At 42.6% G+C, this 72,089-nt stretch overlaps 1 protein-coding gene across 1 annotated transcript; it reads right to left on the minus strand.

The window, feature by feature from the left end:
• Positions 1-1,529: 1,529 nt before the first annotated feature.
• On the minus strand, positions 1,530-28,308 carry SNX16 (sorting nexin 16). Its single transcript, XM_063130893.1, has 8 exons — positions 28,219-28,308; positions 24,552-25,008; positions 24,018-24,104; positions 21,944-22,092; positions 12,765-12,834; positions 4,241-4,377; positions 3,374-3,493; positions 1,530-3,149 (listed from the first exon to the last, which is right to left on the minus strand). The coding sequence occupies exons 2-8, from the start codon at positions 24,921-24,923 to the stop codon at positions 3,041-3,043; spliced, it is 1,044 nt and encodes a 347-aa protein (XP_062986963.1). The 5' UTR covers positions 24,924-25,008; positions 28,219-28,308; the 3' UTR covers positions 1,530-3,040.
• Between the last annotated feature and the right edge of the window lie 43,781 nt (positions 28,309-72,089).

Consider the following 72,089-nt stretch of genomic DNA (forward strand, 5'->3'; position numbering starts at 1 on the left):
CCAACATGGGATGTACAGTTTGCTGGGATGCCCGACAGGGCCTTTCCGTGGCTGTACACCAGTTGTGGAACCCTCTTCCATGGGTCATCACCTTTCCCCTTTACTTTGTATTTTCAAGTCATCTGGTTATGACAGTTTTGTTGAGACAGGTTATTCATTAGCTTCTATAGTATATGTAGACTCCAATTACCTCCCACACTGTCTTATGTTTGTTTTGATTTTATAACTGCTGTTTTAATGTATTTTTAATCTCTCTTATGACTTTATAAGTAGGCAGCCTTGAATACTATATATTAGACAAGGTATAAATTAGGACTGTGCAAGGACGCATCCAAATCAGCCCCAATCCACCTTGGCTCGCTTCAGACTCGGTCCCTTTATGGCTGTCACTGTGCACAACATTAGATCTACGACAATACAGAGCCCCCCATCTTCCGTAAAAATGTCAGGCGGATGCCAGGCAGATGCAAGTGGTTAGGTCCTGTAAGTCCCTGACAGTCACGTCGCTTGCCATTGTCCAGATCAGCCTGCTTCGGTTCAGGATTCGGATCTAGAACTGAAGTGGTGCACAACCCTAGTATAATTCAGTTTAAATAAAATATCAGACTTGCTCAATTTTGGCAACTACAACAGGGTTGGCAATGTGGTGTCCTCCAGATGTTTTGGACTACAATTCCCATAATGTCTAACAACTGGCCAGGCTGACTGGGGCTTATGAGAATTTTAGCCCCAAACATCTCAAGGGCATCTGGTTGCCAATCCCTGACCCACAGTAATTGTTTTAAACCTTATTTGGATTCTTTAATTTAAACAATTTTAACACTTTCTAATCCGCACTTAAATGTACTGGCAAAGTAATTCAAAGCATTCAAAGTTTAACAGCAATCCTATACATCAGGGGTGGGAACTCAGACCCAGGGGTCCAATGTAGCCCTCAGGGGTCCCCCAGATGATCATGACCCCTGTCCCCCCCTAGAATGCAGTCCCAAAAGCTTCTCCAGAATAGAATTTGGCCTTTGGGCTGAATGGGCTTCCCCAGCCCACTATATATATCTACTCAGAAGTAAGTTCCATTGAGTTTAATGGGGCTTAATCTCAGGTAAGTGGGTATCAGATTGCAACCTATGGCCAGGGTTGGAAGAGCAGCTTTAGACATGCCTGTGGGTTGAAATTTAACCTTTTAAAATACATCAACAACATCTGCATGTCTCTTCAGTTTCAAATGCAGTTTTCCATAGGATATTGCTTTTCAAAGCACATACATCCAAGCCCCCTCCAGTTTGGGAACCTAGTTGGCATCATGCTTTGGATCCTGGTCTAGGAGTAACTATCTTGTCTGAAATCTGGACGACACCAGGATGGGGAAAAGCAGATGGCACCCAAAACTGTATTCTAAGCAAATATTAAGATTTCACATACCCTAGCAATGTCGTGAACATATCCTAAAAGTTGAGAAATAAGATAGCCTTGTACTCCACTCACTTTTAAAATGGACCAGGTTTATCAACAGATGACAAGAAAAGATGTCGTCGTGGCCAAAGGTTTATTTGCCCCAGATGGCATCATACAGTTCTACAGAGATCTTTGTCCTCACACCCCAAAATACAAAGTGAGCATTGAAAACTGCAAGCACGTGGAGATTGTGTGTCACCAACATTAAAACAAAGAAGTAGGTGGCACAGAGAAGAACAAAAGCTGTATTCTTCCCACTGGAAGAGCAGACAAAAGGCACTTTCAGCAAACAACTGCTGAGCAGAATGTTTTTGAAGATTCTATAAAGCTGACCCACACTATTATAGCAAACATCTGTAACAAGCAAAATACAAAAAGGCACTATTGGGCAAACCATTCTCACCTGCCCTCACCCAAAGGTCCAACTAAAAAGAAGAATAAGCCAAGGAACTTGGCACAAGAAGGTTTTTTTTTAATTATATTGTAATAAAGTGCATCATTGGGCTTAATATAATAAGCTACGGAACACATTGTAGCACATTGGTGTGCTCAGTATCCTAAAAATCACACACAGATGCAAACTGCAACTAAAGTTAACATTAATTAACCGCAGCAGGAGTATGGCTTGAAAGACCTCTTAACTTTCTGTACGCAACATACATAGTTTGAACAGCACATTTATGAATTAGCAACAAAGTAAGAGGTAGTGTTCTTTATATAAGGCAGAGTTGTTGTGTGGCAAAGGTGTCACAGGATTTAAAGAAAAAAACCAGTTACACATTGAATCAGCTTTTGCATTATTTTCAAGTGAACGTGAACATCCACAGTGTGAGTGGGTTCTACAGCTTACGTCACCAAAGGTGCAATCCTGTGCAAGTTTAGACAGAAAAAAAGTTGTAGGAATTTTTTTCCTGTCTAAACATGCGTAGGATTGCACCTTAAGTTTCCCCCCCGCCATATAAAAACCTCTCAGTCATTTCTGAAATACTTCCATTTCTGAAATATTATTTTGGTACTGCAAGCTTTCCTAGTTTATTGCATTAAAACGTACATATCAGTTATTTACATTTATCACTTAAAAAAACCACAACGGATTGCATACTGTTTCTAAGCCCAGATGGCGGAGTATATTTTCCCAGAGCATAATTATATGCCTATATAAAGAATCTGAAAAACTAGATACCAAAAAGCAGCCCATACAAAATGTGTTGTGTATTAGTAGCAAATACGTGATATATAGCATGCCAGGCGATAAACAAATGTGACATTTAGCCTTTACATTTTTGTAAATTATGATTTATATACAAAGATTCTAGGCATAATGTGACCTGGCCTTAACCAGAGATTTTTATATATTAATATATATATATATATACCTCTCTCTTTCAGCTAGATAACAGCCAAATTGAAGCAGCATTGATTATCCTTCCTATGCCAAAGCTTTATCCAGATTCGTTTATGTAAACATTCACGTTTGCGCCTTTTCACCTCCTGCTTTACAGCAGCTATATGCTTTTGTTCAATGTGTTTCGGACATGGTGATTTTGTCTGTTTGTTTTAAGCCAACGTAAAAGGCAGCTGGCAGTGTTTATATTCCTTCAACAGCAGTATATGCTACCTCTGCAACTTCAATTTCTGGCACAGAGTTTTCAGCAAATGGACCAGTCCAAGATGATTTCTGATTCTCCTTTTCAGAACTGCAGGGACAAAACAATATACGTGTCATACATAGGCTAACTGGATGGCTTCTCTCTCTCTCTCTCTCTCTCTCTCTCTCTCGTGATCTGATCTGTGCAGCATTTGGAAAACTGGGTTAATCCCAATTTACTAGACATTTATAGATGCTTGTCCTCGAGATATGACAAAAATGAAATGCATTTCAGGGAATAACTTCAAAATAAACTATTGCATTTTAATTTACCGACTGTCTTCTTCCGGCGCTTCTTGATCTGCCTCTATTGCAGAGGACTTCACTTCTCCACTGCCCTCACTCTCCTGTCTTGACAATTTACGGGATGTCGTGTCCCCTAAATTGAAATCCCTGTAATGAAGTCAAGAAAGACTTAAGACCCAATCTGTTTAAAGCTGGGAAATAATTTAAGAGCAACTGAGCAAAAACTCACTTCAGAAGATTTTCCCCCCAGATATGATCAAATTCACTCTATGAATTTGAAGACACAACCTGATACTAAGCAGTAATTTCCATTACAATTATATCTAATTCTTATTACTATCACAGCACACTCTGCCCAATCTGCACTGAAAGAGGCTCCACCCGTACTACGTATTTTTATCTGGTTGAGCTTTTATATTGTATTTTATATTATGGTTTTATACTGTTGTTTTATACTTTGAATGTTTTTAATTTTTGTGAGCTGCCCAGAGAGCTCCGGCTATTGGGCAGTATAGAAATGTAATAAATAAATAAATAAAATAAATAAATACTAAAGACTTTCTCTTTCTGTGGCAGTTGCTCTATGGAGCTACCAACTCTGCTACTTCCACGCCCGTCAAAATAAATTGGGGTTGCTGACGTGCGCTGCTTTAAAGAAAGCCTCAGGTACTTCTCTGCACTCAGTAGGAACTCCCATTTCCTTTTTAACTGCAGTTCCTTCCATTGTGTAAGATGCTACTCTAAAGCATCTCTTGGCTTTCAAGATTATTGAGGGAAGATTTGCAGTAGAAAGGAAAGCTTTCAGAAATCCCGGGGTGCATGAAGAGATGTTCAGTGTTTGGGGGCTGTTGATTTGGGGACTGCAGTAGTTTCAAGTGCTTTCTTTCAACCTACCCAATCCTTTTCTCCATAGCATTGATGTGCCCTTCTTTTTCATGTAATAATTTTTTCAGAGCTTCCACCTCTTTTTGTTTTTCAGCGAGCTCCTTTTGCAGACGGTAGTTTGTTTCCTCCAGAGTCTCACAGAAAGCCTAGATGAAAGTAAAGGGTTTTGAAAACAACCGTTTTGTAAGAAATGCTAAAGACCCGACGCTGATTACATTCCTCTCCTATGCGTGAGATTCCTTACTGTATAACACTTTTGAGCGTTAGCGTTCACATAGGACATAACCAAGCTTTGATTTCCTGACACTGAGAAACAGAACATTTAGATGTGGTAGTACATTGATGTACTACAATACCACAACTCATTGATGTGGTTATCAAGCAGTCACAAACTCCCAGTTTTGTGTGTGAATACTCTTGTGGACACTCTGGCAGGTGATAAGATGCTGGCTCAGACACAGCGTATGTCAACCCACATTTCAAAAGATGTTTGGAATGCCAAAGTGGTGACCTCAACTTACACCTGATTTGAGAAGATCACCACAGCATGATGTACATCTTGTAGGAGCTTCACTATTTCATAGGCACATCAAAGTAGACATAAGTATTTGCCCTACAGAATCCAGGAAAATGCACAGGAGCTGCTGTGCCATGAATTAAAAACAAATGCTTCTGTTGCAGAATCTTACAACAGAAGAATTGTTGAACGCACACACACACATTCCCTCCTCTCATCCTAGAAGAGAACAAATGTCTGACTGAATGTGGCTTCTATAAAAAGATCTGAAAATAATGACTTTTTCTGCTAACACTTGAGAAAACAGAGACAGCATAGGTGAGTCTCCCTGTGATTACAGGAGGAAATTCCTATATTAAGATTACATCCCTTATCCTTGACACAAACATTATGGTCTTGCTGCCACCTGCCCCCATTTCCAGTATTTGACAAATCTCTCATGGGACTCTGGCCGTCATTATGCATTTTCCTTGTCACTGATGACATAAATAAGTATTGTAAATATTGTGAAGCCCATAAAAGGTATTAGATATTTTAGATTTTATTGCAGAATTCTACATCCCAAGGGTTCTGACTTTATACTGCTAGTTTTTCCCTACCCTGTGCCTGTTTGGTGCATTCTCTTCCCCTCCTTATTGTTTTATTATGATTTTATTAGAATGTAAGCCTATGCGGCAGGGTCTTGCTATTTACTGTTTTACACTGTCCAGCACCATGTACATTGATGGTGCTATATAAATAAATAATAATAATAATAATAATAATAATAAATAATAATAATAATAATAATAATAATAATAATAATAATAAAAATAAATAAATAAAATAAAAATAAAAAAGAGGTGGGGGAAAAAAGAAAAGCATAAAGAGAAAAAAAAAACCCCACAAAACCACCACCAAACAAAAGCAAAAAAACCCCCAAAAGATTACTTTCCCTTAAGACATCCTCATATAGTTGTGTACCTTCAGAGAGGACACAACAAAGCAAAGGCAATTCTACTATAATCAAAAAGGAAAAAAAACAAAAGCAGAAATCGACATTATGGATGGAAAGGAGTCCCTAGAGGTAGTGACCTGCAAAGGGTGTGCAATGTTCGTGTTTCTGCCTGAGCTCAACATGGCGTACACCTGCAACAAGTGCAAGCTGGTGGCACTTTTGGAAGAAAAAGTGAGAGGACTTGAGCAGCGAGTGTCCACCCTCCAAGGAATAAGAGAAGTCGAGGAGTTCTTAGACCGAACGGTGGAACTGCAACAGCAACAAGAAGCACATGAGATTGAAGAACAACAGCCAGCTGAAGCAGAAGTGGAGTATGCTGAGGGGAGGAAAGCCAATGAAGAGGAAACTCCCTGGAAAAGAGTGACAGTTAGAAGAGGAATTAGAGGGCGTTCTGCACCGGTGGAGCCATTGCAGTTAAGCAACCGCTTTCAGCTTCTGGAGAATGAGACTGAAGGACAGTTTGCAGAGGAAGAAGTACAGGAGGCACCATGCAACAGTGACCAAGAGACAGAAGGTGGGTCAACCAAGAAGAAGCGAAGAGTAGTCGTTGTGGGAGACTCCCTGCTGCGTGGGATTGAAACCCAAGTATGTCGTGAAGACCCATGGACTCGCCAGGTGTGCTGTCTCCCTGGAGCACAGATTAGAGATGTGACTGAAGGGTTACCGAAGCTCATAAAGCCCACGGACACATACCCCTTTCTTCTCATCCATGTGGGAACAAATGATGTCGCCAAGCAGAGCTACAAAGAAATCATTTCAGACTTTGAAGTTCTGGGAAGGAAACTGAAGAACTTTGGGGCCCAGGTAGTTTTCTCATCCATCCTCCCGGTTCTTGGAAGAGGATTAGAAAGGGAAAGAAAAATACTCCGGATGAACGACTGGCTTCAAAAGTGGTGCCGTCGTGAGAGTTTTGGATTCTGGGACCACGGGCTACGCTACTTGGAACATGGACTGCTGGCAAGGGATGGGTTGCACCTCACAAGGGCTGGAAAGAATGAGTTCGGCCACAGCATGAAGAACTTCATCAGGAGGGCTTTAAACTGAATCTTGCGGGGGTGGGAGACGTAAATTTTGAGGCAACAATGGATGAAGGCCAATGCACCACAGTACAGAGAACAGCTTCAACAGAGTCCCAAAATAGTGTCTGCAACAAGGTAGGAACAAAGCCAGACTATAAAACACATGGTCTTCGATGTCTATATACTAATGCCCAGAGCATGGGAAACAAACAGAATGAACTTGAACTCTTATTACATGAAGGCAAATACGACTTGATAGGTATAACTGAAACTTGGTGGGATGACTCCCATGACTGGAATATAGCAATTGAAGGATATAACTTGTTCAAAAAGAACAGAAGAAATAGAAAGGGAGGTGGAGTTGCACTATATGTTAAAAATACCTATCCCTGCACAGAAATACAGGCGGATGAGATTGGGAGCCCCGTCGAGAGCGTCTGGATTAAAATAAATGGGGCTAGGAATAAAAAGAATATGATAATCGGAGTCTACTACCGACCACCCAATCAAGGAGAAGACGAGGACGAAACTTTTGAGAAACAAATTGCCAGTGTTTCAAGGAAGTGTGATGTAGTAGTGATGGGGGACTTCAATTACCCTGATATCTGTTGGGAGACCATTACTGCCAAAAGCGGCCCTTCCAAGAAATTCCTGACATGTATGGGTGATAACTTTCTCCTACAGAAAGTGGTGGAAGGAACTAGAGGGTCAGCAATCCTTGACTTGTTATTGACCAATAGGGATGACTTAGTGGATAAAGTGGCAGTTACGGGAACTCTGGGGGAAAGTGACCACGTCATACTTGAATTCTTGATTATGAAGGAGACAAAAGTCGAGCGTAGCCATACACGTACTCTGGATTTTAGGAAAGCTGATTTTAATAAACTCAGAACTATAATAAGTAAGGTCCCGTGGCAAGGGAGCCTAAAAAGAAAAGGAGTGCAGGATGGGTGGGAGTATCTAAAAAATGAAATTTTAAAGGCACAGTTACAAACAATTCCAACAAGGAGAAAAGATAGAAGACAACAGAGGAAACCAATGTGGCTCCACAAAAAGCTTATTGATGAACTGAAAACAAAAAGGGATACATATAGGAAGTGGAAGGAAGGCCAGGCTACAAAAGAAGAGTACAGACAAGTGGCGCAGAAGTGCCGAAATGGCGTCAGGAAGGCTAAAGCTGTGAATGAGCTGAGATTAGCGAGGGATGCTAAAAGCAATAAAAAGGCTTTCTTCAGATACGTGAGTAGTAAAAGACAGAGGAAAGAAATGGTGGTTCAACTGCTTAATGAGGATGGCAAATTGATAACAGACGACAAACAAAAGGCTGAAGTGCTCAATTCCTACTTTGCCTCGGTCTTCTCCCAAAAGCGGATCTATGACCCCCCTGGAAAAAGTGAAGCAGAAGTTGAGGGGGCAGGATTGCAGTTTGAGATTGATAAACAAATGGTCAAAGAACACCTAATTTCCTTGAATGAGTTCAAATCCCCAGGGCCCGATGAACTGCATCCAAGAGTAATGAAGGAGCTAGCGGAAGAACTCTCAGAACCTTTGTCTATTATCTTTGCAAAATCATGGAAGACGGGTGAGGTGCCGGACGACTGGAGGAGGGCTAACGTTGTCCCTATCTTCAAAAAGGGCAAAAAGGAGGAACCTGGGAACTACAGACCAGTCAGCCTGACATCCATCCCTGGGAAAATTCTGGAGCAGATTATAAAGAAGTCAATCTGTAAACACCTTGAAATCAATGCAGTGATTACTAGAAGCCAACATGGATTTGTCAGGAACAAATCCTGTCAGACTAATTTGATCTCATTTTTTGATAGGATAACCTCCCTTGTGGACTGTGGGAATGCTGTGGATGTCATATATCTTGACTTCAGCAAAGCTTTTGACAAAGTACCACATGACATTCTGATTAACAAACTAGCTAAAAGTGGGCTAGATGGAACAACTATTAGGTGGATCCACAGTTGGCTACAGAATCGGACTCAAAGAGTACTTATCAATGGAACCTTCTCAAACTGGGGAGAGGCAACGAGTGGGGTGCCGCAGGGCTCAGTCCTGGGCCCAGTGCTCTTCAACATTTTTATTAATGATTTGGACGAGGAGGTGCAGGGAACGCTGATCAAATTTGCAGATGACACCAAATTGGGTGGGATAGCTAATACCCTGGAAGACAGAAACAAACTTCAAAGTGATCTTGATAGGCTGGAGTGCTGGGCTGAAAACAACAAAATGAAATTTAATAGGGATAAATGCCAAGTTCTACATTTAGGGAATAGAAACCAAATGCACAGTTACAAGATGGGGGACACTTGGCTCAGCAATACTACAAATGAGAAAGATCTTGGAATTGTTGTAGATCACAAGCTGAATATGAGCCAACAGTGCGATATGGCTGCAAGAAAGGCAAATGCTATTTTGGGCTGCATTAATAGAAGTATAGCTTCCAAATCACGTGAGGTACTGGTTCCTCTCTATTCGGCCCTGGTTAGGCCTCATCTAGAGTATTGCGTCCAGTTCTGGGCTCCACAATTCAAGAAGGACGCAGACAAGCTGGAGCGTGTTCAGAAGAGGGCAACGAGGATGATCAGAGGTCTAGAAACAAAGCCCTATGAAGAGAGACTGAAAGAACTGGGCATGTTTAGCCTGGAGAAGAGAAGATTGAGGGGAGACATGATAGCACTCTTCAAATACTTAAAAGGTTGTCACACAGAGGAGGGCCAGGATCTCTTCTCGATTCTCCCAGAGTGCAGGACACGGAATAACGGGCTCGAGTTAAAGGAAGCCAGATTCCGGCTGGACATCAGGAAAAACTTCCTGACTGTTAGAGCAGTGCGACAGTGGAATCAGCTACCTAGGGAGGTTGTGGGCTCTCCCACACTAGAGGCATTCAAGAGGCAGCTGGACAACCATCTGTCAGGGATGCTTTAGGGTGGATTCCTGCATTGAGCAGGGGGTTGGACTCGATGGCCTTGTAGGCCCCTTCCAACTCTGCTATTCTATGATTCTATGATTCTATGATTCTAATAATAATAATAAGGGCAGTATCCAGTGCGACACTACAGTTAAGGTAAATTATGGTGAACTAGCAGAAGTGACCTTCAGCACCACACCAATAGCGTTTGTGGGCATGATGGGTTCTCCATGGAGTTGTGTTAGAGGTTGCTTACACTAGCGCAAGGTAATTTACATTATTAGTAGTATTGCACTAGATATTGCCCCAAGATTCTATTGCACCGAAGAGATCTATTATATACTAACAACCCAATCCTATACATGCTTACTGAGGAGTACATCCCACTGATTTCAATGGATATATGTCCTAGAAAGCATGTTTAGGATAAAGCCTAATTGGGTAATTTTAGCATGTTTGAGCTTTTATAAATGTGAGCCTGGTGGAGTCAACAATTGTCTACGAAAGCTCACAGCACAATAAGCTAGTTGTAAAACATGCTGTAAAATAAGTACAAATCCAAACCTAGTACTCCTAACACCATACAGCTGCTTGCCATTCAGGTGCTAGGATGAACAGTTGGACCTGGACTGGTAAGGAGCAAAGGCTGGGCTAAAGTAGGACACTCTGAAACATTGCAATACTTTGTTCCCACTTATATTCTAGATATTCGAACTGTAAGGAGTCTGATTCTGCAGAAGGCTGTACATGGTTACACCCAAGATACCATCTACCAGCACTCAATGAGTAAAATCCAACACAAGTCCTACTTAGAGTAGACTCACTGAAATGAATGGAACTTCCATTAGTCAGTACTAATGTATATCCCATTCATTTCAATGGGTCTCCTCAAAGCAGGACTTACATTGGATTTTACCCAATATAGTTCCCTCTTCTCCACCCTCCACCACTTCTACATTTTTAGTGTACATAAGAAGTTCTGCAGCTTGGAGTTGTCCTTGACATTGTGAAGGATGATGCAAACAAAATCGTTGGGTGCGGGAAATTACAAAGCACTGATTTGCGAGCCTACTCTTTTTTCTCTTAAGTGAAAGCTTGCAATTAACAATGACAAGTCTACAATTTATAATTTATTGCTGACTTCAGTAGCAAAAGAAACAATGTCATTTGGCAGTGATCCTCATTTGGTAACCATGCATTCACACAGGGTTGGTACAGACAGAATGTTCCCAACTGTGGAACCATTTCAACTTATGCCAGCATTTGCGATGACCAGAATTAGCAGAAATTAAAGTATATCAGTGACATTATAGTGGTTTTCAGGTTATTCTCTAAGAGGTTGAAGTCATAACGTAGTTAGCATTTGTAAAAAATAATAATCAGCAACTAGAATCAAAATATCTAACATTAAAGTATTTTATTGAGCTCAAGACAATCAACAGGAGGCTGATTCATATTTGGTGGAAATTGTCCAAAGATGCCAATTTGTAACCTGCAAATATTCAGTGAGTCCAGTTATTCTAGTTAGGCACTCTTTTCATTTCACAAAGTCAGTTAAATGGGTTCTATATACACTATATGCAAAATCAAGTGCTAAAGGAAAACAATAAAACCATAATTAAGAACATATGCTCTGGAAGGGCTGTGGCTCAGCGGAAGGACACGTATGTGGCATACATAGTTCCATCCCCCATATCTCCAGAGAGTGATGAAAAAATTCCTGCCTGAAAACCTGGACAGCCACTACCGGTCAGTGTTAACAATGCTGGGTGTAGATGGGCAGCTTCCTACGTCCAGTATAAAATATCCAGTATTTGGTAGGATAAAAGTATAGTGCTAAGATTGAGCAGTACAACTGATAAACCATGAAAACTCAGAAACTACAATTTCCCTTCATATAAGAAAGCCAGTGAAAAGAACATTAAAGTAACTCAGACACCAAAGAGGGTAAGTGCAGTATTGAATATCCGAAGGACCAGATCCCAGAGATAGATTTTAACAATGACTGGGTTCGGAGGACACGATAACCAAGGGTGGGTTAAATAGTCAATGGTTGATTATTGTGCCAGGACTTTTTCACATCACGGTTGGTTATTCGGCTGAAATAACCAACGGAAATAACCAACGCTGTGCAAAGTTGAATACTTGAACAACCATTGGTTATCGTTTTGCGTGTTGGGCACCGTTAACTATTTCATTGCACACAGTTGGTTATTTTTGGTGACTACAGAGAACCCTGGAAAGAGCGACCAAAGCGGTGGCCGCTGCTCTAGTCCAGCTGGCAGAACATGCAATGGCTGATGGGACTGACGGGGGAAGAAAGGGCAGGGGATGTGCCAAATACACCAATGCCTAATAGTCAACTCAATGCTGGCCTTAATCTACACCACGGTTGATGATAATCATGTCATGTGGGGAATACCCCCTTGATAATCAACCGAGAAGTTGTCTATTAACCCACCATTTTCTATTGTGTTATCCAAACGCAGCCACCAACTTAAAACTGAGTCATCAAGAATTATTCGCAGAGTATAGGATGTTCAAAGTTCAGATATCCAGAGCAAAAAATCTAAATCAATTCTCTGAATCTAAGCAACAGTCAAAGAAAACTGAGAAATCTTGTGACATTATTTCTTACTACTTCCCATTCTTTTCCTACCCACATTTTCCCAGGCCAGAACTACACCAAGAGGATATAACACTTTGAAAACGTTTTGACAACTGTATATGGAGTGTGCTCTGGGCCCCAACAGTTGTCACTACTGTTATAAACCATTTTAAAGCAGTAGCGTAGCTCCTGCCCCAGTCTTCGGTGATCTCCACTTCAGTGATGGTTTCTCAAACTTTGGAGGTTTGTTTGTGTTAACCTACAATCCATAGATTATTTATTTGAGGCTTTTTTTCACTCTGTGGCAGACATGTATATTTTACGGCGATGGTAAATAAACAACAAACATTAGATGCTATCTAAAAGAGAACAGATGTCTCTTTTGTTATAAAGATGCCACATAACAAATCTCAAATGTAACAGTGTAGTTAAAAGTATTTTGTTGTAATAACTAAGTTTACAAGAGTACACTTACCCTGCTCTCTTCAAGACTATCGAACGGCCCTGGAGGATCATCCAGACAAAGAAACTCTCTCACTGCAAGGCTTTGAAAGAATGCAAAAAAAGAAGACTACGTTGGCAACCAAAACTTAATAGCCTTAAAATCACAGTAAGAATACACGCAAAATGCAACGTTTCTATAGAAAAGAGCATGTTGCACCAGCAGGAACCCACTGTTAGCACCATGGAAAGTTGGTGCTTCATAAAGAAACCCCAGCAACGAGCAGAAATGCTTGTTGCTGGATTGGGACAGGTCAAAAGAGTTCTCTTTTGCGATCTCTGCTGACCTGCCCCTTTCTGGAAAAGAGCATTTCTGCTTGCTTTGGGTTGCTTGAAGAACTGCTAGCTCCCTCTCACACTAACGGTGGGTCTCACTGGTGAGTGGGCAGCATAGGATACTGCCCAATCATTAGTTAATAGGCCAAAAGGTTTTCCATACAAGTTTCAGGATGTCCAGAATGCATACATGTCTATTATAAAGTAGGGCTGTGCAAGCCTCAGGCCTCGGATTCAGAAATCCGAATCACGGAGGCCATTTTATGACAGATCTGCCATTTCCTTGCATAGCCCTAGGCCCCCGAAAGCAAGTTACAGCCTACAACTCCCAGCATGCAGTGCCTGGGAGGGCTGCACTTACTGGGGCCCAGCAACAGTGGGCACATGTGTCCTTACTGACACAATCGCCTACTGCTTGCTGCTGCAATCCAGGATACTCCCGTGATCCTGGAGGGATCCCCATGCATTCTGCAGGTGTCCCACAGCTGCCTGCTTTCCCAAGAGCTGCCCACTTCCTTTACCAGATAGCCCACAACTGCCTGCTACCCCCAAGAGCTCTTGGGGGAAGCAGGCAGTTGTGGGCTATCTGCAGAATGTGCAAGGGTCACTGGAGTTTCCTGGATTGCACCTGGAGTGATTGCAGCAGCGAGGACATGTGTGACGACTGTTCCTGGGCCGTGGTAAGTGTAGCCCTCCCATGCATTGCTGGGAGTTGTAGGCTGTAACTTGCTTACAGGCGCCTAGGCCTGTGCAAGGAAATGGCGGATCTGTCATAAAATGGTGGATCCATCATAAAATGGCCTCCGTGATTCGAATTTCTGAATCCAAGGCCTGAGGCTTTCACAGCCTTATTATAAAGAGTGAATCTGTTTGAAAATGACAGGTCAAGGTCAACAGTTCATTTATACTATATTTTTAAATTTTGATTTTTTTAAATGAAAGAGTACAAGACAAATGTGAATTTATACACACACACAAAAACAGACAAAATTAGGCGAGGATCAAAGAACAGCTAACTAATCCCATATGCCCACGGGGACTTTGGACTTGTATTTCTCAAATAGCATCCACTACATGGGAACGGCAAAAGCAGCCTGGGATACGTGAGGGACTTGCTCTTCAAAAGAAAAGAAAAATGGTCCGTGGTACCACAGGGCCTATCTAAAGCTTGGGTCAGAGTTCCTTTAGGTTGCCCAGTGGGATCCCATCCAGAGGTGCACAATCTTTTAAGCCATGAAGGCTGCATTGATGCTTGCTTGAGGGACATGCGTATACGGAGAGAGGTGTTTCCTGCACAAGCTGACTTCCCCACGGTCCCCACCCAGGATGCCCTTTCCTCGCTGCTAGCTGCAGTGGGAAAAGAGAGATCTGAAAATTGCTAGGGAGGCAGCGGAAAGCACTGGCAGTAGGGAAATTGGGAGTAGAGGTGGTCAGAGCACCAGTGGGGGCATCAATTAAGGCCGGGGGGGGGGCTGCATGCAGCTCATAAGTTCTGCACCACCAGTCTAATTGAATACATAATAGTAATTGTACCAACTCCATGAGCCTCTATCCAAAACAACACCTTACCTGAACACCAAACTTCTAAACAACCATCTGCCTATGAACCTGGGGTCAATAAAGACTGCTCAAAGCAAACAGGGAGGCTTTTATAAATGGATCAAGAATAACAGCTGATGTGCCACAAATGACTTACCCTAGAAGTTAGTAAGTCACTTTTGTGAACTTGTTTGCAAGTATTTAACCTACTGCAGTATGCAACCATTTTCTTCCCTAGTTTTTCTCAAGCCATGTATTACAGTAGCAAGTATTGCTAAATCGCGCCAGCATCAAGGATGCCAAGTCTACTTCTGTTCCAACCTACTTTTGACTACTCCAAATAGCCTGTCTCATTTGTGTACAAGTATTTCTTCTGAGCAGGCCAGACATGCCCGCCAGTGAGGCTGCTGTTTAAAATGCAGTCAACACTGAGGCAATTCCTGCAATTAATTTCTGCGAAACGATTCCTGCTCAGTTCCATGCATTTCCACATGCCAGAATCAATAATCTTTTTGGGAGAAACAATGGTTTAAAATTTTATTTTAAAAGCAAACCACCACACTTTTTTCTTTTTTTAAAAAAGGACAAAAAAACAGGCCACAGTGTGCTGAGAGTTCCGGAATAGTAGGAGGAGGCCTTGAATTCACAGAGCTCTGCATGTGGTGTTTCCACCCTGCAGCTGCAGAGTCTGCGCGCATGGGCTGGGCCTGAGAGGAGCTGTCTATTACTGAACAGAGTGAAAAGTAGTCGGCAAGTTCCTCTATCACAACCTTCCTGAACCTGCCGCCCTCGAGATGTGAGCTGGTGGATTTCCACTATGCTGGCTGGGGCATTCTGGGAGTTGCAGTTCTCTCAGCATTTTAACAGTCTATAAATTTAATTGTAAATTTGCTGTTTTAAATTTGTATTTTAAATTTGTATTTCTGCACTGCTGCTGATTTTATCCTGGTTGTGCTTTTATATTGTATTTTCTATCATGTTTTTATACTGTTTGTTTTAAACTTTGAATGGTTTTAATTTTTGTGAACCGCCCAGAGAGCTTTAGCTATTGGGCGGTATAAAAATGCAATCAATCAATCAATCATGTACCAGGATGGGGCAAGTGGTTTCATCATCATCATCATCAAATTTGCAGGTTCCTAGGGTTAGTATCCTATATTAGTCCTATGCAAAGTACACTCATTCATAGAATCATAGAATAGTAGAGCTGGAAAGGGCATATAAGGCCATCGAGTCCAACCCCCTGCTCAATGCAGGAATACATCTTAAAGCATCCCTGACATGTAGCTGCCCAGCTGCATCTTAAAGGCCTCTAGTGTGGGAGAGCCCACAACCTCCCTAGGTAACTGATTCCACTGTCGCACTGCTCTAACAGTCAGGAAAGTTTTTCCTGATGTCCAGCCGGAATCTGGCTTCCTTTAACTTGAGCCCGTTATTCCGTGTCCTGCACTCTGGGAGGATCGAGAAGAGATCCTGGCCCTCCTCTGTGTGACAACCTTTTAAGTATTTGAAGAGTGCTCTCATGTCTCCCCTCAATCTTCTCTTCTCCAGGCTAAACATGTCCAGTTCTTTCAGTCCCTCCTCATAGAACTTTGTTTCCAGACCCCTGATCATCTTGGTTGCCCTCCTCTGAACACGCTCCAGCTTGTCTGCGTCCTTCTTGAAGTGTGGAGCCCAGAACTGGATGCAATACTCTAGATGAGGCCTAACCAGGGCTGAATAGAGAGGAACCAGTACGTCACGCGATTTGGAAGCTATACTTCTATTAACGCAGCCCAAAATAGCATTTGCCTTTCTTGCAGCCATATCGCACTGTTGGCTCATATTCAGCTTGTGATCTACAACAATTCCAAGATCCTTCTCATTTGTAGTATTGCTGAGCAAAGTATCCTCTATCTTGTAACTGTGCATTGGGTTTCTATAATATATAATATTTTCCTCCCCAAAAAATTTAGCAAGCCGAACAAGCGATCCTAGAAAAGCAGAAAACAATGCTCCTTTGCTTCATTTGACAGTTATAACAGCTGACCCTTTCCAAACATAGTTATATTACAGTGGACTTTCTGTTCATGGTTGAAGTGCTGTTTTGAAAAGATGTGGAATGAGGTTGCAAATGGCCATCCCAGAACAGCTTATGACATGAAAGCACTGCTGCTCACCATTGTCCTCTTCACCCTTGATTTCCCTTGCTCTGCAACATATTTAGACTGAACTGCTGAGTTTACGGGCAATTCTGATAAGATACACATTTTGTAGCTTAATATTAAGTGACGAATGGTATAAAGCTCTTCTGTGAAAGGAAGGAGATAAAAAGTGTAGCCATTACATCCAAGCACTTCTTCAAAGCTATTTATGCATCAATTGGTCTGGTTTGTAACAAAGTTAGATCATCTTGTCTGCAGTGCAGCTTTCAGCCGTTCACAACCACATATACTATGTATTTAAGATGCAACTTTTTCATTTACTAGAAAACCCCACCTACCCACCCTTCAAATGCATGCTTTTGTAAACTACGGCTAGATCTACACTACTGCTTTATAGCAGTACTGATAACTGTTGGGGCACAATCCGCATTCCATATGCCGCTTTCATCATGTTACATCCTGCTTTTTATTCCACATTCATAATGATTTGACACAAGGTGTAGATCTGGCCTATATCACAGCCACATTTAAGAATGAGCTACAAATATAAGTTTATAAATGGAAACTCTTTGGTCAGAGGCAGTATACCCCTGAATATCAGATCCTGGGAACAAAAACAAAACAGACAAAAAAACACCAGTGGGAAACCCCTCACCCTCATGCTCTGATATGAGAAGCTGCTTAGAAAGAATTGGCTGCCCACTGAAACAGGATGCTGTATCAGGCGTATCTTTGGTCTGATCCATCAAGGCTCCTACAATTAATGTGATGTTTAATGCATAGCCAGATGATTAGGACTGCAATACAAAATGCACTTGTGTCAAAGTCTGCTTGAGAAGTGCATTTTGGACTTTGTTTCAGAAGCTTCAAGGGGGTGATAGCAATACCAGCCTTCCTCTCCCCTTTTAAAGCCATAATGGGGTGCTCACATGGAAGAGAATTTGCTTTTAATATTTCAGTTTGGCAGGACTGAAAACTACAAAAAGCTGTTTAAACACAATCTACGAAGTATGACTAATTTAGCTCTGCTGTACTAAGATGGGTTATATGGATAGTAGCAGAAAGTATGCGTCTTGCACAGAGAGCTGCAGCGAGCACAGTGGGAAAAATACACACTCTATTCTATGCAAATCAACAGCAGAGCACCCAATCCCATTTTTAGATTTTCCTCTAGGACAGGGTGCGGCCACAGGTGATTCTTGCCCAACTTGTGAGAAGAAAAAACTAATAATCCAGGCCTCTGCTTTACAGGTTTAACACCTTTCTCCAGTCTCCGCATTATCCAAATACGTATACTTAGCAGCAGAAGGGGAGTGGCCTTCCTTTGAATTAAGCCTCTTTATGCCACCAGTGATGTGTGTATTCTGATATGTATTGCTGAACTTACCTCTCTGAGAAAAAAAGTAATAATTCAGATGAGGATAGGGATGTATAGATTTTGTTATATCCGTTCCATCATTGTTTTGTGGATTGTCAGGACTCTTTCGTTTGTTCATCCGTTTATTGACTGAACTGGGTTTTTTGTAAGAGACTTTCGTTCTACTTGGGCTAATCCATATTCACGAACGTGCATTAGACTGCGCATTTACATAAATCACCCCAAATGGGGGTGGGGGAGAGAGAAAAATGCACAAATCCACCCTAAAACCACCATTTTTGGTTGGTGTCTTTTTGCCGACTTCGTACTTTTGTACAACTAAATTTGCAAACATTTCCCAGAAAGTTAGAAACAACAGTACATGAAAACAGTCTGCTGCAGAATTCATGGGTCGGATTCATAGAAATCCAAAGTCACCTGAATCCATCCTGGATTTCTCTGACGTCCTTCAATGAGGACGCTACTCTAGGCAGAAAGGCTATGTGCAGTTTTAATGCATTCTTGTCTTTCTAAATCAGGGCAGTAGAACCTCATGTCCAGGGGCTAAATAGGGCCCTCTGGCCACGGCCCCTTGCCTTGGCTCTTTCCCTTGACCACTGATCGCTGGGTGGCTTCCCACCTTTTGTGGAATATTTTTCCCATTCCCAAAGTTTGAAATGCCACTCCTAAGTCTTAGATACTGCCAGTATGTTGGCATTTTGACCATGCCACTTTTGCCTTCAGCCCCACCTACCCTTGGAATCTGGCCCCCGAAGACTTCCCCAAAATGGAGTCTGGCCTTCGGGCTGAAAAAGGCTTGTCCACCCCTGCTCTAAATCATGGTGTTAATGCCTACAGTGGTGTTACCCCACAACTGAGTATCTGGTATACATCTAGATTAGTATGTCTGGTGAGTAAGGAATGTTAGAACTGAGTGGGTGTGGTTTGTGATGTAATAGGTAGGGTAGGGGGAAGGACTATATAAGGAGTGACTGAGGGGAGGAGATGTTATGTTATTGTTGGGAGTGGAGATTGGAATTGTTTGTGGAGTGAGAGATTAATTGCTAAGGACTTACGATTGGTTTGGAGAGAGAGAGAGGTGGTTGGTGTGTGGGGAGTTTGGATTAGGCAGGATTGGAAGCATTATATTTTCATTTAAAGCTTTTAACATGACAATAAACATTATTATTTTGTTAGCTACCAATTCCCACGCATCAGCTTGGCATTTACCTGGATCACAGTTATCAAACACCCTCACCAGAATATACCCACAGTACATTTAAAATAAAAAACAGATCTTATATTTAACCTGTTTCCCTCATAACTAGGGGAAAGGTTTTATTTAACCCTCCCTCAGGTTTTCAAGTGGTGATGTTGGGCCTGAGAAGGGTTTATGCGACGGACCTAGTATAGGTGTAACATCGCACCTACTTTTTCAACGGATGTTATTGCTACTCAGGTGACACCATACAGCACGGCTACAGACCTTCTTTCAGCATGAAGGCCAATTCTAGGGTCACCAACTGTCAGGATTTCCCTGGATTTGTCCTGTTTTTTGTTCTATCCTGTGTGTCAGGGTGTGTGTGTTCTGTAGTTTTCTATAATGTCCTGGAATGACACCCTTTCCCCTTTAAGGCTACTATTAGCATGGGGGGGGAATGATACACTTTCTGGAGGGCCTGGAAAGCACATTTCCCCTCCCAACTGGGTGTCCTCTTTTTTGATTTCCCATCATTCCCCCCTCCCACTGTTCCAATTGGGTTCTTAAAGGGGAAAGGGTGTCATTCTTGGAATTACAAAAAAGGCTCCGATTGGAGTAGTGGGGCAGGAAGGACACACTTTCCCCTCCTCTGCTGCAATCAGAGTAGCCATCATTAGCATGGCAGGGGGGAATGATACACTTTCTGGAGGGCCTGGAAAGCACATTTTCCCTCCCCCCTCCCCACTGGGTGTCCTCTTTTTTGATTTCCCAAATATGGTCACCCTAATCTATTCTGGTTTAAGAAGCATGGGCTGTCCTGACAAGAAGTTTGAAACACTATACAAGTTCATTAGCTGTGCAGTCATCCATTGGTGAGAATGTTTGGTTTCTCTTTGAAGGTCTGAAAAGATTGTTATTGTTTGAAGCTGTCCAGAGAATGGTCATTATTGGGTAGATTTAAAGTACTATAAATAAACTAATAAATTATTTATTGTGTCCCAGATACTTTAGTTCCTACTGAAAGAAATCCAATAATCCACACACAAGTATCTCCTCCACACACACACTCACACACCTCCTCTACACAATCAAGTAAAAACTCCTAGCTGAACCTGGCTCTACAAAAGGGATGCCCGACGTATGACTCCCACCACTACCTGATATAGTTAAAAAAAACTATTTTGTCCTTTAAAAAAATGGTGTCTGTAGCGACTATGGAGCACCCAAAGGGTCAAAATTAGTTTGTAAGCTAATTTCAACCCTTTCAGTGCTCTGCAACCGCTACAAATGGCATTTTTAATTAAACAAAATACCCTGTAGTGTGCGTGTGTGCATGGCCCCTTGCACAAAAATAAGAGCCCATTTCTTACCCCTGCCCTACAACATATGCTGGGATAGCTGTTACTCACGGTTGTATCCAGTGTTAGTTCTACTTAGAGAAGACCCATTGAAATGAACGGGACTTAACTTAGACTAACGTTGGATACAACCTTTAGACCAGCCTTACCCAGCCTGGTGCCTTCTAGATGTGTTGCGCTACAACTCCCAGCATACTGAATGCTGGGAATTGTAGTTCAACACATCTGGAGGGCAAGAGGTTTTAGGAAAGCTGCTTTAGACCCACCAGTGCAGCAATGATGGCTACAATTTCTGATGCTACCGAATGACACCAATCTCTGAAAGGACAACTGCTCAAAAAGTTCATACGTAATGGAGTTGATAGAAAATAAGATACCTGCCAAGCAAACTCCACTTCTGTCACTTTTTTGTTATTCCACCGAAGTGTATAAGAATAGTCGCAAAGACATGTTTCCCTGACCACTTTCTGATATAATTGTAAAATACTCATTACTTGGACCTTCCATTCCATCCAATCAAACAGGATTCTACCCATCCTTAACCAGCTACCATTAACTAAAATAAGCAGCTTCAGAGTTTACAATTAGAAAATTCAATGTACTGCTTAATAGCTAACTCCTCAGAACATACATTCTTCACGATTGTGTAACATACCAGAAATTCTACTATAAGTGAAAAGCACATGGTTTAGAATGGAAAGCCAAGGACTTGACTATTTATACATAAGTACCCCCTGTGACCAAATCTTAGGAAATGTATCACAAATATAGGACCGAGTCGAAGGCATTCCATTCAAATCTCCAGTCTAGAGTTTAGTCCTCAAACTACACACTATGAAAAGAGGAACTAGGAGCTATTTTCATCTCTTCCAATTCACACAGGTACATCCCGGCCTCTTTCACCTTCTTTTTTGCCTCCAAGTTACAGCAATAACCTTTAGACAGCTTGCCACCCTGCTATCTAAAATTCTGGCTAGAGACTAGTATTTTGAAATAATTTTCCAAACCTCTCTCAGAACTGCTTTTGCAATTTTGCAACTTGAACAGACTTGCCTTGTTGTCATTTAGGACAAGTTAACTTCTTACACTTTGAAATTTTTCATACACAGAAATGAATGCCATCATTCACAGTCAAATTCTGGAAAAATCAGCAGTCCAGTCCAGAACAGTGGACAGGAGAGCTCAAACCAATAAAACGATCCAGCACCTAAAAGGAATGTATTCCTTTGTTAGAAAACATAGGGACATCACAGATATAGGAAAATGAAGATCACATACCAGTTAGCAATATCTTTGTGAGCTACTAAATTCTGTAGGAATGCTTGGAGTCCCATCTGTCTGTCTTCCAGGAAGTCAGGATTGTAATTATCCTTGAACCAGCGCTTTGGTGGAAGTGCCAATCGAAAACCAGGAAACATCTCCTTCAGCTAAAAAAGTTATGATCATAAGAAACAACACTTTCCTTAGAGAATTTAGCAGTAAGATTTGTTATGGAGAAACTCAGCCATGATACCTTTTGAATATGTGTACAGTCTGGATTTTGGATTTGTTTTGGCATCACCCTAGTATTTTTCCTAATATGCCTAATAAATATACTTACTGAATTTTGTTCCAGTAAGGATGCATGGGAAGCTAAGATCAAGATGATCCTGATAGTTGAACAACAGGCTACCTGCCCTTTTTGTAATTGGAGTTCCTGACCTGTACAGCCTCTATCCTAATTGAGTTAAGAGGATTTGACCTTATGCAAAGTATGTGAATTATGTATAAATGCAAAATGCCTTCCTGATCTTCAAGTCACTTCCACGATCAAGTCACCCGGAAAGGCATGTTTAAATGAGCCACCCCAAAGCCTTGGTGGAAGCCATAGTGCAATCCTGAAGCGTCCTCGTCTTAACATAGGTAAGCAGGCTACAATAACACCTGGGTAGTACCTTTTGTTTCAGAAACTTCCACCTAATTATCTACTTGAAGCACGGCTTTTGTAACGCTTAGTCAGCCAGCTTTAACTCAAATCAAGAACCTCTGGAGAGTTCCTATTCAGCCCTTGTAGCCAAGCTACTGTACTCTTCATTTTAATTTCATCCTGAGATGGCCCAGAATTGTTACCTGGCATTCTATAACTGCCCTTGAATCTAGTCACTCAGCTCTTTTTAGTTGTGGGAACCAGAGCGGGTACACTGTTACGCAGCTCCAAGATCCGCTCAAGGTTCACTCGGTATCTGTTCCCCACAATTGCTTCCTAGCAGTCAGTCTCTCCTCCAGTGTCTTATCCACATTTATTGGGCTAGGGTTCTTTTCCTTTTGCTTGTTTTCTGGCTGCCTTGTACAGCCAGAACAGTTGTCTTGTTTACCCAGATAGAGCTTCATCCCCAGTGAAATGCTCATTGCTGCATTCTGAATGGATATTTCAGTGGGGTCTCTCTCTCTTTCTCTCATGGAGCTCAGTTGCCTGTCATAAACGGTACTGGAAGGGGACGTTACCTTGATGTGTACCCACATTTGTGGGACTGTGAATCTTTGTGACCTAGTCTCTTGCACCTACAGTCTCACAGTGGTTTGATGGGGCTGTTAAAGGTGAGGACTTTATTTACAACATTTGTATACCGCTCCACATCTAGCCAGATTCAGGAGCGGTGAACAACAAGAGATAAAAATGAACAGAAGATAGAAGAGTAAAACATCATATTAAAATTATCCTTTAAAAAACAAAGTGTCAATAAAACCGAGGCTAGTCAACCAAGGAAGGCTTACTGGAGAACAGCTGTTTTCAGGAGGCGCTGAAAAAAAATGCAGTGTTGATGTCTGCCTGACTGTCAGAGACAGGGAGTTCCATAGGAAGGGAGCCACCACACAGAAGGCTCTTCTCTGGTTGGACCATAGGTCCATGTGGAATCACCAGGAGCACTTTAAGCTCATAGGTTTTTTTTCCTGCTATAAGCTTAGGGCATTTTGCCTGAGGTATTTCAGGATTTTGAGCCCAATGCAACCCCATACTTAGCTAGCTTCCCTTCCTTGGCTCCTTCTCTTAAGTTCTCTTGCCTGTCTGAATTTGTTATTTTTGCCAAAGTAGCCATGATCCAAGGAGAGACCTTGCTGTAGGGTTCTCTATTCCAAATTGTTTTTGAACTTCACTCTACACTTAGTGGGGCTCCTAATTATGGCTTAGCCAGCTGGAGTGTCCCGCAAGCACCTGGAACAGATCTGGAGTACACGCGAGGGGCTACAGAGGGGAGGAACAGACACAGAAGTCCCATTCCACCGGTATCCATTCCATGGGCACAGCAAGGAAGTTGGATCCAACCCCCAAATTTTAACCTGCAACATTAATAGCTGGTTTAAACTTATATACCTTGTCATTCAGCCTGGAAAAGTCTGTATACCTTCTGAAAACTACCCAGTTTTCCTCTGGATTTCTTTTAACAAGGACTTTGTAAACCTGTTAAACAAAAACAAAGTCTATTAAATCAGCTGCAATAAATAGTGCAAGCGGCACAGCCTACTCACATTTCATTACAGTTATTGGAAACCTGACAACCATTCTTTGTTAGGGAAAAGGAACAACTGTTATCAGAGCTTGCCAATGTTTACCCAAGTTTGAAAAATGGGCAACTGTTTCATGCAAGTCTATATTTGGCACAATCTTAACCAGTGTGGTTTCTACTACCTTCAGGATAAACCAATTCATGAAATTCAGACTTCCAATTTTCAATTTTTTAAAAGATGCTTTCATAAAAATAGCAGCTTTCTGGAAGTTCCCCAAAGTTCCACCCATTAGCAGTGGATACCGCTGGTGCAAGAGAATGAGCAGGAGCATTATTGGATACTGCCCTCTGTGATTAAATGATTTGGTACTAGTTTTGAAGGGGGGAAAAGGACAACTTACAGTGAATTTTGCCCTCTCTTCCATCACCTCATAGCCTAATATTGTAGGCGTAGCAGGCCGATCTTCCCAACTTCCAGTGTCTGTGTTTTGCTCAGTATCCTCTGATGGTTGACTGCAGTATTCCATAGATGTGTTTATACCTATAAATTTAGTCCTAACATGTGGACTATTACAAGGAGATGACGTAGCACCAATCTCATCGGGGACGCTCATCTTTTTAAAACTATTGTTCGAAGAGTCCTCCAGCTGCCCCTTTGAAGAATCTGAACATGTTGAAATGCTCCCAAGAGATGATCGTCTTTGGTTTCTATTTGTGGTAAAACTAGAAGAACTTCCTATAGGAATTGGAACAGGAACATACGGGGTAGCCATCCTTCATTAGAAAGCTTAAGCAAGTTGATCCTTCTTGATTGTAGAATTTAAGCAACTCTCTCAGGGTCACTTTTCCTTCAGTTATCTGGAAACAGAAAGAAGTAAGGTTTAATTGTGTTTGGATGCTCCCATAATAATATTCTTTAAAACACTGAGATGTGATTTCCTCTCTGCATTCATATTCAGCAACAATAAAGAAAGTAATCATTTCATATCAAGAAGTAAGTTAAATAAAGATTCTACAAATCCAGAATGTACCAGATTTTAAAAAAGAGAAGAGAATGTTATAAAACTTTAATACTAGTGTATTTTAAAATATATTTAAATAGCATATGCAGAACGTAGCAACAGGCAGAATAGTCATTTTGATAAAAAGTTGAAGTGTGCTCATTTTAAATGCTATCTGTTGTATTAAAATTTAATATGGCTCTCTAACACAGATTTCACTGCAAGAGTCCTTATTCTATCCACTGCACAGAGAAAACAAGATTGTCTGTGTTTTTAAAAGAATATCAGTACCAATGTAATTTTAGCCATGCTTTGAGCTTCAGGCTCTTTGAAACAACCAAATGTTATATTCATGCTAAATAAGAACATATTCACGCTAGATAAAACCAAAAGCCCATCTAGCCCTGCATTTTGTTCACACAGTGGCCAAACAGATGCCTGTGAGAAGCCCACAAATAGGGCATAAGTGTAATGGTACTGTCCTAAGTGCAATAGCACCGTCCCATTTATGTTCCCCAACAAATGGTATTCAGAGGACTAGTAGCCATTAATGAATATGATCCACAGCAACATTAGAGAAGATACGAAGAAGAAAAAAAGCAACCACCTTGAGGATCTTCTCCAAACTGATTTCTGCCTGACAAACATGCTATACAGGGACTGGATTCCAGGATCTCTGTATCATCAAATGCTATTAAAGCAGCATAAATTATACCACCCTAAACTTCCCACCTAGAACTGGAAACACCTATAAGTCAATGACACAGCAGTGGCTGACAAATCAAAACATCTAGAGTATTAGTTTACATTTGTCCTAACTCAAGAGATCTGTTCACACATAACACTAACCCCATGGTTCTGGGGGAACCTTGGCTTACCATTACAAGCAGCATGCCCATTAATGCTGCCCGGTAGCTCCCGCTGCGAACAAGAGTGTCTAATTGAACCATAGTCCTTTTGTCTGTGATTTCTTTGGTGTCATGTACGAAATGGGAACTGTGCTTCTCTCTCTGCTAACAAACCATAGTCATAAGCCATGGTTTGTTACTGGCTTATGACTCTAGCTTGTTGGTGGGGAGATAAGCCAAATTTCCCAGTTTGCACATAATTGTAAACAAATCAAGGACAGAAGGTCTGTGGTTTGTTTAGCCACTTCCATTTGCAGTGGGAGCAATTGGGCAGCATGCACGAGCATGCTGGTTGGAACCAATCACCTGAAACCCACATAAACCCCCAGAAGCATGGCTTATCATTACATTCAAACAGGGCCATTGCGTATGGGACAAGAACATTAATAGCAGCAGAGAGGAATTATCATCTGCACTCAGGGAAACCAGAATTCCTAGCCTTGAAGCAGCTAGTCACAGACAAATTCTAGGACTACTTCTATTATGGTATCAGCTATGCTTAAAAACTCAATTTTGTTTTATCTACAGTCCACTATTTCGCTCTGCCAGACCTTACTTTGCTTTCCTAGTCCACAGTAACTACCGCCAGAAGTCCATTAACTACTACAAAGTAATTCCACTACTTTGGAATCACATATCAGTAAAATAAACAATATAATTGAACTGAGCAGGGAAGAAGATACAAGTACACAATGAAAACAGCTGTTTGCATCTTGCTCACAATGAAGCAAACAAGGCTGTTAGCTCAATAATAACCTTACCCTATCCACAAAAGCTGTTGTTTAAAACAATGTGTACAAATTGCCAATTGTAAAGTGAAGAAAAAGGAAACTCTGTAAGGCATTCATAAAAAAAAATGCTTGTGTTCAACCACAAAATGCTTGACCACAGAGCTTCTCCTGAAAACTGAAAGCCCATTCATAATTTTTTGCGGGACTTCGCAACAAGCAGCAAGACACTGAGTATTGCAGATGTCACTAGAAAACAAAACAGAAAATAGAGATGAACAAAACCTCGTGAGTATGTTACCTCACATGATCACATTTCTTTTTAAAAAAGCACCTCCTGGTTCACTTGGTTGTTGTTTTTAAAAATATCATGATATTATAGCATAATATCAAAACATGGAACTCAGTGGGTCATTGAGGAGGGAGAAGAGAGACATCAGAAAAACAAGTTAAGTGACAGGTAATTCTCAATTCCAGAAAAGCAGCCACATTTGACTGTTGCACTGGGGTGGGGTGGACAAGGGGAGGCCAGAAAAGGAGTCACATGGCAGATAGGATTGGGTAGGGGTAAGAAAGAAAAGTTTGTTGGTCCCTTAGAAGACCAACACATGTATTATGGCATAAACTTTCATGGATTAAAAGCCCACTTTATCAGATATATGAAATATTATGCTAGACTGGAATACAGATCTATCTATTTATCTATCTAGACACCCACCCACCCACCCGTATAAGAGAAAGTGTAAACAGTGGAGCCAAAGAGCAATGAAATTCAAGAGGTACAAGTCTTGGACTGCCGCAGCTGAATCTGTTGTATTTCATGGCTTTTTTTGCTTTTGTAAACCGCCCTAGGGACATATTTTTAAAACCTCTCTATACGGTAACATTTCATGCATCCGATGAAACTCTAGCCCGCGGAACTCAGCTTAAGTTGTCACAGAACTTCCTCCAATTTTTTTGGACGTGACGATCATTTCTTCTTCGGAAGGGAGCCGATTCTCCCTTGCTGGGGACGACTAGTCTGCAAACTCGCAGCGAGGGAAGGCGGGAGATCGCGAAGGGATAAGGGTGGGCGGAAGGGGGGGAACAAGATCCCCCCACAAGCCCCATCCTCGTAGAAACCCCCTCCCACCACCACCAATGGATTTCTCTGGGGCACAGCCAAAGCATGTGCCCCCCTCCTTCCTCACCCAGACCCGGGATCCAAGTCAAGCCTCGCAGCCCTCAGGGACCCCTCCCTCCTTCCTCTCCCTCCTGGCATCTGCTCGCCCCCCCCCCCCGCGCAGATCATCCCCACTGCCACCCAAGTCGACTCTCCTCTTTTGCCGACCGAAGGAGACCAGCCAAGAAGCGGGCGGGTGGCCTCGCGGCGGTCAAGCAAAGCGGAGGAGGGGGCGGCTTAGCCCACGGGGTCGGGGGGGCAGCGCATACCTGTAGCGGGGAAGGCTGCCTCGCCGTTGCAGAGTCCCCCAAGCCTGGCCGGGAATCGCCACTGCCGCCGGTTTGCCAACCCGTCTCGACTACACCTCCCGAGATGCATTCCGGCCGGACCTAGCTTGCAAACACACCGTTTTTTTAAAACTACAAGTCCCAGCAGGCAGAGCGGCAAAGGCTGACTATGATTCGGCGTCTTCTGATCACAGCACCTGGGGTTTTGAAGCACTCCGCTCGTCTTGCCTGCTGGGATTTGCAGTTTTGTGGGCTTTGCCAGCTGCTCACGCCTGGGGCCATTGGCTGCCCCGCCATACAGCGTTGTCGCCACTGCTGCGCGAAAGGCAACCAGCAGACTTGCTTGTGCGGTTCAGCACAGCAACAACACGATGTAGTGATGTTATCAGGTGGGGGAAGCAGAAAGTTTGCGTTTCATATTGCTAAGCTGCTCTGCTCCAGCCCGTGCCCGCAACCCCAGTCACGTGCCTTCCTCCACTTCTCCGAGCAAGTCATGCCATTTGACGTAAAGACTTAACAAGCGGCAATCCGTATATACACTTACCTAAGTGTGACATCGCACTTGATGGGACTTACTTCTGAGTAGACACGTACAGAAGTGCACTGCCAATTTTCTTTTTAAAGGAGAGTGGGGAAAACTGGGGTTTTTTTAAGCGCTTTTTTTTTTTTTGCTGCAAGAACCCGAAAAAGGCAGAGATTTATTTAATCCTGGCGCGTGCTCCCCATTTCTACGAAACGTGGGAAGAGACCCAAGACTGCAAAACGACTGCATTTGCAACCTGTTCCTAAGTTTGCTTATTTGGAAGCAAGTGTCACTGAGTTCCTATGAAGGTGTACAAAGGGTTGCAGCCGGGTAGTGCAATCCTATATTTAAGTCTATCCATGTCTACTTGGAAATAAACCCCACTGAATTCAACGGGACTTTTTCCCAGGAAAGTGTGTATAGGATTGCCGCCTAGGTTTCCTTTGAATGAGAGTGCACTGACTGTAGTCTTTTGGTGCCTTTGCACTATTTGCTTTAATGAGAAATATACTGGCAGCAGATTCCCACAGAAGAATCCTACAGGGCTGCACCCCGAGGTGTTTAGCCTTCAGCCAACGCACAGTGCTCTCTCTCCGGGTGCTTCCAAATTGATGGCACTTCGTGCTACCATTCAAAAAGGCATTGTTCAGCTGTTCATAATTGTCATATTCTATCCTTCCCTCCATGACAGATTATTTTGTGGAAAGAAAAAAAAGATGGAAGAAGTCCAGAGAGCTTCGGCTGTGGGGCGGTATATAAATGTAATTAAATAAATAAATAAATAAATAAAACATGGGAGGGTTACAAATGGGAAACGACAATTTCCCATTCAGAGGAGGCAGGATGACTGCACAATAACAGCTTTGCTTAGAAGCACCCTCCATCTCTGCCATCTTCAAAAATGAAGACAGCCAAATGTCTTCGTCATACTACCACCCTGGGCTAGGGATGTTGGAGAACTCTGAAATAGAATCAAATGACCTTGGATTTCAATGAACCCAACCCACAGATTCCACAGAATCTGCAGACTTGCAAGTCAGTTTTTTTACTCTTTGGAATTTTCATTGAAAAATATGTAAAGTTAAAAAAAAAAAAAGAACCGCACCAAAAATGTGCATTTTCCTCATAGGCTAAAACATAAAAATGCACATTTGGAGGGAGGGATTGATGCATTTGGAAGGGAGATTTGCACATTTTGGGGGGAATTTTTACATATTCACAAGTGCAAATTTGCACATGTTTGGGAAATTGGGGGAAAAAACAGTTGCGCCAATGAGTGGATGTCAGAACAAAAGGAACCTGATAATCTGTGAAATGCAGACAGAGCAGATTTTACAAAATCTGTACATTTCAACCCTGAGCCCTCCACTTGCTCCACCCTCAGCTGTGATTTCAAAACGCATCTTAGGTAAAGGACCTATTCACGGAACCATCTGTAGTTATTTCACATAGGCTTTCCCTGGATTTTAACTTAGCTGGTTTTATATTGCCTTTCTAAACTTTTAATGTTTTAAGTCTATCTGTACTTTTTGTATTTTATGATCTTAATTGTTTACTGCCCAGAGAGCCTTGGCTGATGGGCAGTATAAAAACGAAATAAATAATTAAATTTAGCTGCGATCCTGTACACCAGCATTCCTTCTCCCAGATGTTTTGGACTTCAACTCCTATCAGCCCCCAACAGCATGGCCAATGGCCAGGTATGCTGGGAGTTCTAGTCCAAAACTTCTTGAGGGAAGCAGGTTGGGGAAGGTTGCTGTACACCCACACCCGGGAATTAAGTCCTACTTAATTAATTAGGACTTATTTCCAACCAGATACGCGTAGGGTTGGACTTTAAGAACCCTTAGCATTCTTTAGTGAAATCCATGGATGCTCCAAGCTGGCCAAACTCACAGTGCCATATTCTGGCCTGTCTTTTTGTTTATTTGATTAAATTCTTCATTGATTATTTATTTACAACAGGTTTTCTGTGAAAGCAGTTAATTTCATAGCTGAGTTGCACTGAGAAAATGTGTTTGCTAGAGCTGTTAACATAGACACAGAAGAAGGAGTGGACAATAAAATAGAGCCGGTTACACTGGAAAGCAAGAAGGAGCCACCTTGTGGCAATCACATTCATTTCACCATTATTATCAACAATTGTTGAGTTATCAGTTTGTCAGCAAGGTTGCATCCCAGAGATCCATCACACCTATATTTTCCCCCTTGTATGTATCTGTGATTTCCACTCTGTTTCATTAGCGCATCAAGTGCTGGTCATTTCACATGCGTGCGTTGTTGCGCTATTTCTCTTTGTTTACCTTTTCACCTGTGCCGGTTCATGCTTCTTGGTATCGCTGCCCCACCCCACCTCGCCCCTTCTCTTTCCCCCTCCAGTTCATTGGTTCTTGTGGTTGATGGACATTCTGATGGACGTGGGTGCCTTCCCCCCCCCCCCGCTCTGGTTTTGTTGTCTAAAGTTTAGCGATTTAGCATTTCATTGGCTGGGCACATTGTTCAGCGGGCAAAAAAATAGGGAAGTTGAAACGGGTGGATGATAGAGCAATGACAGTAGGGTTGGAGCAGCAAAAGTCCATTTGACCAACTTGGCGTGCTGGAGGAGAACTGCCCCCACCCTCCTCTTTCATCAGCAAGTCCGCCCTTCAACGCAGACACCCCTAAGAAGGGATGTTCTGCAGCATAGTGCAATGACAGCAATACATGGGGATGGAAGTGTGGTTTTATCCCATGTGGAGAAAAAATACTGCACTTTCCCCTCCTCCGAAAAACACAGAAAATGGAGGGGAAGAGGCGAGATGACTGTAGGACAGGGATGACGACGTGTGAAGTTCACGGGTCAAAATGGTAAACAAGGCAGGATGAAAGTGCGATAAATTGCTGGTGTGATGCTGCTTCCAGTGACATTTCAGCCAATGTTCTTACTTGTTAATTTTAGGGTTCTTCCAGTGCAGGTATTCCTCAATTTCCTCCTTACTGGATTTTCTCTGGTAAAAAGAAAACAACACAAGAAGCAGTGGGAAACATGAGAGGGTTACAAACCATAGACAACAGTGGAGGTAGCATGAAGTAGCATGACTGTGCAAATCAATGACTTACTATCTTGTTCCACTTGGCGTGGGCCCATGGCTGAGTTCTCTTTAGTTTAAAGTGAACTAATGTGTTGTTTTCCAGCCCACAGGTGAGGTGAGGGTGGGAGGAGAGAACACAGGAACATCCTCCATCAGAGAAGTGGGGTGGCGGTGTTGCTTGTAAGGACAGTTGCTGATCAGTCCCAGAATCACAGGAGCTCCTTATGTACGTTGGCTTTTTGTGGCTTCATGCCTCCACCCCCACCACCATAAAGATGCAAAGGATTGGGCTGTTAACGTTGGTGTGTGGAAATTCATGATGCTTCTTGAAAATAGCACTCTTCTACATCAGTGCAGTGATCTACTAAATGTCATGGAATATGATAATAAGCAACAAAGAACACATCCAAGGAAAGTGCACATGTGTTGTAGTGGTGTGAATCACAACCACAAAATGCTGTACAGCTTTGCCCCCAACCCACCTCGCCATTGGACAGACTCCTGTGGCTGCTCATGTGACTCAGTAAAATCTTCACTTCCTCCATTCAGTCTGCTTTATTCATCCACTTCTAACAACACTTACAACCTACGTACACATGCTAAGTACAGGCTCACACTACCCCTCAAAATGTGACAAATGAGTCTTGACTTTAAGATCCACAGGCTTTATAGTGCAAAAGCATATAGACTACAAATCCCATCTCCCTTGGGTTACAATGGCTAGGCTAGTGGGAACTGTAGTCCAGCACATCTGGGGAAAGCTGCCCAAAAGGAAGAAAAGAATGGCCAAGAAAATCCATACTGTGACAAGAGCAAAGAAAGCTTAGCAGAAATCTAATTCTTCTGTGCTATGTTTTATTGTTAAAAGCTGTTTGCTTTATTCCTGGAGTTCATTCAACAGTATTTTAATGGAGCGGGTTTGCATAGAATGAATAGGCTGCCACATTGAAATGCAAATAAGGCTGTTGTAGCACTCCAGTTTAGTTCCAGAAATGTTTAGATTTGCTACTGCTTGCCACAAGTGTTTTTTATGTTAGTTGATGGATGTACTGAATTCTTTCATTTGTGTTTAAAAAACCCCCAAATGGTAGCATTTAAAAACATCAACATTCTGTTGTCTATCAGCTGTAATAAAAGCATAGCTTGTGAAACTGTTAATCTGACAAACACATAAAGATGACTCTATAGAAAAGGTCAGGAAGATACAAGGAAGTTGCCTGTGTATGATGGCAGAGAGCCTGGAGTGAATTCAGGCTGAGAGGCAAATAAGGTTGGACAGGTGCAGCAGAGAAGAAATAGGATTTTGTGAATCACCAGCGAGGACGTGATTATTGAAAACATTTATGCGGTGGTAGATTAATTGCTCAAAGGCTTGAGAAGTCAAAAGGGCAAAAGAATAAGGGCATATATCTATATGTATATCTATAGATATATATGAAAATTGTAAATGGTAGGAAAAAAAGGGAATTAAAATGGTGGCCGTTGCCTATTTCAAACCTAATCCAGTTCAGCTCAGGAGAAGTTGAAGGGAAAAATGTGGACCAGTTATTTCCCACCAGACCTTTATCGCAGAAGCTGTGTCCTAGTCAGTCTTCTGTTCATATTTCAGTTCTTCATTTTTCAATGCAGTCTTTGAGTAATTTGAAAGGAACTGGTGAGCGACCACCGGTAACTCATTCCTTCAGATTTTTTTGGGGGGTAATTTCGTAGGTGCACTTTTTTTCATTATTTTCTAGCTCATAACCTTTAGCATCTTTTTTTGAGGCAGAACTCATTTCTTTGATGTATAATATTTTGTTGCATGATGAGAGTATTCAAAGACAAGGAAACCATCATTCAGCATGGAGCACAAATTGGATTTGATGAGCACTGTGTCAGAAGGAAAAGGCAAAGAATTATTTATGCTCCCCCTCTCAAACATTTATCTTGCACGGAAGTCAGACTGTTACTATTTAAACTGTAATTCTGGATTTATTTGACTGAGGAAATTCCATTTTGTTTAGGCCCAATGAAGGATATCAAACTGAACAGAGGTGGGAGCAGACCATTATCCCATAAATATTATATAATGTCTAAGTAAGATTTGGGTAATACGGGGAATGGGATTTGTCTGTTATTGTCTGCATGGGCATGAGAATGTGCATCAGTGTAACCATTCCATACTGTATCAAAGTCTAGAGGAAGAATGTTTTATTTGCTTATCTGTAAAATTCCAATTCCACCATTGTCTTAGGTCAAGATTAGCTGCTGTTTATTGTCTTTGGATGACATCTAATTACGTGAGGAAAAGAAAAGCCAACATTATGAAATGTCACCTATTGTTAACCAATTATTTTCTATTGCCATTTTAACGTTAAACACCAGATAAGATAAGGATAGTTTTCTCCTGGGGGGAAGCAGGTTTAGATTAGTTTCTCTGGAATGGACTGATGAGCAGAATCCATCAGCCACTGGCCACTCTTCAGCTAACAGAAGGAAGGACAATGGATACATATAAGCAGCCATTTACCAATTAATAACTGTTGTAGTCATTTCAGGAGTATTTTCTAGCTTACATTGAAGGACCAACACCAGCTCCTTATTCTGAAACTAACACTATTAAGAACTTCTAATTTGGGGATGGGGACCCCTGGCCCATGGGGACTTCATCCCACCAGGCTGGCCCCTGGGGTCTTTGATGAGACCCCTCTTCAAAGCCCCTTGAAAGAGAGAAGGGATGGGATTGGGACTGAGTGCTCAGTGGTTTTGCAGGAACCACCTGAGTTGCTGAGCTGCTTCAGGAAGCTCCATCAGAGTTCTTTCATTCCTCCTTCACCCTCCCCATGCGGAGAAGGCAACAGAGGAGAAAAGATGGCTGTGTACCTCTTTGAGGAGCCATTTGAGCACTTTGAGGAGCCATTTGAGTCCTGGTCACTGGGCTCCACCAGTTGTTGGAAGCACTGCTGGGAAGCCAAAGAAGGAGCAAGGCTAGCTCCCTGGTTAGAAGGCTAGTTGGAATAACTCTAGCTGGTGCTTTGGACAGGGACCTGATGATGTCAGGGTCCAGATTTTGATGTCATGGCTGGGGAGCCACCTTCTTATGTCACCCAGCCCATAGGGGTGGTCCAGAGAGGTAATCTAGCCCACAGACCCAACATGGTCCCCCACTCCTATTCTAACTGCAGCAGGTTTGACAAATGTAGGGCTCTCCAGATGTTTTTGTACTGCAACTACTATCACCCCTCCTCACAGGCTATACTGGTTAGGGCTGATGGGAGTTGTAATCCAACAACATCTGGACGTCCACACATTCCCATCCCTGAACTACAGTAATTCCAACAGCATCTTAACAATAACTAAAATGGGCTGCTTTTAGGAAGCAAATGGCCTCCTCCAAATATTAACCCACCAACTGCCTTTCCCATGGTGACTTATTGCGGTATGTATGTAGCCACAGTCAGTTGCATATTATCCTGCCAAGGAGAATTCTACCACATGTCAAGTGATGATCTTGCAGCTGGTTCCATTGTCTTTTGAACAGATGTTGATGTAGGTAAGACCTGATGATATGTGATGTTCTGACAAAGTACAAGATGTGTTCATTCATTCCACCTGCTGCTGAGCTAACAAGCACCTTCTGCAGCGGCATTGGTGTGCTTGTTGCAGAAGGAGAAGCAGATCTTTAGAAAAGGCATTAGAGAGCAGTTAGTCTGGCATTGTGGACAAACATTGCTAGATACAGCCACGCTTTTGCGGATTCATCATTTGCAGCTGCTGTTCACAGGGAATAGCTACACCTTATAAAGGCAAATGAAAAGGTCCTAGGTTACTTCTGGCAGTACACTTTTGCAATAGATTTGCGTATTACTGAAGATGAGAAAACAAATGATTACCTTGTCCAATTAACTATCCAGATGTACCTGCCAGATGTTTACTCTACAGGCAAGGCAGCTAGTAAGGAAAAGTTAATAAGCCATATAGTGACTGATTTCTGTATGGAGCGCCTTCACTGCTAAAACCACACAGATGTGCTAAAATATGCAGGTGTAATCACAACAGGTTCTTCTGGAGCAGGAACACTGTTGAACAGTCCACACTAGAGTCAGAGAGAAATATGTGTTGGCATGAACTGGAAAGGCTCAGAAAATACTTGTGGTGAAAGACACCCTGTCTCTTTAAAGGTCCACTATCTCAGGCCCGATGACCTGTCTATATGCTCTGGAAGCCCCAGGGTGGCTCTGAATCTATGCTGCGTCGGTTCTATGACGCAGTCACCGATTTGGAGCCACCCTGGGGCAAATAACTGAAGAGCCACAGCAGAACATTTGGGGACTTATCCAACCTTTCTTGCCTGAGCGAGGTCAGTGCAGCTCTTCTGCCATCTGTCTTCACTCCAGCACTGGTCTGTCGAGTAAGCTGCCTTGACTCTTTTCTTTGTGAATGCTGCCTATCCGATCTCCCCCTTGTCTCTTATCTTTAATCTTAATAAAGCTTCTTACCATCGGAATTTGGGATCTGTACATTTGGACATCCGAAGGAAGCCTGTGGTGCTTTGTCCATGACTTGACAGGGTGCTCACATAGTGATCTTTTTCTGCTAAAACTATCACAGAAAGGCAAAGCTTCTTCTGGGTTTCCTCAGGTGGAACCTTTATAACAAGCTGGCTCATACCCAGTGGAAGCTAGTGGCTCCGATGCCAGTGCGGTGGTGAATCAGCTCTGGGTTTCAGCCAGAACTCTAAAGGAGCTATCCAAGATGTGAAGACTTCTGACTGGTTCCAGTTGAAACCCTTTGGGAAGAAAGAGGAAGTAATGGGGGACAAAAGCAGGGGCGGAGGAGCGACGGTAAGGAAACGTGATTTCCCCCCTAGTGATGACAGTCGGTATTTCACTTTAATGAGCAGAATGAAATACATTTGATTTGGGATTAATTTTTTTTAAAAATACTGTTGTTTAACCCAACGACTTTGCTGCTCCAACCCCACTCTCATTGACCGCAGAAACAGTACCCAGCCAATGAAACATTAAATCGGTAAAACGCTAGACAACAAAGCCAGAGCAAGGGGGAGGGGGAGAGGTGCCCATCCATCACAATGTCCATCAATGACAAGAACCAACCAACTGGAGGGCGAAGGAGAAGGGGCGGGATGGGGTGGGAGAGCAAACAAACGAAAGGAGATTTCACTGGTAGAGTGGCGATACTACAAATACAAATGAAAGGGACCATTAGCTTGATATGCTTATAAAATGGAGGTGGAAATTGCAGAGGCAAACCAGGGGGGAAAAAGTAGGTGTGATGGAGCCCTAAATTGCCACATGGTTTTATCTTTAGTTTCTGGAAGAAATGTCAAACAATGGAAATAAGTCATAATTTTCTACTCTTTCATAGTCAATTGAAAGCGCTTTTAGGAAGATGATTGGTAGAAACCAGTCACAACAAACCTCATTTGTGCATTCACTTTTCAGTACTAATACTGATGGGATCTGGTATTTTTAAGAATATATATTCACAAGAAACAGGTGTAGCTCCTTTGCACAGCATTTCTGCTTTGGTTTATTTTATAGCAGCAAGGAAGCTTATTTATTTCCAGGTTAGAAACCATAACCTGATAAGAGCTTTTTGTAGTTGTCAGAGACTTTGAGCCTACCTGCTCCACTGGGGCATTGTACTTTGAGGACATGTGAAGCGAGAAAAGATATAATAAAACACAAGAGACCAGCTTCTCCTCATGGTGGCTCCGTTGTTCCCTGTACTGTACAATGAATAGCCAAAATCTCTTACTAGGACTTTCAAAGCACTGTTCTTTTGCTGATAAGCACAGAGAATGTGGGAGTTTTCAGCAAGTGAAGTGTACTTTTATGCTTTCATGACTGTTTGGTCTTAGAAAACTTTCTAACTCATAGCCAAACTGCACACAATCAAGAAAATCCATGATGGGATCTCCAGGCACCTCCATTTTGATGTAAAACATCTGTAGGGCTTCCTGTTTCCCATGTGCTATTTTTCCAATTTAAATCACACCCACAGAGCTGCTGTTAGCTGTGGAGTGGGAGTCATGGACAGAGAGAGAGAGGCATGATATAGGTACCTTTATAGCTGGTGGGGTTGAGTGTGAATTAGATCAGGGAAACAGAGTGTCCAGGAGGGCTAACCCCTTCCCAAATACTGCTGCTCCAATGAAATTCAGAAAAACAACCAAGAGTCTTGTCACACCTTGAAGGCTAATAAATTTATTCTGGCATTAGTTTTCTTGAACTAAAGTCCACTTCATGAGATGCACATGGTTGGGAGTGAGGGATTGTAAGTAGTGAGGCCAGAGGAAAGTTAAGTACCAACAGTGACAATTAATAGTGGCCATTCACAAATTAACACAAACATATTGGCACTAGGTAAGCCAATTAAAATACACACACCCTGATTCAGACCTCTGGAGATAGAATTGCGGGTTGCCTTCATAGGGTGCATTGTGAGGTTGTTCATGTTACGGCTGTACACAGCCCCCCCCCCCCAATTCACTTCGGAGGCCAATTTGGACCTTCCAAGTCAGCCCTGATTTGGCTCAGGGCCCACGGAATTGCCCTGGCCCACTTTGGTTCCGAATCTGAAGCAGGTCAGCTGTTGCCATTTCCCGGGTGCGAGGCTGACTGGCAATCTATAGACTCTCTTTCCCTCCTGCTGCTGCCCTCCATCCGTGGGACTTACCTGAAGCCTCTGCTTATGCTGGCAAGCTGCCAGTCCTCCTGGAGAGCTGCCATCTTTAAGGAAGATGATGGTTCTGACCTGCCGTAGATCTACTGTTGCCAACTACAGTGGCTGGAAAAGGGCAAACTTGGCAGTGCTCCTGCTCCAACCTTGCGCTTCCCAGCACACAGACACCTCATGCTGCATTGACCTGCATGCAGCCACACACACATGTCACATAACCGTGCCACATCGATGTTTAAACAGAACAGTGTTTCACTCTTACTTTTTACTACTTCTATGGTGGTCACCTGCTTTATTTCTGTCACAGCAAGGTGTTGAAAGGGTTTAAATTAAAGAGACAGCCTGTAAGTCTGTGTCTTGCCTTTATTTCACATAAGGCCGTGGTGAAAGAAATCCTTGCTCTGCTCTCTGCAGGCAGCCTCCCCAGTCGGCGGACCTCCTGGACTACCCATGGAAGGACATGATATCATTCCTCGCAAGGGCATTCTGGGAAGTGCAGCCAGTTGAGGAGGCTACAAAGAGAACAGAGCGCGCTTTCTGGCTTTTCCATCGGCAGCCTCCCCACCTGGACACACACAGAGTCAGCAGGAGAAAGAGTGTGCAGACCCACATTCTAGACTTTTGATGCTGGAGGCAGAGATTCATCTCATATGAAATCATTCTGTAAACTCTGACGGTTGAGTTGCTGCATCTTGAATAGTTGCAGGATTACTGAACTATGAAAGAACCAAATACTGTTTCAGCTTAGTGCAGATTGCAATGTTTCCTGCTGCTAATTAACTTTGTCACATGGATCGTTGTGTATATGAGGTGATGGAGAAATGGAAAAGACGTGTTTGGCAGCATTTGGATTTGAATTCATTTTTCTTTCTCTCCGTCTGCTTTTCTTCATCCTCTTAAAGGCCAAGCAAAGAGTTAACCCAACAACGAACCATGAGAAATTGTGCCTGGAGTCATCCATTGGGAAGCAACCTAGGAAGAGGTGATTTAAAGTGATGCAAGATATCTACATTTTTCACTTATTGTCATTTGTCAAGAATGCAGGAGAATGTCTTTATGGCCTCTCCCAGGGCTGATCCTCTCATGAAGCGGGGTGAAGCCCTTGTCTCCCTCTCCCTCCAGGAAGACCTTCCACCTCTGTGCTCCCTCCCTTTGGTGCTGCTACCATCACCATGTATCCTACCCCATTGCTGTAACCTGCAGATCCTTTCAGAGTGAGACAGCAAGTGGCCAAGCTCTCTGAAGAGTCCCATTGGCTAGTCTGGCTCTTCAAAGAGCTTGTCATCCCCAATTGCCTGGCTTTGAGGGGGTCCTACATTATAGCCAGGCATTGTGGGAGGAGAGGTGTCCCTAGAGATCGCTGACAGTATGGGGCGCACAGAGGAGGGGTGGGTAGGGAAACTTCAGAGAGGAGAGGGGTAACGGAACCATGACAAATGGACCCCTCACAGGAATAAGAACCATGCTGCACCTCATGGTTCTGCTAATCCTCTTCCCCATAGGTATATCACATACGTCTGCATGGTTAGACCACTCATCCTGCCATCCTCTGTACCCTCAACGGGTCGCTGACCATAGAGAAAGTTCATGACACGTCACTAGAAGTGGCAGTTGCTCTTGCTGGTGGATTCTATGGCTGCCACCACATTTTTTAGTTTTTCGACAGAAGCCGAGTTCCTGTCATGGGAACCACAATGGATGCCCACTAACCCTGCTGCAGCTAGTAGGTAGCGTGTGTGGGTAGTCCACTCATCACTGGGGAGGGGAACACCTGCCACATGACATGCTAACCCACCATTGACCACGTTTTTGAGTGGTCCACGGTGGGTTAGCATGTTGTCTGAACAGGCCCTAAGTCAGAACCAAAGGACAAACTAGGAGGCAGGATTGAAGAGCAAGCCAAAGAACAACCAAGGATACAGGAACACACCAGAGCTCAGAGGAAGGCCTTGTTGCTTAATAAAGACTCAACTGGAACAGGAATCCATCCTATATTGCTTCCTGTCCAGGACCATCCAATGGCCAGCCAGGGCATGAGGGTACCCTTAACTGAGAAGCTGCCATCCATAGTTCAATAGCTCACCACATGGCAGCTATCCACAGATCTCTGCAGCTCCTGACAATGCATCTGTTCTTAGGCTGAATGTATACAGACCTTGTACTTGATTTACAATCTGTCATGCATATTTCTGGAGCTATGTACATTTCCTCATTTAAAAATAATCTATGTTTTTTTTCCTGTTTTTATTTTATCTTGTACACTGCTCCGAATTTTGAATGGGGAGCAGTATATAAATATTAATAAATAATTTCACTTAACCACACACCAAAGAATCAAGGAATGTAGCATGTGGTAAAGCACTTACTTTGCATGCAGAAAGTCCCAGATTCAAATCCTGGTATTTCCAGTTAAATAATCTTGGATGACAGGTCTGCGAAGTAATTCTGCCAGGGCCTTTGTGGAGCTACTGCTAGTCAGGGTAGGCAGAATTGGGCTAGAAGGAACAATGGTCTGATTCTGTATAAAGCAGCTACTGTATGTCTCACAGGAGACTAGTGGCTCCGACTTTGGTGGGATTGAGTTTCAGTCAGAATCAGTCAGAACTCTAATGGAGCTATCCAAGGTGTTGACCCCTATATCCAAAATGGGTCCAGAACTTTGGATAGTTCCTTTAGCATTTTGGTTGGTTCTGGCTGAAATCGGACTGAAAACAAAGTTACCAGGCTCCACTGCCTGAAACCAAACACAGATCTAGATGCAATCTCTGTTCAAAGTCCACCAGAACTTTAAGGGAGCTATCCAAGGTGCTGTAACTATTTTGTGGCTAGGATTCAGCACCCTGGATAGCTCCTTTAGAGCCCCACGGCGATCTGAGCCACCAGCCTCCCCTGGTATGTGTGTCTGTCTGTCTATCCATCTATCTATCTATCTATCTATCTATCTATCTATCTATCTATCTATCTATCTGGTTTGCCAGGTAATGATGAATGTCAAGTACTTAGCGTGGTGCCTAATTTAGCACTCACCGTGCTGCGTTTACAAAAACAATCCAGTAAGTTCAAGCAGCAATTAATAAGGGGTTGATTTTGCAAATTATGCATACAGATATACTGGGAGAGGCGCACACTTAATCCTACCTACTTCTAATGAAATAGAAAAACCATACCTTCCTACAGAAATAACACGCTTTAGCATATATAAATACAGGCAAAATTCCTGACTGGCATAAACCCCATCCTGTACTCTTCTCCTCCCCCGCATTTTATTTAAATGGCCTTTGCTGTGGTTTTCTTCTCACTTGCTGTACCTTCTATCCTGAGAATAGCTCTGTGAGAAGTATAAACAAGCCCACAGTCCAGAGATACGTTTCACTAATTGGATGATTATAGGGTTGCATAATTGAAGTAACTGATGTTTAATTGGTTTACTAGCTATTGGATGTAGAAATAACAAGATGCAGCCGCCGCCACAACCACAAATGGGGAGTATTGTCGAGAAGTCATGCAAAGTTAGGGCTGATTGAGCAGGGGCAATACTCAGGGATCCCCTAATTCTCTTTTAAGTGGGGCTAAATAGTGCATTATTATTTATTATTAGGATTGGCATCCTGCCTTTCTGCTTTTACAGAAGCACTCAAAACAGCTCACAACACGGAACTTTAAACAAACAAACAAACAACCAATCAGCAAACTTATCTGATATGAAAGTTATTGATATGAATGAACATCCCCCAGTTTGGTGCCCTCTAGATGTTTGAACTACAACTCCCATTGGTCCCGCCAACATGGCCAATGGTCAGAGATGATGGGATTTATTGTTCAAAGCGTCAGCACGGGGGGAAGGACCAGGATGGCAAAGGCTGACATAAACAGTTTAAAACAGACATGGATGACCGCTAAGATTTCATAGAGAATTCAAGGAGCATAAAACAATATCAGTAACAAAACAGGCAAAATGTCTGTGAAAATAAAAGGGTGCAAACTGGGTCTCAGGTGGAAATTCAACAGCCAAGACATGGTCATGGAGAAGGCCCTGGGTCCTGGACTGAGTCTACGCTACCGTTAGGCAGAGTGAAATGGTTGCATAAACAGCTGATTTTGGCTTTTACGAAAGGGCAATAAATGGCTAGATATTTATATCATCATCATCATCATCATCATCATCATCATCATCATCAATCATCAATCATCATCATCATCTCTTTTCTTGCTAATGGTGGTTTTTCTAGATGGACATGATGGCCTTGCTAAGTCATGCTGTCCTTTACTGACTCAGAAATGTCCTGACTATTGAACATGTTTTGAGTATGACTGCTTTCTGGATGGTGTGAATGTATTTTGGTAGGCCCAGCTTCTTCTTCTTCCTTTTCACTGCCAAGAAGGGGGCAGATGCTTGTAGAATTTTCTGGCTTAGATGCTGACATTATGTATATGCACTTTGACTGACCTTATGACTTGGGGGTTGGTGGTGGTGCTGAGAACCATTTGCTGGGAACTTTGATTTAATCAATAGGTTAATGGGCAGAAACATTAGTGACCACTCAGTATGGGGGAAAGATCTGAATGAAGGTATTACTGTAATGCAGCATTCTGCAACCGGATACCAGATGTCTTGGACTATGATTCCCTTCATCCTCAGCTGTCTGTGGATAATGAGAGTTGTAGACCAACATATCTAGAGGGTGTTGGCTAGAGCAACACTTCTGAAATGGGAAATGAAAAAGAAAATATCTTTTAATCTTGAGTAATAGCAGGTTAACTAACCCTACCTCCAGTACCCATTTTTTCCATGTTGGGCAAATAGCAGCATTTGAGAGGTGACTTTATTCTATCTGTGGGCAGGGTCAAAGACAGAGTGGGTGGAGAAAAATAGGATTATTACCATTTCAAATCATCTCTGCATCTTTACTCAGAAGTAAGCAGGACTGAATCACTCAGTAACACTTTGAAATAGCATCTCAAATACCAGGCCTCTGCACATCTACTCACAAGTAAGAAAGACTTCTGCCTGCAAATGCATACCTTAGGGCCTAAGTGATAGGACCAAAAAGTGTGACACCTCTTTATTCCCAGCATATACCAGAAGTCCTCCCATGCCTGGGGACATAAAGGGGCATGCATGATGAAGGATAACTTCTTTCAAATACTTCTGTGTATAAATCTTCATGTTAATAGCTGTAGCTATCTCCTTTTCTCTCTGAATTTGTCTAGCGAGCCGAAATCCAAATTATAATCATATATCAAATGAGAGGTAACAAAAGAATTGACAGACCCTTGCATTTGAACAATTGGGAATTCATGCATTTTTTTTTTAGGAGTATTCACTCCAATGGAGTATTCTGTTAATTTAAAGCTATAGAGTGTAAGAAATAGGGTATTGCTCATTATTTGGTTCTGAGGTTGGAAATAAGCTTGCCTGGTTGAAAAAAGACCTGAGAGAGGAAAAAAGACTTCGGAGAGCTTCAGCTATTGGGTGGTACAGAAATGCAATAAATAAATAAATAAATTGGAGGGCAGTCTATATGTTAACTTTGCCCCAGGGTGGCTCTGAATTTTCACTGCATCGGTTATATGAAGCGGCTACTGATTCGGAGCCACCCCAGGGCAAAGATCCAAAGACGTTTGCATTCTCTTCCCCTCATTGTTTTATTATGATTTTATTAGAATGTAAGCCTATGCGGCAGGGTCTTGCTATTTACTGTTTTACTCTGTACAGCACCATGTACATTGATGGTGCTATATAAATAAATAAATAATAATAATAATAGAGAAGTCAGGGACGTACCTGAAGGCCACCTGCCCTTGGTTACCGGAAGCTGCGGGAGAGGGAGGGGCAGAACTGGCAAGCCTAATGGCTGCTAGGTAGCCTGTGCTGCCTCCCCCCCTGCCTGCATAACTTGCCACCCCCCTTCCACCAGTGGAAACACGGGGTTTGGCAGCGGAGCGCTGCTCACTCGGCACCCTGAAGTTAGTCCCTGGGTTACAAAGGAAGATTTCAATGCCCCTGGCTGTCCGTTCTTCACTTGAAACTGCTCCCTATCGTTTCACAGCTGATCGTCACAATCTGCATTTTCAGTTCGGTCTTTGGTGTAGGCTTTACCTTGGGCTTTCACTGGCCTAGAGGGCATCTTCTAAGACTACAGGTGTAGAACGTCTCTCAGCCTGAGGGCCAGATTCCAGTTTGGAGAAGCTCTTGGGGGCCACATTCCAGTGGTGGGAGGGGCCAAAGGCAAAATGGGTGGGGCAAAAAATACCAGCGTATTTAATTTACAGCTAAGCCTTAGGAAAGGCATGTCTACCTTTTAGAATGGGGTGGGGATGGGGAGAGAGGGGAAACTGCACAGAACCCGGGAAACCATCAAATGGTTGGTATTTGTGGGAATGGGGTGGGGTCAGGGAAAGGGGTATGACATACTGGGGAACCCCAGGAGAGCTGGATTTGGACCTCGTGCCAGAGGTTCTGTATCCTTGTTTCAGACAGAAAATATATTGGTCAATGTTTATTGTATCACGTCAACATAATACTGATGGAAGTAGTAACATGAATGAGTTTAATGGTGATGGAAGTAGTTATATGGTCCAATTTAATGCTGATGGAGGGGGTAATATGGTCCAATCTGGTTAGGGTGACCATATGGAAAGGAGGGCAGGGCTCCTGCATCTTTAATAGTTGTATAGAAAAGGGAATGCTTTGCCAGATAATTCAAGAGGTACCCCATCTTCTGTCTTGAGAGCATTGCTTGCTTAATTTAAGGCATTTTTTTTAAAAAAACCAACCCATTTGGTTCATTGTACATTCCCTTTATTCCCTAGCTTCTATGTAGGGGAGGGGTTGTTTTTAACAGAAGTGGTTTATTTCTCCTAAGCCTGTCAAACTTGCAGGGTTGCAGTGCATTGCACCGTTATGATTATGAACATTATTTTTTAAATACAGAAATACAGTTATTATCTGCTGCATTGTACAGATTTACACTGAATCATGTATCAACCCCCTTCTGATTTTAGCAGAAGATTTTTCCATATTATATAAATGATGCTTCATGTCCATTGATACTGGTATTATTTATGCATCATCGCTTTCAGTGTCGGGTATCAATAGCAAATTTACTTTCTTTTTATGGCTGCTGTTCAGAAAGCTTTCAGTGACTTGCAATAAAATATGGGCCATGCATCAGAATGGCAGTCAATTGCATGGGGGGAGGTGAAGTTTAAGCAAATCCTTTGGGGCTGTCATAAACCAACCCTGTACAATCGCATTTTTATTTATTTATTTATCTATCATAAAGTGCTGCAAATAAAGGAATTGTTGAGGCAATTTCTTTTATAGCCAGGTAGTCACACTCTAGCAGAAAGAGACAGAACAGAGAGTTTTAAAAAAAGAGGGGGAAAGGTAAGATTTAAGCTTAATGGACTCTGTTTATCTGTTGAGCCACTGCTCCTGAAAATAAGTATTTGACTGGGTTGAGACGACACGATAACCCATGATGGGTGAAATAATTTAACTCACTGGGCTACGTGGTGGGATTTTTTCTTAACGCACGATGGGTTATTTTGCTGAAATAACCACCGCAAATAACCAATGATGTACAGAGTGGGTTATTTAAACTACTGTTGGTAATTGTGTCATGTGGAGGTCACCATTGGTTATTTTCAGTTGTTACAGACTTGCTAGGCAAGAGCAGTCAAAAGGGCAGCTGCCACTCTACTTGAGTTGGCAGAACACTATTTTCAGAAGCCAGGGATGCTGGGATACAAGCAGGAGGACTGAGAGGAGGAGGGTGGGTGGAGGACGAGTCAGTACCGTGGATTAATAATCTACTCACAGTTGCTTATAACCAACTCATGGTTGGTTATTTCTCTGATCGTGTGGGGAATACCTGAAAAATAACCAACTGTCGTTTGACTATTATCTCACCGCTGATTATCATGTTGTCCAAATGCAGCCTTTAGTTTTGAATACAGTGATAGCTGCACCAGGACGATATCACAAGTTCTTGAGTGCTGGCATCACAGGCTGTTTCAAGCCATCACACTCCCAAACAAGCTGGGCTATACACTAATACAGGGGTGCATCCCATGAGCCAGATCGGGCAGTGCCAGGGGGCCACACAAGCTTATTTATTTATCACATTTCTATACTGCCCAAAAGCCAAAGCTCTCTGGGAGGTGCAAAAAAATTAAAACCCCACAATACAATATAAAATATGAGAGCCTAGGAGTGTCTTCAGAGAAGTATTTTATAGCACGCTTGTTACTGGCCACTTACATGATGCCGTCCACCTCCTGTGTATCTACTGCTTGTGTTTCTGTCACAAAATATGACCTGGAAAATCAGGTTTTTTTGGCTGTAACGAAACTTGCTGCCATTTCCTGCTATGTGCAGGAGAAGCAGCAAGAGAAAAACACCCACTGAGTGGGCTGCGTGGTCGTTGCTTGCTTCCTCTTTCTTCCCTGTGTGAAGAAAGAGGAAGCTGTTCATTCCTTTCTCTGCTGTGGCACCCCGGCTGTGGAACGAGCTCCCCAGAGAGGTCCGCCTAGTGCCTACATTGTATTCATTTTGTCGCTAGCTGAAGACCTTTTTATTTTCTCAGTATTTTAACACCTAAATTTAAACTTTGCTGTTTTAATTCTGTATTTTAATCCTATATCAATTTCTGCTGTGTGGTTTTATCCTGGTTGTGCTTTTTATATTGTATTTTGTATTTGGGTTTTTAGATTATTGGATGTTTTATTATGTTCTTAATGGTTTTAATTTTTGTGAACCGCCCAGAGAGCTTCGGCTATTGGGCGGTATAAAAATGTAATAAATAAATAAATAAATAAATAAATAAATAAATAAATATTGTGGACAGAAGCAGGAGGCAAAGCAATGGGAGGGAAAGGCTCCCCAGCCCCCGGGCCCGGTCTGATGATGCTTTCAAGCACAAGCCTGGAGTTGGAAGATAAGAGAAGTTTCTTCTTTATCTGTGATTTCTCAGCAGCACCATTGTGATGTTTTTCATTGGTGGCAGATCTGGAATTGGGAGCGGGGAGGTCTGGCGGGTTGCAGTTTTTGCACCCCTGCCCTAGTATAAAAAAAGGCTGGGACACCCACCCTAATACCAGGTTGTTAAAAGTAAATAAGGTAGCATTTTTAACATGAGGTATACCCAATCGCTCTCCAGAACTGATTACAAGCACACAGCATTTGTTTGTTTAAAGCCTTTATACTTCATAATTTAAAAGGAAAACATTTGCAGGCTGGCTTACAATAAAATATAAAATGCAAACGCCGCAAGAAGTCATAAAAAACTGGCAGGGCGATAAAATCTGACAGCAGACGAAGGCAGCAGAGGACCCACCATTAAACCAAACGCTGACTTAAAACACCAGGGCAAGTCAATGAAAAAGAAAAAAAGGTCTCCCCCCTGCAGCATCAGAGCAGGTGCTAGCTGAGCATCCCTGGAGACAATATTCCATAAATGGTACACCACTACCAAAAAGTCCCTTTCTTTGACGGTGTTACTGTGTTACTTGTAGGGTCATCATAGGGCTCCTGTATCTTTAACAGTTGTACAGAAAAGGGAATTTCAGCAGGTGTCATTTGTATGCATGCAGCGCCCTGCCCTCTTTTGTATCGTTTAACTCTAGCTATACTAGGGCTTTACCTGCTATATCTACAATGAGAGGAGTACCCAAAGGAGAATTTCTGAAGGCGATGTGTATGAGCAGCCTCATATGGAGACAGGCATCCCAACAGGTATCCTCATTGAAAACCATGATGAGCTTTAAAGGTTTACTCTAGCTCTTTGACTTGGGCATGGAAGCAAACTGGGAGCTAGGCATGTAGACTGCGGTGTGATTTCAAGAAGTGTGTGTTTAATTATGGCTTCTACTAATCAAGTATCAAATTAATTTGGTTGTACAGACCACAAAGTTACAGTTGTGGTTTTAACCAAATTTGATTAGGAGAGCATTCAAAGTACTTCTCCTTCTCTGAAATGCTGAATGTCATGTTTAGACAGGAAGATTAAATCCACATGGGCCCATAATGGGAAAAAGTGGTAACTCATAGGTCAGCAAATAAAGTCGCTATTATGATTGGTAGCAGATGCATGCTAATATAATAAATGTCTAAGGATTAGACATTTTCGGCTAGGTAGCGGCAAACACAAATAGCACCAGAATTTTACGAAAATATTTACAAATGTATTAGATGTACATGAGAGAGTACAACCAACCATCCGTCTTATTAGTATTTACATTTTATAAAATGTGAATTATATTCGGTACAGCTGAGAGTTGCCTCAGGGCCTCAGTGTGTTAAAATTGAATCCAATTTGAACTGGTGTTCTGGATGCTGCAAGGCACCTTGCTGCTAAACAATGCCAAACAATTATGATCTGTCTTAAGGGAACATACAAATAAAATATGTTTGGACTAGATGGGTTGGAAAGATTTCATATAGCTCCCCCTATCCTGACTTTTCTTTGCAGGTTTTAAATCTCTCCCTCTCTTTCTGTTTTCTCTGTTCTCGTCATTCCCTTTTTTCTCCAAAGTCACGCTTTATTGATTCTTCTGTGGTACTAAAAGCTGCAGCGTGATGTATGTACTCAAACTGAACTTCCATTTGTACACCAAGCTGTTCTCACCTTATATCCCACAAGACTGAGCCATGGCACCGGCAGCTGTGACGTGTACTGCCATCAGGCATTTAAAGTAAGGCAGAGCAATTATTGTGTGTGTGTGTGTGCATATCCAAATTAAAAAGCAGTGTGGTGTACAAAGCCTGATATTATTTTTTTCAGATGTTGCCTTGCTCTTGTGTAACTTCTCAGCCAAGTGGAAACATGGATTCTCTGGATGGAAGCGTCTCCTTCTGTGCTTCTGAATGTTCGCTTCACATTTGAGCCGAAAGGAAATAAGCTGGAGGCAGAAGGGCAACCTAGAATGTGTCTGTAGTTTTCCATTTCTTTATCGTTATGCTTATCGTTACCGTCTAGTATTTACTGAGTGCAGTAGGATGTCATCCAGCCTATAGATTGCAGGTGTGATGCCATCTTGGGTAGCCGACCTACCATTGTTGTTAGGCAGAGTTGTGAGGATGGTGGCAGAGATTAGAGGCTGGCAAATGGGTAAAGTAGGAAGGGTAAGGTAGCCTTCCCCAAATTGGCACCTTCCAGACATTGTTGGACTACAGTTTTCATCATCCCCAACTGGTATGGCCATGGCTGGGGATGGTGGGAGTTGTAGTCCTAGAACATCTGGAGGGCACCAGAATGGGGAAGGCTGGAGTAAGGGATTGTAGTGTGAATGAGGGGCTCAAGAAACACTTTGATGAAAAGAAGTCAGTCTTGGGAAAGCATGAAGCAACAGCAACCTGTATGAAGCACATTGCTATTCTGGGCTGCCACTGAAGTCTGGGAGTTAGTAAGGAGGGCTTGGTTTGCATCGTGCAGTTACGCTGATATCCCTAATGGTCTGTGAGGCTGATGATATCCTCCTTTTTCATCTAAGGTCCAGCTGAATGGATTTCTTCTTTGGTCACTGTTGTTTGGTGCTATCCAGTGGGGACGCAAGGCCCTGATGCTCAGTTGTAGTGGCTGGCCATAGCAAGGTGCCCCACTGCATGCACTGAAATGGCATATTCATAGGGGGGAAAGAAAAGAAAAATCATAATGGGAGGAACTCCCATTAAAGATTTCTGCCTTCCATTGGACTAGAAATTGACATGGGGCAATTCACGGAAAGGGGGAATTCAAAGGGATTTTTTTTATTTATGTCACAGCTAAAATGAATGGGAAGCAATAGGGAAATTATGCAATAACCCTACAACTAAAATCAATAGGAGGCAATAAAACACAAAGTGTTTAATTTAAGGGCACATTGTAAATTAAGACAGCACATTTGTTAGTTAATATAGCCACTATATTAAATGCTGTGTGGAATCTTTGTTTAATTCTACTTGCAGCTAATTGCTTGAAGTGCTCTAATTGATGAAGAGCTCTAATGTGGAAGCAACCCATAAGATCACTCAAACTGAACACTCACATTTTCAAAGGATGGTTATTCAAATAGAAGAATGACTTTTCCCATGTTACATGTTGTACTATCCACATTCTCATACAAGTGTTATACCCCATATCTGAGCATGCTTATGTGCTTTGAAAGTGACATTTCCAGATAACTACACTTGATATTGGAGGCCAGAGGCTGATTCATGAATCCAGAATCTTCTGCATACTCTGAGTAGAGTTAAGAATGTCTTCCAGGCTGAAAATGTAAGAAGTAATCTAGGTTGGGATGCCTCAATCATATAATCTGACAAAGGAGCTGCCTGGAGTAGCATAATTCAAAGGTAAGAAGCACACAACCCCTAATCACACAAACAATACAATAACAATACAAATTTATTTATCTGTGTAGCAAAAGCCATTACAAAGAAACAGGACACATAGAAACAAAAGTAAAATACACATCAGTTTAAAATAATGTTAAAATCTAACTGTAATGGCTAATCACACATTAGTTGCATTCAGACGTCCATTCACAGCTTCACAAACTGGAGTTTATGAGGCTGCAGATGAGTGCTGTGACCACACAATCCTTCCTCCCATCGTTCTTTCCTTTTTACTGTCATGTGCCAGAGATCCTGACTTGCAGTAAGCAGAATTCCATGCTACACCTAAACCCATTTAGAGAAGAATAAGGGCTTCTCTATATGAGCAATTTATGCACGCTCATGACTGGCCACTCACAGAAGTTTGTGTGTTGATTACATGATGTCATAAACAACCAGGACATTTCCTGCGGCTTCCCCCAGTAATCCTGTGTTTTAAAAATCAAATCTAGTCTATCATGGGATTTATCCCGCCATTAGATGGTGCTGTTTTATTTTAAAGAATAGGCTGCAATTGCATTCCCTTTTCAATTCAAAATCACGTGATTGCTGTCTGAAGGGGCCCATTTTGAACATGAAAAGACCCGAGTCCTGGTAATGATGTGGTTCCCCCCCCCCTTTAATGTAGAGAAGCTGTAAGATGGGATCAGGTTTAATGCAAGCCAGCACTGAATGAGGAAGAAGTTTATGGTTGAGGAAACTGGACCAACATCTGAACACAACCATTATGGTTGTCACAAAAATACATCCTCAAGGAAAATTGACCCCTCCTCCAATATTTTGAAGGTTTCAACTGCTCCTTGGCATCAAAGTGCATCTTCAGTGGTATTTGGGATTAACACTCCTTGTTTTTCAGCCTAATCTGTCTCACATTAAATAGCTTTAAAGCAGTTCTCAGAACAGAACAATTGCTTACACCTACTGCTACAGATACCTATCTCTTGTCCTACTATATTTAGCATATTATCTGCTTCAGAAGGAAAATAAAGCATTAAGAGTCAAGCCATTAAGTTTGTAGCTGCACTTTTAAATTACCTACATAATATACAAGACCCAAAAATTGCAATAATGGTAAAATGTCAAGAAAATAAAGAAAGCATTATCTATTAACCTCTTTTGATAAGCCTTTTCATCTGCTCAAGCTCCACATAACCATCAACATTCTCGGAAAATAATGGTACAGGAAAGGATTTCCTGCATTATGCAGGAGATGTTTAAAAGCCATTTTCGATTTAACTAGCTTCTTTACCAATTGGAAGAGAAGAGCTTTATGCAGCCTCCTTCAGAACCGAAAATCTGTGACGGAACAAGGCTGTGCTGGAGTCTTGCATATCAAGAAGTAGGTGGTTGTTTTCAGACAGAATATATCAAAGGAATTACAGAAGAGGAAAGAATGATTGGAACAATTTTTTTTTCCATTGGACGGCATGAATTTTGCATTCAGAAAAGACTATGGCATCAGTCAACTTGCTGATCAAGTTGCAGCTTGCAGTCAGTTCAATAACTATCATGGGATAGTTGACTCAGCTATTCCCCAATCCATTCTGATGAGATTAAAATGACCTAGATCTGGATATTTTTATTATCCATTTTGGGGAAAGTTACCTAGGCCTAACTTTGAATCTCCTGCTGAGCCTACAGGTGCCAAGATACCTGGGCATGATACCTGAGAATGATTGAGGCAAAACTCCCAGATGTGCCCATCCTGCTGTCCTGCATACTAGAACAGTGAGCGTGGAAGAGATGGATGAATCCCAGTCTTGAAATAAAGTAACAGGGACCTGGGAAGGGATGTGCTGTAAGGTGATGGGGTTCTACTCAGTGTTTGCTCCTACAACAGGAAAATGGCATGAACCTCTCAGATGAGCAATGTAACATCTTCCTGACTAGGGCCAGATCTACACCAAACAGGATATTACACTTTAAAAACAGTTTGAAAATAGTATATGGAGTGTGTCCTGGGCCCCAACAGTTGTCAATACCATTATAAACTGTTATAAAGCCGTAGTGTTGATCCTGCCCTAGTTGTAGAGGCAGGAAATCAACAAAGCCTTCTACGCCTGCCCACCTTCCCAATATTTTGGAATATACATGTTGCCTTTTTACAAGCCCCTGAAGACAACTTTTTTTAAAAAACAACAACATAGGGATACCTCAGTCCAATGGCCATGGCGTCAGGTAAGAATCCCCCTGCTCCAAATCCCAACAAATCTAAACCCCACCAGGTAGTCTGTGAAAAGAACTATAGAAAAGTCCTCCACCATAAGATCATCATCATCCCACCCTGCACAGAAAACCAGATCCAAAGCGTGAATGAGTGGGGTCAAATACTTACTGGGACAGACCCATAGTTTGCCATGAAGCCCTGAGCCACTCCTGACAAGGTGGCCACAGCATGTATGTTGAAGTCCTCTATCACAACAAGCCATGGTGACTCCAGCACCATGCGACTCCAACCCCGAGACTACCTTGGCTACCTCAGGAAGGGAGACTGTTGAGTAACTGTGCAGGTGGTACACCAACAAAATCCCAATTCTGTCCCGAACACCCACCTTCAGATACACACCCTTGAAACTGGAAGAGTGTGGGATGGAACAGCTGGATAGGGGGATCATTTTACGATAGACCACTGCAACTCCACCTCCCCACCCCCCAGCTCTTCCCTGCTACAACATTGAAACCCAAGGTGGGAAAAGCTGGGAGAGATTTACTCCCCAGGCTTCTGTGATACAGGCCTGGTTGGCACACTCATCAGGTCCTGGATGGTGGTGTTTTCCCGTTCATGATCTGGCATTCAGCAGCCACATCTTCAATGCAGGGGGACTGTCACCAGGGCTACACCAGTCTATCTAATAAGGGAGTCAGCTTGGGAGCAACTAACACTCTGTTGTGTTTCCCGTCTCCATAATGACCTAGCTGACTCCCGCAGCATCTGCCTCTGCTCTCTGCTGTTTCAATGGCCACCCCTGTAACCCTCCACCTTTTAAAAACACATCCCTCCCAATAACAGGTAGCAGTTATACATCTATTAAGTCAGGAAGTGGGGTGGTAAAGCTCACTTATGTCCCATCTGGGCAGGTGTTTCTGCTGCATCCTCTTGTAGCAGGGGGTGCTGGTGGTATGCTCTTGGTGGTTAGTTTCCTATTGAACTCATGGGAACAGCTGCTTGTGCAACAGGGCTTTTGCACTTCTAAAAATAACCCCAGTAATGAGTGGAAATGCTCATTTCTGGATTGGGACAGGTTGGTGGAGCTCCCTTTTGCAAACAGCCTGTTACACAAACAGTTGTTCCCATGAGTATATGGGCACTAACCATCACTCCAATCTTATATGCTGACAACATATATTCCAAAATTCAAGGAATTAAGGCCATTTCTCTGCTACGGTACAAGATATTGATATGCTTTCTTTCCTGTCGATTTCTTTGGTTTATCCATTTCCACAAGATTTAAACATTTTACAGTGCAATCTTATGCATGTTTATTTATTTATTTATTTCATTTCATTTCTATACCGCCCAATAGCTGAAGCTCTCTGGGCGGTTCACAAAAATTCTACTGAGAAGTAAGCTCCATGGAATCCAATGGGACTTGCTCCTGGGTAAGTATACATAGGATTGCTGCCTTAATAACCATCCTTTATGTGTAGGAGAATTGGGTCCCCCTCCTGCCCAGTATTTTTCTCATACATTTCTGTGAACTGCCCAGAGAGCTCCGGCTATTGGGCGGTATAGAAATGTAATAAATAAATACATTTTTGCTGCAATGAATAGCTTCATAACAAATTATTTCATAGTATTTAAAAGACTTGCCCCTGTACTAGTAAATAGAATCAACAGAGGATTTAACACGAGAGCCAGTGTGGTCTAGTGGTTAGAGAGTTGGACTGGGAGTCGGGAGATCCGAGTTCCAGTCCCCACTCAGCCATGGAAGCTCAGACTCTCAGCCCAACCTACCTCACAGGGTTGTTGTTGTGAGGATGAAATGGAGAGGAGGATTATGTATGCCGCCTTGGGTTCCTTAAGGAGGAAAAAAAGGTAGGATATAAATGTAACGAATAAAAGTAAATAAATGTCCTATTATCTGTGATTTAGAATGCGATACTGATACCCCCAGCAAATATACACAATACCAGCTGTACTTGCCTTGCATTTCCAGCAGTGCAAAGAGGCCACAGAAAACATTGCATTCTCCCTGCTGATGTTAAGTACCATCTAAACATTATTTTGTATTGAGGTTCACATACTGATAAACTTATAAAGGTCACTCAACAGGATGCTATGCCAGTTTTGCTCTGTTATGTCTGACTCCAGATCACTTTGCAGTAGCTCTTTAAATTTAAGCCTGGTATTCTTTAAATTTACCAGTTTGTGGTTTATAGTAGCTTCTTGGAAAGTAAGTAAGTTTTGCTGGCACTGCAATTTCTCATGTTTATTTTTTTTGCTATTCTGCAGTTTGTGGAAGTTCTGTAGATTTCCAGTGAAAACCAGTCTTAGGGTCACATGGAGTAATGGCGGGATCATGGATCCAGCAGATTCAAGAGCACCTTTGCCCTGTGAATGCCCCATTTTGGGATCTGCTGCTGATGGGAATACTGTCAGTAATACATTTTGAATTGTGTGTATATATTTTTATTGCCAAATTGGGAAAAAATCGCCTTGTGTCTCAGCAAAGTTAGTTGTTTGCTCCACTTAGAACAAAGGCGATAGACTTGGGCTAAGAAAGTATTGAAATTTATACCAGATTTTAAAAGAAATTCCCACCAGTAAGAAGACTTTTAGGTCTTGTAGGTTCTAAGGTACATGACAATGCATGTTCACCCTCATCCAGCCCCTTATTGAACCATTATTCAAGTTTTGCCTGCTTCCTTGGTGTTAGGTGACAAAGAGCAACAGAGCTGAGTATCATCAGCATATTAATGGCATCTTACTCCAGAGTAACTCTACCCAGTGGCTTCATGTAAATATTAAATAACATGGGAGTCAGGATAGAAACCCGTGGGACACAATAAGCGAGTGATTGGGAACTTTCATCCTGTGGGTCTAAACTAGCCGGTAGAGGTTCTCCATCCAAGCTGTGGAGGCTCAGACTCCCTCTGTGAGCCACTCACTTCCTCATGCCTGGCCTGGAGGCTACAGGATGCTTGGGGAGGAGTAAGGTTGAGGAATCCCACTGTTATATCCTATTATAGAGTGGAGATAATAAGAGGTTTCCGGCCATGTGGGGCAGGTGAAGGACAAGTGAAGCTGGTGCTTTGGCTGGAGACCCAATGACATCCCAGCCTGGCATTCTGTCCATTATATCAACCGGACATAGTGGCTAGTAATAGTTCTTCTATCCATCTATCCAAGTTTGTTATTTGTTATCAAAATGAGCTTTCTACCTGCATTCATTCATGAATTGTCTCAAATCCTCATTTCCTGATTCATCTTCTTGGAAAGTGGCGGCTACAGAAGTCATATACCAGAATGGTCATGTCTACACAAGTTAAATGGGTCTGAAATGCACCACACACTACAAGATTCTCTGCATATCTTTTTTTAATAGGGGGTCTATGGCAGATCTTGGACTATATAGACATTATTTACTGAGATGCAATTACCAGTGTTTGAAACTATCAATCCTATGTTATCTTACTGCTGAAGAAGTATCATTTTAAAAAGTAAAAAAGAGAGATGTTTGATAACAGCAGTCTTCATCAAAGCTGACCATTACTGTCTATATAAAGGCAATAAATCAGTGGTTTGTACTCAAGTACCATACAGGACTTTGCTGTCTATGTAAACCTCAATCCATATAGAAGTTGAGTCCTTGAAGATTTAGAATAATACAAAATTAGCTTTTGTATGTTTGTAATTTCTCTTAATATTTTCTAAACTCTACTCCCCAAAATTGCTAGCTGCTTCTCTTGCCCAGGAGGAAAACAAAACATTAAAAAAGGAACAACACCCCACCCCCACCCCCACCAAGTATTTGTGAAGCTGGCTGATTTGCATGTAGTATATACTTGAGATATATTAAAATTTATATGTGCTTCCCTTGGAGCATGATACAAATCTCAATTATTAATGTTGGCAGCTTCCATATATTTAAATGTCTGGAGGTCCTTGCAGATAGACTTTTTATGATTATTTTTGGTCACCAACTGCACTGTTTAGAGAGATGGTTCACTGATGTGGATAATGCAGAGTTTATTCTTGAAAAAAACAGGGAGAGAACTATAACATAATAGGTAATGGAAGTGTCTAACTTCAGTGACTACAAAGGGTAAGTGGTGAGTCATCTCATGACTCCCCCGCTCCAATTCAATATACTGACTCCCCCCACCTCCATATTGGATATTACCTATATCTCGGTGTCTTTATTTTCTGATAGTATAATAAATATCGTAGAATGCTAAGTGATACAAATTATTATATATGGTACTATTGAAAACAAATATATTTGTGGGTGGGGAGAATACTAACACTAGCTGGCCTTTCACATTCATCACTTTCAGGACCAAGTCCCAAGGTAGGTGAAGGAACTAGGAGCATCATCAAATGAGCGTTTTATAGCATGCTCATTACTGGCCAGTCATGGATGTTTGCGGGTCCTTTTGATGCTGCCGTCTGCTTCCTGTGCATCTCCTGCACTTTCTGCTCTTTTCTTCTGTCAAAAAACAAGACCCCAAAAAGCCTTTTTTTTTTTACTATAACGATACCTGCCGCCATTTCCTGTTGTGTGCAGGAGAAGCAGCACACTAAAAACACCCATTGAATGGGCCACATGATCATTGCTTCCTCCCTTTTTCTTCCCCATGTGAAGGAAGAGGAAGCTGTTCATCTCTATTGTGGAACAGAAGCAGGAGGCAAAGCGTCAGTAGAGAAACACCATCCCCCCCTTCCCCGTCTGACGAGGCTCTAAGTGTGGATTTAGCAGACAAGGTTCAGGAGCCGAGAAGTCTGGAACAGCATCAAAGAACAGGGACAAAGTCCGAGGGGGCAAAAGTCTGTAACCTGGATTTGCATAGACTCCTTTCCAGTGTCAAGGGTGAATCATCTAAAAAGTAGAAGTAGCAGAGAGGTACAGACACAATGACTGAAATGTGTACAGGAAATTGCTAGATCCTTTGTGGCTGACTTTCTTTTTGATACTTTTCTTAACTGCACATTTTAGAAACCCAAGTCAAAGATCATTTACATATACTCCAACATAACACAGATGAAAATAGGGACACTTACATATCGATAACACCAATTTCTTGTCCGTGTGTGTGCATTCCATGTATTTCCACTGCGAATGTACGAAATTTGTAAAATCTATTCTGTTTGTTCCTTCCAGATTGTCAGGCATCTTTCATTCTGTCACCCCCCTCACTGATGGAAAGGGATTATTCTTAAGGACGTAGAAGAATTTCATTTCACCCGTGCAAGTGTGCATTAGCACTAATGTGCATTAGCATACGTACAAATTTGCATAAGTCCTGCACACACCCCAAGGTAAAGAGACAGTTTACATGTCCACCGAATGTAATAAATAAAATAAAATAAATAAATCTGCACGAATTGGAATAAGCCGGTCTGCTGCGGAATTTGCAGGTTGGATTTGTAGGAATCTGAACTCATTGGACTCTGTTGCAGATTTCTCTTAATCTCCACTCGAGTCGAGATGGATTGTTCTCAAGCTGGAACAACAGGTTACATGCAGCATGAGAAATATAACCATTGCAAACTTATATCTGGAAATGCACAGGTTTCATGGACAGTTACAGGAGGAGAGCAGTGTGTGTGTATGTGGGAAAGTACCCCTCTCTCCCCATATACACACACCTCTTCTCTACTGCAAATATCTTCTCTGCTGCAAATATCTTCTGCGGCATAAGCACTTGTCAGGTTTTTATTGCATGCATTGTCTAATGTGTAGTTTCAAACTCAGATAGTAAACTTCTAGAGAACTGAAGGAAAAGGGGCATGTTTAACTTTTAACGTTTAACTTTTTTTTAAAGGGATTCCCAATATCTCTCCCAAAGGCAAAAGAGAGATGTTATTTTGCCAGGGGCTAGTAGGAAGAAAATAAGCACTGCCCCTAGTATATGATCAACTGAGTGTTTGCACTATGATCTGTCTGATGTGGAACTTCAAGGATGAGAATAAACTGAGACCTAACCCCCTTTCTTCTTTTTACTTATCACTACCACTGGCAAAACGCCAGTAAGTGTGATGGGATTGAGGCAGTTTGGGGAATGGTGGGCAGGGGAGAATGCTCAGTGGAAGGGAAAGAAGCATTTGGAGGACTCATGGTTGTGGGTTCAAATTTGGATTGGCTCAGAAATAAGGTGAACGATTGCAGAAGTGAAGGGTGAGAAATAACGAGATGAGACACAGGAATGGGATTAAATATGGGCCACATTTATTAAAAGATCTGCAAAAGGGGGGAAGGCCTAAGCGAGCATCATCTATTGGCCACTTATGAGGCCATTGTTGGGATTGGGCGAGGCAATCACTGCCCGTCGAGTGGCGCTTGTTCATTTGCCACCAGATGGGCTTCCCCTTCCTGGGGTGAGGAGACCTTCCGGTGTCAATCCCCCCTCAGGCCACAGGGCTCTGAGTGGTTTGACGAGGGTTAGCCTCAAAGGTAACCCTTATCCTGCCAGCTGGTGCTGCAGGGCTCCCAGTGTTGGCCCTCAGGGATTACCTAGGATGACCATATGCAAAGGAGGACAGGGCTCCTGTATCTTTAACAGTTGTGTAGAAAAGGGAATTTCAGCAGGTGTCATTTGTATATATGGAGAAGAAAGGAAAGGAAAGGAAAGGAACCTCTCGTGCAAGCACTGAGAGTCATTACTGACTTTTGGAGGGACTCCAGGGCAGGATCTACACTATTCATTACACCGTTGTTTAAGTGCATTGTTGCCTCCTCCCTTGCTACGTTACAAAATGCAACTTGAGCCCAGTCAATCGAAATACCTTTTCTTCTATCGTTTTACCCGGGCACACTCTTCTTTAGAACGTTCTTCATTATGCTCATACCGGCTCTGAAGTAAACCTCCTTCTTCCAGTGACTCTGAGCTAGACCTGCCGGGATAAGCTGGCAGGGAGGCGGGGCGACACGTAGGGACGAGGGAAGCCCTGCAGCGTCTTAAAGGGGCCACGTGCGCCCTGAAAGATAAGCGGTTTTTTAAAAAAATTAAGCCTCTGTCCCCTCTTTCACCGCCCTCCCTCCCCCTCCCCCTCGTCGCGTTGTGCCAGCTCTCCCTCCCCTAGAAAAGCCCTCACTTGTCCTAATCAGGAAGCAAAGACCATGGTCACGAGACATGACTTTGAAAGACGGCATTGAATACACCGAAAGGTTGGGGCACATTGTTAGTTTTAAAACGATTTTAACAAAGTGGAACGGTTTTAAAAGTCAGAAGAAACGTAACAACAACAGCATCACGTGACTGCTGACGTCATCTCTGCCAACTTGTTACATTTCATCTAGACAAGTGTAGACGGGCTCCTGCTTTCGCTGACGTTTTCTTGGCAGGCCTTATAGTGGGGTGGTTTGCCTTTGCCCTCTCCAGCCGTTATTACCTTTTCCCCAGCTAACTAGGTACTCATTTTACCGACCTCGGGAAGATGGAAGGTTGAGTCGACCCAAGCCGGCTGCCTGAAACCAGCTTCTGCTGGGATTGAACTCAGGCCGTGGGGAGAGTTTCAGCTGCAGAAACTGCTGCTTTACCGCTCTGTGCCACAGTTAAAGCTGCAGGAGCTATACTAGAGTGACCATATTTAAAAGACAGGGCACCTGCAGCTTTAACTGTTGTGATGAAGAGGAAATTTCACCAGGTTCCCCATATATACAAATGACACCTGCTGAAATTCCCTTTTCAATACAATTGTTAAAGATACAGGAGCCCTGTCCTCCTTTTCATATGGTTACCCTAGATTACCTCTCACCACAACGGTGCCTGTGAATGCTCACCAATTTACACTTCGCACCAGATGCTCGCTCCTATCCACCTACCCAACAAATGTGACCAAATTGAGAACCAAATCAACCTAATTATACACCCTGCCTATCTTACAGTGTGAAGTAGGCAAAAAAAACCTCACAACCAAGTTAGATTATGAGCAAAAAAACTCCTGCTTGGCCTCATAAGAGGCAACCAGCGAACCCACACTGTCTACAGGGAAGGGAGCCGCGCAACAAAAAGAGGCAACTGGGATGGGTAAGTCTGCTTTTATACTCAATAAATCCCCTCCCAGTGCGAGTGGCGCCAAAACGGAGGCAGCCAATGCCTGGCCACCACGTCCCGTCATGCCAACCTCACCTGCAATTAGCTTTCCCACACCCAAGCTTTGCTTAGTCCCAGCTTGAATTGGGTTGGAAATTAGGTGAGTAATTTCCTCCCAGATCAGGAAAATGCCTTACACCCAAGCTTTGCTGGGCGTGGGTGTAAGGCATTTTCCTGATCTGGAGGGAAATTACTCACCTAATTTCCAACCCAATTCAAGCTGGGACTAAGCTCACCCATCACTTCTTGTTGTATCACAGTTCTCTGATGCACTAAGCCTGCAGATGAAGGGGAGCAGTTGAGCCTGTAATGTTCAGGCAAGGGCAACATTCCTAGTTCAAGCTTTGATACCCTTGATGGATTGTCAGGCCATTTCCCTCCCTCCCTCCGTGTGTGTGTGTGCGCCTTGAACCACTGGATTCTGGATTTTGCTGCTTTGGCTTTTCTAGTGGAGATCCATGGAAAAGGCAGTTCTTTGCAGAGCTGGGTCTTTTCTGTTCCCCAAGTAAGCCCCACCTCCAGATTCCATTGACCAGCTCTTGCAGGAAACTATATCAGAGGACCAAAGACACCTGGGAACTTTCTGAGGTCAGTGACGATTCTCCTCTCTTGCTCCTGAGATGCAGATTGGTCTCCCTCTTTGATCCTTTGACTATGTGTGTGTTTGGGTATTGGACTGGGCTTTGTGCTTGACTTTCAATTTGTCTCTGAGCTAAATTCCTGCTTGAAGATTCTATTCAGGCTGCACTTCTGATCTTCTACATTGACCCTCAGACCATCCTAACATGCTCTAACCCTTCTCACGTGCTTCTGTCTCAGCCACTTGCCACTCTTTGATGCCAGTCATGCCCTGGCATGATACAGATAGAAATGAAGTCTTATTGTTCCAACAACAAATTAATTTTTAATCAATAATCATAGCCAAACTATTTCACTGGTTGTCTTAAAAGGAGTCTAATTATGAAGAGCATGTAAGTTATAGCTTTTTTCATTGAGAATTTCTTCCTGAATAAGAATTATTGCTCTAGAGGTCAATCAATAAGATGATGATGATGATTTCGTATCTGATGAGAGGATGAATGGAGAAGAGTTTGGTTGTTTATGTTACATCAGTAGTCCGAAAGCCAAGATGAATTTGGCTTGTAAAAGTGATCCAATGAAATATAGTCCAATAAAATACTGCTCATTATATACAGGATACAATCTGAAAGCATTCGTTCTAATTCTATCTGAAGCTAAGCAGTTCTGGACATCCCTGTTACATGGATGGAAGGCTACTCAGGACTACCAATCTATAAGGAAACACTTTTGTTGGCTAAATGTTTTGACATTACTGGCTTATTCCTTCTTGGGCCCAAATAAAAAATGTGTTTCAAAGGACTTTAATGATCACTTCAGAACCTTCATTTCATTTGGAAAAAGATACTCTTCCAGTTGCCTACCCTTGATTGATGCCGATGGTACCTTGCAGTAAGACTTGGGTACAATCCTACAACAGTGCTGTAACCTCACCTTTCCACATTACCTGCCCTTCTGCTTTTATTCATTTAGTTATCACATTTCTGTACTGCCCAATAGCCAAAACTCTCTGGCCACTTTATGAAGATTAATGCAAAGTGGTTTCCTTGTATACAATTTCCACTGGATATAGCCTTGTTGGCTTCTTTTTTAAAAATTAAAATGTGACAGTGTTCTCCAGCACTGGTGTGCACACATGGCTTTTCAAACAAATGAACAACACATCTTAAAATGTTCTTGGAAACTGGGAACACCAAAGTGGGAAGACACTGACAATGAATAGGTTTATGGAATCATGGGAGAAAACAAGATACCCGTTTCCTTTTGTATCATCATCACCACCACTGTCATTATCATCACCATCTACATGACCATCATTGACCTGCCGAGGTAAATACATCTCCTTGCATTTTTAATCCATCATTTATAAATCTGAGGCATTTAAAATCGCCTTTCTCTTTCACACATTCAGACCGAGACCAGCTTCAAAGCATTTTAAATGGCTAGCATGAAATCAATCTTGGTGCTTGCCTATACATTTCCCTTTCATTTGTAGTCTTTTTTTGGGGGGGGGGGGATTTCTTGTTGACCTTCAAGAGGACTTTAAACCTAAGATGGACCTTTGTTATCACTAATTTGGAGTTCTGTGTCTTCAGAATACATGAGGGATGATTCCTTTGGGGGTCCTTTTAGCGGAAGCATTCAGTTTGTTTCGTCTCAGCTTTCTCTTTGCAATGGTATTTTTTTAAAAAGAAAAATGATGTGTTAAAGAAAATAAGAATGCTTTGCAAAGCTATCTTGTGGAATACAATGTATATTCATTTTCATTATTTTATGAAGCAATTTTTTATGAGAAACCTCTGGGGGTGTTGGTTGATTCGTTCCATTTTGGTTTGGCAAAAGTGACAGGCTCAAACTGTTTATCAGTTTATGGGTTTAATATGTATTCTATTTCCAGCCTCCCCACCCTAGTCAGGAAAAGGGACACAGTTTAGTGGTAGTGTACATTATTTGAATACTAAAGGTTCCAGGTTAAATCCCTGTCACCTTGAGTTAAAAGGATCTTAGTGGATCTGCAAGTCAGAACAGATCTCCATAGGTTCCTATATTTTTGGATCACAGAAAATGTATACTGGAAAACATGGGTGTGCAGACATCAACACCATGTGTCCAATGGCTGTGTGAGAGGAACAGTGCTTGGTCCAGGGCTTGGAAGGTCCTTGGTCAATACACCATCAGTGGCCCCTTCACTCAGTGAATCTGTCTTCCTACCAGCATTGTTGTCAGATTTTCCTCCTCCTCTCCTTCATCACTGCTACTCCCTGCTTGCTTGCCCACCAGAGAGACAATGAGCAAATAGGCATCTACTGCTCTTCCTTCACACCACCACAGTTGTCTGGGCCAAGATGAGAAGAGGGTGCATTGCAATGGTGAAAAGGAGTAGTAGAGGGAGCTCTTCACAGTAGTGCCCCTGCTGGGCATGCTGACCATGCTGGCTCTGGAGAGGAAGCAGGACTGTGTCCGCTGGCCACATCCCCAAACACCAAAGCTTCCAAATGTCAATGAGATTACTGGCCATGTTTGCAGTGTTGTTATTTATTTATTTATTTATTTATTTATTTATTTATTTATATAGCACCATCAATGTACATGGTGCTGTACAGATTACACAGTAAATAGCAAGACCCTGCCGCATAGGCTTACAATCTAATAAAGTTGTAGTAAACAGTAAGGAGGGAAAGAGAATGCAAACAGGCACAGGGAAGTGTAAACAGGCACCGGGTAGGGTGAGGCTAACAGTATAGAGTCAGAACAAACTCAATATTTAAAAGCTATAGGGAAAAGAAAAGTTTTTAGCTGAGTTTTAAAAGCTGTGATTGAGTTGGTAGTTCTCAAGTGTTCTGGAAGAGCATTCCAGGCGTAAGGGGCAGCAGAAGAAAAAGGACGAAGCCGAGTAATGTTAATGGGAAAGGATCCTAGCACTTTTCTATGCAATTGAGGTTCCCAATTGTGAGAGCTCTATGTGTGTGCAGCCCAAATATGTGGACATGGGGGATGGGGTTGGCAGCATGGCCAACAGATGCATTGCTGTTTGAAAAAAATGGCCAATGGATGTGATTCCAATCTCGATGTACTTATTGGGGGCAGGCATCAGCAGATCAATATGATCCGGCATATAGATTTTCATTTCCCCATTCTGGTATATAAATTTTCAGCAGCCTAGGAAGAGTTGCCCTTGCTTGCAACCCAACACTCTTACATATTTACAGAGTAGTCCTGTGCACATCATCCTAGACACCCCTAGTGGATATGTCTAGGCCGCAAGTTCGTATGCATTCTAACTCAAGTAATTGATGGAATTTATTTATTTATTTATTTATTACATTTTGATACCGCCCAATAGCTGAAGCTCTCTGGGCAGTTCACAAAAATTAAAACCATAATAAAACAACCAACAGGTTAAAAGCACAAATACAAAATACAGTATAAAAAGCACAACCAGGATAAAAACCATGCAGCAAAATTGATATAAAATTAAAATACAGAGTTAAAACAGTAAAATTTAAATTTAAGTTAAAATTAAGTGTTAAAATACTGAGAAAATAAAAAGATCTTCAGCTAGTGATGAAAGGAGTACAGTGTAGGCGCCAGGCGGACCACTCTGGGGAGCTCATTCCACAACCGGGGTGCCACAGCAGAGAAAGCCCTCCTCCTAGTAGCTACCTGCCTCACTTCCTTTGGCAGGGGCTCATGGAGAAGGGCCCCTGTAGATGATCTTAAGGTCTGGGCAGGTACATATGGGAGGAGGCATTTCTTCAAATAACCTGGCCCCAAACCGTTTAGGGCTTTAAATGTCAATACCAGCACTGTAGATGTAGATGTTTCTCGTCACCTGAAAGGGGTATGTTCCCTTTCCCAATATTTCTGTTAGATGCAAGATTTCTGCTAACAAAATTTGCATTTCCACCAACCAATTGTTTCCTTTTCCTTTCAATCCTACAGTAATGGAACTTAGAGCAAGTCCCTCTCAGGAAAATGTCATTATAACTACCCCCTGGCAAGATATGAAAGGTTAAATGCCTTGTCCTTCACAAAATATCACCCTGTTTCCCTTTTCTACAGACCAACTCATATATTAGCTTTCTATCTTCCTTATAGATAAGTGTTCATTTCAGCTCTTGACAGTATATGAGCATTTTACAGATGAACATAAGACGTTGTATTATACTGAGCTAGACAGTGGCTTGGATCCACAGTCTGCCTCCCATGCTCCTTCTGTCCTTGGAAGGGTTCTGATCCAATGGAGAATATGCTGGTGAAATAATAATAATAATAATAATAATAATAATAATAATATATAATATTTATTTCTTACCCGCCTCTCCCTTTGGATCGAGGCGGGGAACAACATTAGAACAGAAATCAATACATCTTAAAAATTCTTGATTTTACATTGATCTGGATAGGCCTGCCGGTAAAGGCTAGTCTTTAAAGCTGCCTTAAAATCACACAGAGTTAATTTTACAAATCTCCTCTGGCAGGCCATTCCACAATCTGGGGGTGACAGAAGAAAAGGTCCTCTGGGAAACTGATGTCAGCCTAGTTTTAGCTGACTGAAGTAAGTTCACCCCAGAGGACCTGAGTGTGTGGGGCGGACTGTATGGGAGAAGGCGATCCCGCAGGTAACCTGGACCCAAACCATTTAGGGCTTTAAAGGTAATGACCAACACTTTGTACTTTGCCTGGAAACTAATTGGCAGCCAGTGGAGTGATTTTAATGTTGGGGTAATATGCTCACCCCTAGATGTACTGGTGACCAACCTGGCTGCCATATTTTGAACTAGTTGAAGTTTCCGAACTAGATACAATGATAGCCCTATGCAGAGCGCATTGCAGAAGTCAAGCCTTGAGATTACCAGCGCGTGCACTACTGTCTTTAGGTCTTCTGACTCTAAGAAGGGGCGCAGCTGGCGTATCAGCTGAAGCTGATAGTAAGTACTCCTGGCTGTTGCATCTATCTGAGCTGTCATTTGGAGCGACGGATCCAGGTGCACCCTCAAACTGTGAACACAGTCTTTCAGGGGGAGTGTAGCCCCATCCAGAACTGGTTGACACACCTCCAAACCTAGGTCAGAGTCCTTGACAGCAAGCACCTCTGTTTTGTCTGGATTCAGCTTCAGTTTGTTTTTCCTCATCCAGCCCATTACCGCCTCCAAGCATTCATTCAGAGGAGACACACTATCCTTAGCTGATGCTGTTATTGAAGGCATAGAGAAATATATTTGGGTGTCATCAGCATTCTGATAGCACCCCACCCCATGCCTCTGGATGATCTCTCCCAGCGGTTTCATGTAGATTTTAAACAGCATTGGGTATAGGATGGCACCTTGTGGATAAGAAATGGAGCAGGAGGAAATTCTCTCTTACCTTGCAGTCCCCTATTTCCCCTGAAAATCTGCTCTGATGGGTTGGAGGATACCCTGGAATAGCATAGGAGGTGGTGCTAGGAGCTGCAGAGGGAGGTGGATCAGCAAAAACCACTTCCCCATTTTGTGGGTTGTGAGCAGGACTTTGCTCACAGAGTGCTCTCATTGGTGGGGGAAACCCTGATTCTATCCCAGTGGTTCATCTATCCCAATGCTGTCTCCATCAAATGGCAGTATTTCTCCAACTCCTTTCCCAGCTCTTCTACCTGACATTCTTGTTTAACTGGAGCTGCCAGAGTTTGAACCTGGGACTTCTTTCCCCCAAACAAAACATGTCTCTACAGTTGCCCGTCAGGTAACTTATCGTTAAAAAGCATGTAGGCATGCAGTGCTAAACATGAAACATTCTTACAATGTTGTGATACACATACATTTATACTAGAGCAGAGCAAAGCATCCCTTTCTTCTCTTTGTAGGAAGTGAATTTATTTATGTTACAAATTAACCTCTGGGTGGCACTGTTCAGTAAGAAGATGACATCTGAAATGACTGCAGGAAAACCGAAAAAGTTACTTGGCTTGTTCAGCAAACAGGTCAAACGGCGGCCTTTTAAACTTCCTAAAACATCCTCTGTCTCTTTCCAGCACCAGTATGAACAATTTCTACTGCTTTTGTGTATGAGCAGTCTCACCGAGTTCTATTTGTAATTAACACTATTCATCTCATAAGAACATGAGAAGAACCCTGCTGGATCAGACCAAGTGTCCATCTAGTCCACCATTCTATTTATAAAGTGGCCAAACAGCTTCTAATGGGCAACTCACAAGCAGGATTTGAGTCCTGCTATGTACACCCAGCAACTGGTGTATATATGGATATTCCCTCTGATACTAGAGGTAGCACATAGCCATCAGGACTATTAGCCATCAATAGGCTTCTCCATGAATTTGTACAACCCCCTTTTAAAGCCATCCAAATTGGTGACCATCACTACATCTTGTGGAAATGACTTCCATAGTTTAACTATATGCTGTATGAAAAAGTATTCCTTTTATCTGTCCTGAATCTCCCACCACACAGCTTCATGGGAATGACCCCAGGTTCTAGTATTATTGCAGGAAAGGGAGAAAAATGTCTCCCTATCCACTTTCACCACACCACACATAATTTTGTACACCTGTATCATGTCTCCCCTTATTCGCCTTTTTTCCAGTCTGAATAATCCCAGCTGTTGTAACCTTCCTTCATCTCCATTACCTGTCCATAAGATGTGTTTGTATGTGTGCCTACATGCATACATATGTATGAAAGTATCCTTTTAGGGTAAGATGGCAACAACATTATGGAACACCTTACTCTTTGAAGTGCAGGTGGCCTCCTTTCCCTGCTTAGTGAAGATATTTTGATTTCCAACTGGCTTTTGATGTTTTATTTAAACATTCTGTTTTGTCTGTGGTCCCTGCCTCTGTTGTATTTTTATTGAATGCATTGTTTCATATGGTGTTTTGATCATAGGCCCTAGAAAGTCAGGACAGTCATTTCTGTATAAATACATCTAATGTATTTCACCATCTTTTGTTCACCGTCTGTGTTCCATCCCTCCATTCAGATCCACTAGGCTCATAGACCTGACATTTGTTTAGTTACAGATTTTGTGATTTCCCAAAATTCTTAATGCTAAGGTTTCGTATCTAGCCGCCTGCAATGCGATTGCTCCTCTCTATCAAGAGATTGTCGCAGAATCAGCTGCATGATATTCAGCGGCTTTAGAAAGCTGCATAGCTATAATTGTATAGCAGGAGTGCAGGGGGGAGGGCAGACCTCAAGCATCTGCATTTTGCTTTGTTTTGTACTAGAACCTCGAGATCCACCAACTGGAGCGTGGTGTGAAGGAGCCATCCACTTAGGGAGCAATCTTATGGTCCCTGGGCAAGTGTCCCAGGGACCATAGCTTTGCTGGTAAAATCGTTCTGAGGTCAGAGAAAGTGCTTCAACTTTGGAAGAGGAGTTGGAGATCCGACCCCAGAATTCTCCCCCTTGCAGCCAGCACAGAAAGAACCGCATCGGCTGCCTCTCCAAGGTTGGAAGGCCTTAGCTAGACCTAAGGTTTATCCCTGGATCGTTCCGGGATTGTCCCGGGGTCATCCCTGTTCATGTAAATGACACACAGGATATCCCGGGAGCAGGCAGGGACGACCCCGGAACGATTCCAGGATAAACTTTAGGTCTAGCTAAGGCCTTCCAACCTTGGAGAGGCAGCCAATGCGGTTCTTTCTGTGCTGGCTGCAAGGGGAGCAGAGAGGGGTAAAAAGGGGGTGTTTTGATGGGCAGGGGAAAAGCCAGGATATGAGCTATCATGAAGCTTCTTCAGCTTCCTTCCTTCCTTCTCCAAAGTGCCATCATTAGATGGGGAAAACATCTAGTGAAAAATGCAGGGCAGGAGGATGGGCAGGTGAAGATCACTCCATTGCTCTTCCTGCCCTGCATTGGATGATCCAAAGCCTCTGAGCTCGGGGGATTCCAATCATTGGGGTGCAATTAATAGGATTGCACCCTTAGAATTAAAAGAATTCTGAGCCCATGAATTTGTTTTGAGAAACAGAACTGTGAATGGAGCTCACAGACCTTCAACACATAATAACGTTCTTGGGTACCCCACTCTTTCTCCATTTCAGCAATATAATTTAAGGTTGTACAATTTTGTTGCTGTTATTGTTAACAAATTGGGAGTAAAAAAATCCTTGCTGATCTACTGCAAATCACCCGAAGATCCACCAGTAGGTCCAAATCAACCTTCTGGCTGCTGCAGGAGAGCATGGAAGATGCTGTCTGATGTGGAACAAAGGTACTTGAACATAAATGCAAAGAATCCCAGGAAAGAACTATTCCAGTACTAATGTGAGGAGAGCTGCATGATAAAAGGGGTTCAGAGGGAGGCTGCTGGGATGGTCACCGGTACACCTAGGCATGAACATATCACACCAGTTTTAAAATCTCTTCACTGGCTGCCAATTAGTTTCCGAGCGAAGTATAAAGTGTTGGCTATTACCTTTAAAGCCCTACATGGTTTGGGTCCAGGCTACCTGTGGGATCGCCTTCTCCTGTACAATCCACCCTGTGCACTCAGGTCCTCTGGGAAAAATCTACTTCAGCTAGCAAAAACTAGATTAACAACTGTTACCCAGAGGACCTTCTCTTCTGCTGCTCCCAGACTGTGGAATGGCCTGCTGGAGGAGATTCGTCAACTTAACAGTTTACTAGCATTCAAGAAAGCTATAAAGACTGATCTCTTCCAGTAGGCCTATCCAGTGGAATTTTAAGATGTTTTTAGGATGTTTTAGGATGTTTTTAACAATGTATATTATGTTTTAATTCAGTTTCATGTATTTTATCATTTACTGTTGTTCCCCGCCTCGATCAGAATGGAGAGGCGGGCAAGAAATATTATTATTATTATTATTGTGGTGGTGGTAATAGTGAGACAACAGGAGTGCAAGCACATTGGGAGGAAACACAGAGGAGATACCTACCTGCAGGATTTATTTATTTATTAGATTTTTATACTGCCCAATAACCAAAGCTGTTTGGGCAATTCACAATTAAAGGATGAGTGAGATTTCAGTTCATGCACCTAAAGATGAGGAGAGTCCCCCTACTGACAAGGCGAGCTGCACGGCAGGAGATAACTCAAGCATCCTGTCTAAATGTTGGATCTGTGGTGGTAGTATCGCATCACCTTCCTGGTAGGACAACGATAGAACTTTGAGGAGACCTTGAAGCAACAGCAGGAGGAGGATCCTGTCACTGGTTCTAGTGGTTACAAGAGTTAGGGGCATCTGGTGGATGGCATTACCCTCCCAAGACCATCAACAGGAGCAATGCCCCACTTGAGGCAGTAAAAGAATTGAAGCACCTGGAATGGTCTCATCTGCTTGCTTCAGGCCCATTGGGATCACCCCCGGGAACAAGGGCATGCCTTGCCCTTGACGTAAGCTCATAGCCAGAGGCATAGTGGCGGTCTGGTAGCACATCACATATCTTTGAGTCCTATGCATGAGGAGGAAGTGTGCTCTGGATTGGAACCCTAACAAGAAGCCAGGAAGGCATGGGGCATCAGCATCTCCTATAAAGCAGCTAAGTTGGAGCCTAGACATTGCTAAAATGACAACTTTCATTGCTGAAACACCTTTCTTACTCTGCTCTCTTCTGGGCAGCTTCCCTGGCCTTCCTGATGCTGATATTATGGCAGGGATAGCAGAAATGGGAAAGTGCCTTATATGACTCTTCAGAAAAAAACACCAGGAGGAGCAAGCCTCCCAGTTGAAAGAAAGAGTGAGGCCAGAAAAACACACACACATTGTTTTAGTTGTACTAATCTAGACCAGCCTTCCCCAATCTAGTGCCTTCCAAATGTTGGGACTACAAGTCCCAGCATTCCTGAACATTGACTATGCTGGCTGGGGTTCATGGGAGTTGGTACAAAACATCTGGAGGGCATCAGGTTAGGGAATGCTGATCTAGACCAGGGGTGGGCAGAAAGTAGATCTCCAGATGTTTTGGACGTTAACGCCTGGCATACCTGAACATTGGCTATGCTGGCAGAGACTTCTGGGAGTTGAAATCCAAAACATCTGGAGATCTACTTTCTGCTCATCCCTGATTTAGACAATACAGAAGATATAAGTCAAAATTCTGAAATGTTTAAGAATTGTGACTTGCTCACTGGGGTCAGAATCCAATAGGGCGTTCAAGTGCCCACTGATTCTCTTGCGCCTGGCAGATTCTGTTGCACAGGCAGTAGGTCCCACTGATTCCATTGCACAAGTAGGGCCCATTGCTTGTGCAACAGAGATCTAGTGCTTCCCAGAAGAAGCCCCCAAATGTGCAGAAATGTTGGTTTCTCGATTGGGACAGCTTGGCGGGGATCCCTTATGCAAGCTCTGCCAATATGGCCCATTCCAGAAACAAGAACTTTCACTTGTTACCATTTGCCT

The sequence above is a fragment of the Elgaria multicarinata genome, chromosome 7 (assembly GCF_023053635.1).
Source record: "Elgaria multicarinata webbii isolate HBS135686 ecotype San Diego chromosome 7, rElgMul1.1.pri, whole genome shotgun sequence".
Taxonomy (NCBI): Eukaryota; Metazoa; Chordata; class Lepidosauria; order Squamata; family Anguidae; genus Elgaria; species Elgaria multicarinata.

Excerpts from the sequence above, each read along its gene's own strand:
- SNX16 (XM_063130893.1), bottom strand. The coding sequence starts at position 24,923 with ATGGCTACCCCGTATGTTCCTGTTCCAATTCCTATAGGAAGTTCTTCT. Across the intron at positions 22,093-24,017 it reads TTTCCAGGCTGAATGACAAG|CTGAAGGAGATGTTTCCTGG; the intron begins GTATATAAGTTT and ends TAACTTTTTTAG. Across the intron at positions 3,494-4,240 it reads GCTATGGAGAAAAGGATTGG|GGATTTCAATTTAGGGGACA; the intron begins GTAGGTTGAAAG and ends ACTTCATTACAG.